Here is a 71,081-nt window from a genome sequence, read left to right on the forward strand (position 1 = left end):
AGGAGTTTGAGGGAAAAGGGAGGCAAGACAGTGCTATAAATATAACATTCTTGCATGAAATTTCTAAAAACAACCATTTTAAACTTAAAGGAATTGTTTCTTCACAAGATGAAGGTGGCGATGGCTCTGGTTATTTTTACAAGTACACAGACATCTACCAAAAGAAAAAGGAAGTAAATAAATATAATTTTGGTTTGGACTTGTTACCACAGTTATCGATTGGGTGGTCTTTTTCTAGAAACTTGAGGACAGTTTTATTCTGGGTTTGAGCTTCTGTTCATCACTGTCTTCCTTAGACCCAACAAGTAGGATTGTATTATTCCAAGCATCCACACTCAAGTTGTATGCTACTTAGGAGCCTTCCTGTGTGATCATTTTTTTCTCAGCCAAATTCCCTTCCAAATACTCAAGGGAGATTTTACCTGTTAGAGAAAGATGAGCCAGATGCAACAACCTTCCTTTCGAAGAGAAAATTGGACATGTGGAATATTATTGACCAGGGATACTTCTCTAAAGACAATGCTCTTAGACTTTTTTCCTACTTTGTGACAAAAGTGTGTCTTCCCAAAGTGTCTACAGTAGGTGCTTCCTCCTGCACTTCGATACCAATGAGCAAAGTACCTTAAGGTCCACACAATCGGATACTCTGTTATAGTCATTACTACACCTAATGATGGAAGTTGATGCATTCCCCCAGATTCTTAGCTGCCAGTCGTGTGTCATTTGCAGCAACAATAAAACTACACCAAGAAATCTCTGGCTACAGTCACCACCCATTTAAGATTACAATTCTCTACTGTAGTTTAACAGGATCCCAATAGATATCCAGAAGGGAGATGTAGCAGGATTCACCTAGTCTGTATCCTTCAAAAATGCATTATTTGCACTGACTCCTGGAGAACTCCATGTATACCAAGGCCCTGTTTTACTTTTTGTTAAAAAGGCAGTTGTGAAGTTTCCCACTAGTTTCTATCGTAATGTCACTTCTTGGATCAGTCAACCACTATCAGAATAATGCTAATTGATAACTTTTTCTCTCCTTCTGATCATTCATGAGTTGCAAAATGAGAATGTTCATTTGGGACCGTATGTGTGGACCATCCCAAGGCCTGTCCTCTAACTGGGGCTGCACAGAAGAATTTGGGGTCTTTACAAAGTATTATCAGGTCAGATCCAGTGCTCAGTAGTAAAAAAAAATTAATTTACTTATTTCTCTAATTATTATTGCTGTGCTTAGACAGATCATTGTAGCTCTGAGGAAGCAAAGGAATGAAATCCAGAAAGACAGAGTTGGAGCCTGAACTTTCCTCAGGAGCACCCAGTCTCCATCATACAAAGAGGTCTGAGTTGTCTGGTCCAAGCCTGGGAAGCAGCTGAGGCCCCATATGATAGTCAATTCCTCTTTTTACCAGATCTAGAATTTTCTGCAAGGCTCCATGATTCCAGAATGCCAAGTTCAATTACGTGGTTCCTTGAGATGGATAGTCTTGGAGTCTGAATGAATGTTTGTGTTGTTATATTAATCTATATGCATAATAACTTTTTCATTGAAATTTCATCAGAACAAATTGTTTTCATTTGTAAAAAAGTTTTCAATTTTATTTTGAACAGAAAATTATGTCCAAGCTCATCATCTTCTTTGACCCAGTGAGCAATGTCTGTACACTCTTTTAATCTGTGGCTCTAAATTTGTGGTCACCCAAAGCCTTGTCTTGCATGGCAGATACTCAAGATCTTTTAGTCTGTGATATCCTGAAAGTGCATTGAGTTCTCCCTAAATGTGTGTTACAATGTCTCACAAAGAGATCATTAGTATAATTAAATCAGGACATTTACTTACAGCAGCTATTCTCAACCTGTGGGTCATGACCCCTTTAGGGGTCAAATATCATATCCTGCATATTAGATATTTTACCTTCAAATTCATAAGAGTAGCAAATTATAGTTATAAAGTAGCAATGAAATAATTTTGTGGCAAGGTTCACTACAATATCAGGTACTATATTAAAGTTCACACCCTTAGGAACATTGGGAACCATTGACCTAATTAAGGTATTGGACATGGCTTCCACACTGTGTATTCAATACACTCTTTACACACCTTCATCTCTCACAGACACATTCTATAATCTCCTAATTATTTTAATAAATATGAGAAATCCTTGCACTGGTCAACACAAACAAGAGTCTTCAGACTAAACCAGTCCACCACCAGTTCTTGTAAATAAAATGTCCTCCCTCTCACCCATATGTTCATAGACTACAGATACAGGTGCTTGTGTGACAGTGACAGAGGTGAGATTTTACACATATGCAACATAGGTCTCTCTGTATTATCCAAATTTTTAGTACATGTGCTGCTGAAGCGAGCACAGCAGCAATGGTCGGAATACCTGGATGCTTACAAGAACAGTTCCATGATCCCCAATCGAGGTTCCCCTCCATTTGTGTTGCTGTCCTGTCTCCTGGGAGCTTCTTTGAAGGGTGCAGTTGCCACCTTATCATGGGATCCAGGAGTTTCAAGATCTAGCCACAGATGCAATGCCACCAAAAACAGACTCGTGAGAATTTCTGATAAGGAAAATAGAGTTTGTCCAAGCCAGACCTGTGGTTTCCAGCGCTTACTTTCTCCTACTTTGAAGATATAAAAGCAGGAACCAGGACAGGAACACACCAGAAGCTCACCCCAGGCTGCACCACAGGCAAAATGCAGGCCCTACTATTCCTGATGGCTCTTCTCTTGCCTTCTGGAGCTGCAGCTGGTGAGTTTGGTCTTCATCCTTCCTAACTTCTTAGTTTTCAGTAACCGACCTTAATCTCTTAGTTGGAGGAACAGAGACCCTAACATGAGGCAGGATCCTCAACTGACATAGTCCAGGGGAAATCTCTAGGTCAAGGAAGAATGAAAATCTACTTCCCCATCACACCATTTCATCAAAATGCTGTTCTGATGGGCACCTCCTCTCTGGCCTTCCCTTAATGTTGAGGAAGACAGGATGAGTGTAGAAAAGATATGCCTAAAGGAAATAGAACATCAGAAACACTAATGGTCATTGTATTTTGAAATGAAGGATAATGGTGGCCAGGGAGCTGTGGGGAGGAAAGATCAACAGGAGAGAAAAGACCAAAGGACCTGTGGAGGGGCCTGAGCCCCATGTGAGGTGGGGTTGGCTTGGAGCAGTCGCTCAGCTTTAGCCCCATATTTCTCTGACAGTACTGTGTTGGGGGCCCTGCAAGCTTGTGACTGGGGACTGGGTGTTCCTTGTTCCAGAGGAGATTGTTGGTGGTGTGGAGTCTATTCCTCACTCCCGCCCTTACATGGCCCATCTGAAGATCACCACTGAGAAAGGTTATGTCACCTTCTGTGGTGGGTTTCTCATAAGCCGTCAATTTGTGCTGACTGCTGCACACTGTAATGGAAGGTAAGAGGCTTCTCTTCTTGTGAAGACATCCATGAGCCATGGTCACAGAGCAGCAGATCCTTGGGGAAGTCTCTGAGCCCTTTTCAACTGCAGTTGGGCTCTCATTACACAGAGCAGAAAACAAAGCACAGGGCCACTCACTGAATCATTCATGTGACCTATCCATTTTCACAGGTCTGAGGTTTAAGCAGGGCTCTGGTCAGTAGTAAAATCACAGCTCTTGTCTTGTCCTAGTGGTAGCAGAAATGATAGATGACCTGGCATGTAATTCAATGTAGAGTGCCTTTCATCCATGTGCAAAACCATGGGTTCAGTTGAATGCAAGTCCTGGGTATGGGGTGTGCAAGAGTTCTCAATTCTGTGTTTCCCTGAGCCCTGTGGCACTGGTCCTGGGTCCCCTATCTCAAGTTAATCTATGGGCTGTGCCCAGGGATAGAGAAGAAAGAACCTGGTACCCCTCTCCTTGGAAGGAGTTCTCCTCATACTTTTCATTGCTTCTTTCTCTATCTACAGAGAAATCACAGTCACCCTTGGAGCCCATGACGTGAGCAAGCGAGAATCCACACAGCAGAAGATAAAAGTCGAAAAGCAAATCATTCACAAAAATTACAACTTCTTTTCCAATATTCATGACATCATGTTATTGAAGGTTCCCTTATTTATTTGGCCTTCCTTTATTTAGGTCTCCCCTCTTTAACTATCTCCCTGGCGTAGTCCATTGAATTCTCTCTTGTCCATTCCTTTTCCTCAGAACCCACTCGTGAATTCTATGTCATTATGGACCCGCTGTGTCTAAGCATCCTTCTCTGATTTGCCATCCCTTCTCTCCTTTACTCAACAGCTTGAAAAACATGTTGAGTTGACTCATGCCATGGATGTAGTTCCCCTGCCTAGTCCTTCTGACTTTATAGACCCTGGGACCATGTGCCAGGCAGCTGGATGGGGGCAAACTGGAGTGACAGATCCTGCCTCATATACATATACATTGAGAGAAGTTGAATTGAGAATCATGGATGTAGAGGCCTGTAAAATCTTTAGTGATTATGACTATAATTTCCAGATGTGTGTGGGCAGTCCTGGAAGGAAGAGATCACCATATGAGGTGAGTACACACCTGCTCTTCCTCCCCACATCAGGAGACAGTGTCAGTGAAGGAAATGTGCCAAACAGCTCCCCATGACAGTGACTAATGCCTGTGTCCTTAGCTCCTATCCCTGAGGCTCTGGAAACCGACATTGTCCCTGTCCATCTCATCTCCCTGTGCCCAAGCCCTTCCTACATCCTTCCCACAGGGCTAGACACTAGACAGGAAGGGAGTAAAGGGAGACATGTTAGCACTCCGGTAAGGACAGAGGGAGGGGAATCAGGCATTAAATTCCTACCTTATGACCCATAGCCAGCCAGGATCTTGTACCTCATTCCAGGATTACCTATTTTTGAGCTTGTATATGGGAATCCAATATTTGCTCATACCTTGATTTTTCTTACTTATTAGGGAGACTCCGGGGGGCCACTACTGTGTGCTGGTGTGGCCCATGGTATTGTATCTCATGGACGAGAAGATGCAAAGCCCCCTGCAGTCTTCACCCTAATCTCCCCATATGTGCCCTGGATTAATACAGTCCTAAGCACAAGTAGCTGAAAGGCCTGACCTGCATGAGTCAGACTCTCCAAGCCTGAGCTCATCTGGTACACTTTGGGTTCAACAGAGCCTGTCCCAAACAGTCTCTAGACTGTCCCCAGCTGTCTCTTAGACAATCTCAAAGATACAAAAGTCTGTGATGGTTGATTGTTCCCTGTAAAGCATCTCAATAAAAACAACTTCCAACAGCTGTGTGACTCAACTCTGGGTTCTAATCACTCTGCCCCTCTCTAAACACAACGAAGAAATGACTTGAGTTACTATCTTGCTATGCTAACCATCTTGAATAATCGACTTTCAGGCAAAGGTGTACCACAGTGGATTAATGAATATTATCTAACATGCATGGCTGTGTACAGAAAGATTTCATATCCAGGATAATGTACACTGTTCTGTTCTTCTCCTCCACTCTTCTGTCTTCTTATTGTCTCCCTCTTGTCTCTCAGCTCTTCTCGACACAAACCCCATGCCTTAGCCACTGCAACTTTCCACACATCATCAGAGATTCCATGTCTAGGTCAGACATGGCTATTGATCCTTGTGTCCTCACCACCTACCTTGCCATCCTCCTCCTTTCAATATTGCACTTTCAGGTAGAGGACAGCCTGCCTTCAGAAGTCCTTGGACCATTACTGTGGCTGTAGCAGCCACAGCAGGAGAGCACCAGCAGTTTCAGGAGCCAACACAGGGCAGAACTAGCTTGTGTTGGGAAGAGACACTGCAGTACTTAACATGCCACTAGTACTTACCATAGTGACTCTGCTTCTGAACCACCCCCATTCAACTGCCATCTTCCCCAAAGATCCAGCCTTTCAGAAGAATGCCCAAGCTGAGTGAACTTCTTTTTTTTTTTAATATTCTTTTTTTTTATTAACTTGAGTATTTCTTATATACATTTCAAGTGTTATTCCCTTTCCCGGTTTCCGGGCAAACATCCCCCTCCCCCTCCCTTTCCTTATGGGTGTTGCCCTCCCAACCCTCCCCCCATTGCCGCCCTCCCCCCATAGTCTAGTTCACTGGGGGTTCAGTCTTAGCAGGACCCAGGGCTTCCCCTTCCACTGGTGCTCTTACTAGGATATTCATTGCTACCTATGGGGTCAGAGTCCAGGGTCAGTCCATGTATAGTCTTTAGGTAGTGGCTTAGTCCCTGGAAGCTCTGGTTGCTTGACATTGTTGTACTTTTGGGGTCTCGAGCCCCTTCAAGCTCTTCCAGTTCTTTCTCTGATTCCTTCAACGGGGGACCTATTCTCAGTTCAGTGGTTTGCTGCTGGCATTCGCCTCTGTATTTGCTGTATTCTGGCTGTGTCTCTCAGGAGCGATCTACATCCCGTTCCTGTAGGCTTGCACTTCTTTGCTTCGTCCATCTTGTCTAATTGGGTGGCTGTATATGTATGGGTCATATGTGGGGCAGGCTCTGGATGGGTGTTCCTTCAGTCTCTGTTTTAATCTTTGCCTCTCCCTTCCCTGCCAAGGGTATTCTTTTTCCTCATTTAAAGAAGGAGTGAAGCATTCACATTTTGATCATCCGTCTTGAGTTTCGTTTGTTCTAGGGATCTAGGGTAATTCAAGCATTTGGGCTAATAGCCACTTATCAATGAGTGCATACCATGTATGTCTTTCTGTGAATGGGTTAGCTCACTCAGGATGCTATTTTCCAGTTCCAACCATTTGCCTACGAATTTCATAAAGTCGTTGTTTTTGATAGCTGAGTAATATTCCATTGTGTAGATGTACCACATTTTCTGTATCCATTCCTCTGTTGAAGGGCATCTGGGTTCTTTCAAGTTTCTGGCTATTATTATTTTTTTTTTTTTATTAACTTGAGTATTTCTTATATACATTTCGAGTGTTATTCCCTTTCCCGGTTTCCGGGCAAACATCCCCCTCCCCCCTCCCCTTCCTTATGGGTGTTCCCTCCCAACCCTCCCCCCATTGCCGCCCTCCCCCCATAGACTAGTTCACTGTGGGTTCAGTCTTAGCAGGACCCAGGGCTTCCCCTTCCACTGGTGCTCTTACTAGGATATTCATTGCTACCTATGGGGTCAGAGTCCAGGGTCAGTCCATGTATAGTCTTTAGGTAGTGGCTTAGTCCCTGGAAGCTCTGGTTGCTTGGCATTGTTGTACTTTTGGGGTCTCGAGCCCCTTCAAGCTCTTCCAGTTCTTTCTCTGATTCCTTCAATAGGGGACCTATTCTCAGTTCAGTGGTTTGCTGCTGGCATTCGCCTCTATATTTGCTGTATTCTGGCTGTGTCTCTCAGGAGCGATCTACATCCGGCTCCTGTCGGTCTGCACTTCTTTGCTTCATCCATCTTGTCTAATTGGGTGGCTGTATATGTATGGGCCACATGTGGGGCAGGCTCTGAATGGGTGTTCCTTCAGTCTCTGTTTTAATCTTTGCCTCTCCCTTCCCTGCCAAGGGTATTCTTTTTCCTCATTTAAAGAAGGAGTGAAGCATTCACATTTTGATCATCCGTCTTGAGTTTCGTTTGTTCTAGGGATCTAGGGTAATTCAAGCATTTGGGCTAATAGCCACTTATCAATGAGTGCATACCATGTATGTCTTTCTGTGATTGGGTTAGCTCACTCAGGATGATATTTTCCAGTTCCAACCATTTGCCTACGAATTTCATAAACTCGTTGTTTTTGATAGCTGAGTAATATTCCATTGTGTAGATGTACCACATTTTCTGTATCCATTCCTCTGTTGAAGGGCATCTGGGTTCTTTCCAGCTTCTGGCTATTATAAATAAGGCTGCGATGAACATAGTGGAGCACGTGTCTCTTTTATATGTTGAGGCATCTTTTGGGTATATGCCCAAGAGAGGTATAGCTGGATCATCAGGCAGTTCAATGTCCAATTTTCTGAGGAACCTCCAGACTGATTTACAGAGTGGTTTTACCAGTCTGCAATCCCACCAACAATGGAGGAGTGTTCCTCTTTCTCCACATCCTCGCCAGCATCTGCTGTCACCTGAGTTTTTGATCTTAGCCAATCGCACTGGTGTGAGGTGAAATCTCAGGGTTGTTTTGATTTGCATTTCCCTTATGACTAAAGATGTTGAACATTTCTTTAGGTGTTTCTCAGCCATTCGGCATTCCTCAGCTGTGAATTCTTTGTTCAGCTCTGAACCCCATTTTTTAATAGGGTTATTTGTTTCCCTGCGGTCTAACTTCTTGAGTTCTTTGTATATTTTGGAAATAAGGCCTCTATCTGTTGTAGGATTGGTAAAGATCTTTTCCCAATCTGTTGGTTGCCGTTTTGTCCTAACCACAGTGTCCTTTGCCTTACAGAAGCTTTGCAGTTTTATGAGATCCCATTTGTCGATTCTTGATCTTAGAGCATAAGCCATTGGTGTTTTGTTCAGGAAATTTTTTCCAGTGCCCATGTGTTCCAGATGCTTCCCTAGTTTTTCTTCTATTAGTTTGAGTGTGTCTGGTTTGATGTGGAGGTCCTTGATCCACTTGGACTTAAGCTTTGTACAGGGTGATAAGCATGGATCGATCTGCATTCTTCTACATGTTGCCCTCCAGTTGAACCAGCACCATTTGCTGAAAATACTATCTTTTTTCCATTGGATGGTTTTGGCTCCTTTGTCAAAAATCAAGTGACCATAGGTGTGTGGGTTCATTTCTGGGTCTTCAATTCTATTCCATTGGTCTATCTGTCTGTCTCTGTACCAATACCATGCAGTTTTTATCACTATTGCTCTGTAATACTGCTTGAGTTCAGGGATAGTGATTCCCCCTGAAGTCCTTTTATTGTTGAGGATAGCTTTAGCTATCCTGGGTTTTTTGTTATTCCAGATGAATTTGCAAATTGTTCTGTCTAACTCTTTGAAGAATTGGATTGGTATTTTGATGGGGATTGCATTGAATCTGTAGATTGCTTTTGGTAAAATGGCCATTTTTACTATATTAATCCTGCCAATCCATGAGCATGGGAGATCTTTCCATCTTCTGAGGTCTTCTTCAATTTCTTTCCTCAGTGTCTTGAAGTTCTTATTGTACAGATCTTTTACTTGCTTGGTTAAAGTCACACCGAGGTACTTTATATTATTTGGGTCTATTATGAAGGGTGTCGTTTCCCTAATTTCTTTCTCGGCTTGTTTCTCTTTTGTATAGAGGAAGGCAACTGATTTATTTGAGTTAATTTTATACCCAGCCACTTTGCTGAAGTTGTTTATCAGCTTTAATAGTTCTCTGGTGGAACTTTTGGGATCACTTAAATATACTATCATGTCATCTGCAAATAGTGATATTTTGACCTCTTCTTTTCCGATCTGTATCCCTTTGATCTCCTTTTGTTGTCTGATTGCTCTGGCTAGAACTTCAAGAACTATATTGAATAAGTAGGGAGAGAGTGGGCAGCCTTGTCTAGTCCCTGATTTTAGTGGGATTGCTTCAAGTTTCTCTCCATTTAGTTTAATGTTAGCAACTGGTTTGCTGTATATGGCTTTTACTATGTTTAGGTATGGGCCTTGAATTCCTATTCTTTCCAGGACTTTTATCATGAAGGGGTGTTGAATTTTGTCAAATGCTTTCTCAGCATCTAATGAAATGATCATGTGGTTCTGTTCTTTCAGTTTGTTTATATAATGGATCACGTTGATGGTTTTCCGTATATTAAACCATCCCTGCATGCCTGGGATGAAGCCTACTTGATCATGGTGGATGATTGTTTTGATGTGCTCTTGAATTCGGTTTGCCAGGATTTTATTGAGTATTTTTGCGTCGATATTCATAAGGGAAATTGGTCTGAAGTTCTCTTTCTTTGTTGTGTCTTTGTGTGGTTTAGGTATAAGAGTAATTGTGGCTTCGTAGAAGGAATTCGGTAGGGCTCCATCTGTTTCAATTTTGTGGAATAGTTTGGATAATATTGGTATGAGGTCTTCTATGAAGGTTTGATAGAATTCTGCACTAAACCCGTCTGGACCTGGGCTCTTTTTGGTTGGGAGACCTTTAATGACTGCTTCTATTTCCTTAGGAGTTATGGGGTTGTTTAACTGGTTTATCTGTTCCTGATTTAACTTCGATACCTGGTATCTGTCTAGGAAATTGTCCATTTCCTGAAGATTTTCAAATTTTGTTGAATATAGGTTTTTATAGTAAGATCTGATGATTTTTTGAATTTCCTCCGAATCTGTAGTTATGTCTCCCTTTTCATTTCTGATTTTGTTAATTTGGACACACTCTCTGTGTCCTCTCGTTAGTCTGGCTAAGGGTTTATCTATCTTGTTGATTTTCTCAAAGAACCAACTTTTGGTTCTGTTGATTCTTTCTATGGTCCTTTTTGTTTCTACTTGGTTGATTTCAGCTCTGAGTTTGATTATTTCCTGCCTTCTACTCCTCCTGGGTGTATTTGCTTCTTTTTGTTCTAGAGCTTTTAGGTGTGCTGTCAAGCTGCTGACATATGCTCTTTCCTGTTTCTTTCTGCAGGCACTCAGCGCTATGAGTTTTCCTCTTAGCACAGCTTTCATTGTGTCCCATAAGTTTGAGTATGTTGTATCTTCATTTTCATTAAATTCTAAAAAGTTTTTAATTTCTTTCTTTATTTCTTCCTTGACCAGGTTATCATTGAGTAGAGCATTGTTCAATTTCCACGTATATGTGGGCATTCTTCCCTTATTGTTATTGAAGACCAGTTTTAGGCCGTGGTGGTCCGATAGCACGCATGGGATTATTTCTATCTTTCTGTACCTGTTGAGGCCCGTTTTTTGACCAATTATATGGTCAATTTTGGAGAAAGTACCATGAGGAGCTGAGAAGAAGGTATATCCTTTTGCTTTAGGATAGAATGTTCTATAAATATCCGTTAAGTCCATTTGGCTCATGACTTCTCTTAGTCTGTCTACATCACTGTTTAATTTCTGTTTCCATGATCTGTCCATTGATGAGAGTGGGGTGTTGAAATCTCCCACTATTATTGTGTGAGGTGCAATGTGTGTTTTGAGCTTTAGTAAGGTTTCTTTTACATATGTAGGTGCCCTTGTATTTGGGGCATAGATATTTAGAATTGAGAGTTCATCTTGGTTGATTTTTCCTTTGATGAATATGAAGTGTCCTTCCTTATCTTTTTTGATGACTTTTAGTTGGAAATTGATTTTATTTGATATTAGAATGGCTACTCCAGCTTGCTTCTTCTGACCATTTGCTTGGAAAGTTGTTTTCCAGCCTTTCACTCTGAGGTAGTGTCTGTCTTTGTCTCTGAGGTGTGTTTCCTGTAGGCAGCAGAATGCAGGGTCCTCGTTGCGTATCCAGTTTGTTAATCTATGTCTTTTTATTGGGGAGTTGAGGCCATTGATATTGAGAGATATTAAGGAATAGTGATTATTGCTTCCCGTTATATTCATATTTGATGTGAGGTTATGTTTGTGTGCTTTCATTCTCTTTGTTTTGTTGCCAAGACGATTAGTTTCTTGCTTCTTCTAGGGTATAGCTTGCCTCCTTATGTTGGGCTTTACCATTTATTATCCTTTGTAGTGCTGGATTTGTAGAAAGATATTGTGTAAATTTGGTTTTGTCATGGAATATCTTGGTTTCTCCATCAATGTTAATTGAGAGTTTTGCTGGATACAGTAATCTGGGCTGGCATTTGTGTTCTCTTAGGGTCTGTATAACATCAGTCCAGGATCTTCTGGCCTTCATAGTTTCTGGCGAGAAGTCTGGTGTGATTCTGATAGGTCTCCCTTTATATGTTACTTGACCTTTTTCCCTTACTGCTTTTAATATTCTTTCTTTATTTTGTGCGTTTGGTGTTTTGACAATTATGTGACGGGAGGTGTTTCTTTTCTGGTCCAATCTATTTGGAGTTCTGTAGGCTTCCTGTATGTCTATGGGTATCTCTTTTTTTAGGTTAGGGAAGTTTTCTTCTATGATTTTGTTGAAGATATTTACTGGTCCTTTGAGCTGGGAGTCTTCACTCTCTTCTATACCTATTATCCTTAGGTTTGATCTTCTCATTGAGTCCTGGATTTCCTGTATGTTTTGGACCAGTAGCTTTTTCCGCTTTACATTATCTTTGACAGTTGAGTCAATGATTTCTATGGAATCTTCTGCTCCTGAGATTCTCTCTTCCATCTCTTGTATTCTGTTGGTGAAGCTTGTATCTACAGCTCCTTGTCTCTTCTTTTGGTTTTCTATATCCAGGGTTGTTTCCATGTGTTCTTTCTTGATTGCTTCTATTTCCATTTTTAATTCCTTCAACTGTTTGATTGTGTTTTCCTGGAATTCTTTCAGGGATTTTTGCGATTCCTCTCTGTAGGCTTCTACTTGTTTATTAATGTTTTCCTGTGCTTCCCTAAGTGTGTTCAGGTCTTTCCTGAAGTCCTCCAGCATCATGATCAAATATGATTTTGAAACTAGATCTTGCTTTTCTGGTGTGTTTGGATATTCCATGTTTGTTTTGGTGGGAGAATTGGGCTCCGATGATGGCATGTAGTCTTGGTTTCTGTTGCTTGGGTTCCTGCGCTTGCCTCTCGCCATCAGATTATCTCTAGTGTTACTTTGTTCTGCTATTTCTGACAGTGGCTAGACTGTCCTATAAGCCTGTGTGTCAGGAGTGCTGTAGACCTGTTTTCCTCTCTTTCAGTCAGTTATGGGGACAGAGTGTTCTGCTTTCGGGCGTGTAGTTTTTCCTCTCTACAGGTCTTCAGCTGTTCCTGTGGGCCTGTGTCTTGAGTTCACCAGGCAGCTTTCTTGCAGCAGAAAATTTGGTCTTACCTGTGGTCCCGAGGCTCAGGTTCGCTCGTGGGGTGCTGCCCAGGGGCTCTCTGCAGCGGCAGCAACCAGGAAGACCTGTGCCGCCCCTTCCGGGAGCTTCAGTGCACCAGGGTTCCAGATGGTCTTTGGCTTTTTCCTCTGGCGTCCGAGATGTGTGTGCAGGGAGCCGTCTCTTCTGGTTTCCCAGGCCTGTCTGCCTCTCTGAAGGTTTAGCTCTCCCTCCCACGGGATTTGGGTGCAGAGAACTGTTTATCCGGTCTGTTTCCTTCAGGGTCCGGCGGTGTCTGTGGCAGGGGTCCTGCCGCTCCTGGGCCCTCCCCCACGGGAGCCCAGAGGCCTTATACAGTTTCCTCTTGGGCCAGGGATGTGGGCAGGGGTCAGCAGTGTTGGTGGTCTCTTCCGCTCTGCAGCCTCAGGAGTGCCCACCTGACCAGGCGGTTGGGTCTCTCTCTCACCGGGTCTGGGAGCAGAGAGCTGCTGCGGGCCGGGATCCGCGGGTGTGGGACTTCCGGTAAACACAGAACGTGCCCGGTTCTAGAGAAATTCTGCTTCCGTGTGTCCCAAGCTCACCAGGCAGCTTTCTTGCAGCAGAAGATTTGGTCTTACCTGTGGTCCCGAGGCTCAGGTTTGCTCGTGGGGTGCTGTCCAGGGGCTCTCTGCAGCGGCAGCAACCAGGAAGACCGTTTCTGGCTATTATAAATAAGGCTGCGATGAACATAGTGGAGCACGTGTCTCTTTTGTATGTTGAGGAATCTTTTGGGTATATGCCCAAGAGAGGTATAGCTGGATCCTAAGTGGCCTATTGTCCTCTTACAAAGTGCCCATTGTCCTTAATCAACGGAAAGAATGGTTTAACTACAGGGTTCTGTGAAATATGAAGAGGAAGAGACCACACATGAGGTTTGCTACCCCCACCCCATGGAGGATTAATATGATGGGTATGGCTTTCTGACTCCTGTAATATGAAAAATTATTGCCAGTACCAGCCTCAGAATAGAAGCTCAGCACCTTGACCCTTCTCCTGACCTGCTGGCCTCCCTTCTGTGTTTCCAGCCTCAGCATTTTACAGTAGAGTTGTAAAGAGAACTATCAAAGTCCAGGACTCACTATAAACTCTATTCTAACTCAGGAGGAAGGAAGCACTAAAGAAATCTAAAAGGATCTTTTACAATTAAAATCCAGGGTCATTACTATCCTGCAGTAGGTGTCACCCTATGACCGCATCTGTTCTCCTGCCATCCAAGGGATGTTTTTTATCAGTTATTTTGCAAATGAAAACTTTTAGTAGCTATAGAAACATTTTGAGGAACGAAGGGATGTAACATTGTGTCACTTTTAAACAAAAACCTGTTTTGAATTTTGCTTCGTATTGATTTATTTTATGTAAGAACTTGCTTGGAGACCTGGAACAAGGACCATCCTCTTATGTCAGCCTCCAACTGAGGCTTGCAGTTTGCACCACTGAAGTGGAAACTTATGTGTTCTTTGGAAAGTCAGTTTTGTTGGATGGTGTTTTATTGGGCCAAACGTGTGAAGGAACATTTTTTTCTGAAGCAGAGCAGATGAAAGGATTTTCTGCTAAAGCAAGCACCTGAGAGGACATGCGATGAAGGAATTTTCGCTAATGACATGTATGTATTGGTCTGCTGTACATTATATAGTTGATTTGCATTTGTCAGGACTCCACAGAGAGAAACATACCAAAAACCTTCTGGAGTGCTGTGTCTTCTTGCTGCATCTGCACACCCAGGCTGATGGACAGAATGATGTCAGCTGCGACAGAGTCATGTGGAGGTTCGATAAGTTAGACTCACATGCTGAGGCAAGACTCGTGGTGAGGCAAGATCTGTGGAGGACACATGATGCTTGGAGGGAGTATACAAAGGACCTAAGGGAGTGAAGGGAGCTGGAAGCTTGTCTTGGCAAGCTTGGGTTGCCTGTAGAGCTAGTTGTGGAGTGGTTGTTGGTCTCAAGTCTTAGCTGATCTTCTCTTTCCTGAAAGGGGCATAGCTGAGAACTTTTCCTAGAGTTCCTGTTGGTCCTGGTACCTCCTGCTGACTCATGCCAATTCAACTGAGGCCTGGCTGTTCCTGTTAGGTCATGCCACCCCTGCTGCTCTCCTGACACTACCTAACTGGAGAGCTGGTGTATCTGTAATGTGTTTGTGAGCATTAACTGCCATGGCTGACCTGTGAACTGAACTGCTGATTTTCTAACAGTCAAGATGGGATTTGCTCCAAAGAAGTATGTCTAACCAGGTCCACTTTCCCCGTATTCTTTTTTTCCAATTACCTCTAGTGGGTGTTAAGCTATAAAGGAGGATAAAGTGTTTAAGAAACATCATTAAAAGTAAGCCTTGAAAAAAATGAAAGTTACACACCACTATGCCAAGCTTTTCATACTATAATGCAAAGCTACTAATGGAGTCACATTTGTGCACAGAATATAGCTGAACATAAATTACTTCTAGTATCACAATATTAACTGTCTTCTAAACTGGACACAATAATAAATACCTGTAACCCTTTCTCTTGGGAGGCACAGGGAGGAGGAGCAGGATTCAAGACATAACCTAGTCTACATATGGGGTTCAAGGCTAACCTGGACTACATGAAAGCATGTCTCTAATAAAAAATGAAAGGGGAGGGAGCAGGGTAGAAGGGAAAGAGGACTAAAAGAAGGAAAGAGAGGGAAAGGGGGAGGAAGAGAGGAAATTAACCCCTCCTGGGTGGCAGCTCCCCCTGACACAGCTGCATGCAGTCTACAATGTGATAGCCCGGCTTTCGCAACAGCCTTACAATGTTGTAGATGATTGATATTTCGAGCACATACTGTATAAAATATCATGCTGTGAATTGATAAACCTTTTGAACAGTTTGTTATGGCTCATGTCTTTGAACACTGGGTCTGCACCTACTGGTACTACATTTGGAAGGTTGTAGAACCCTAAGAGTTGCAGCATCCTGGGAGGAAGTTGTTTGCTGTAGGCTGGTTGTCAGGTTTGTGTTAGAATCCCACTTCCTGTCTGCTGATGCAGTGCGACTCATCCTTCACAGTCCTGCCACAATGTCTTTTTTTTTTAAAGGTTTATTCATTTTATTATATATAAGTACACTGTAGCTGTCTTCAGATACACCAGAAGAGGGCATTGGATCTCTTTACAGATGGTTGTGAGCCACCATGTGGTTGCTGGGAATTGAACTCAGGACCTCTGGAAGAGCAGTCGGGTGCTCTTAACCGCTGAGCCATCTCTCCAGCCCCACAATGTCTTTCTATCATGAACTTGTCCTCAAACTGTAACCCTGAGATGGGGACCTAATATGCCTTCCTTGACACAACACCATTGGCAGGTTTCGTCAGTCACTGGCTTTAAATAAAGGCAGGATCTCCTCCAGACTCCCATTCTTTTGTAACTAATCCCACTCCTGGCTTCATGACCTTCACAGCATATTTGAACTCTCCAGTACACAACATATAAAGTAGACAAGAGAGGTAGCAGAGACAGCAGAATTCTGGGAAATTATAGCAGAAAAAGAGAATGCAGGCAAATCATGGGGTGAGTGTTTATGAGGTTGATGTCCTGCTGGGAAGTGAACTTTATCTCCTCCCTCATATAGAGCCAAGCCAAGAAACATAACCCAAGGCTGGAGAACCTGAGCCATGAAGTTATGGTGCTGGCATCCTAGTTCTCTATGACCTACCCCCCCATTTTCCTTCTTCTTTCCATTTTTATTAAATTATTCATTCCATTTCTTTCTTTTTTTTTATTAACTTGAGTATTTCTTATTTACATTTCGAGTGTTATTCCCCTTCCCGCTTTCCGGGCAAACATCCCCAAATCCCTCCCCCTCCCCTTCCTTATGGGTGTTCCCCTCCCCATCCTCCCCCCATTGCCGCCCTCCCCCCAACAATCACGTTCACTGGGGGTTCAGTCTTAGCAGGACCCAGGGCTTCCCCTTCCACTGGTGCTCTTACTAGGATATTCATTGCTACCTATGAGGTCAGAGTCCAGGGTCAGTCCATGTATAGTCTTTAGGTAGTGGCTTAGTCCCTGGAAGCTCTGGTTGCTTGGCATTGTTGTAAATATGGGGTCTCCAGCCCCTTCAAGCTCTTCCAATTCTTTCTCTGATTCCTTCAACGGGGGTCCTATTCTCAGTTCAGTGGTTTGCTGCTGGCATTCGCCTCTGTATTTGCTGTATTCTGGCTGTGTCTCTCAGGAGAGATCTACATCCGGCTCCTGTCGGCCTGCACTTCTTTGCTTCATCCATCTTGTCTAATTGGGTGGCTGTATATGTATGGGCCACATGTGGGGCAGGCTCTGGATGGGTGTTCCTTCTGTGTCTGTTTTAATCTTTGCCTCTCTATTCCCTGCGAAGGATATTCTTGTTCCCCTTTTAAAGAAGGAGTGAAGCATTCACATTTTGATCATCTGTCTTGAGTTTCATTTGTTCTAGGCATCTAGTGTATTTCAAGAATTTTGGCTAATAGCCACTTATCAATGAGTGCATACCATGTGTGTTTTTCTGTGATTGCGTCACTCAGGATGATATTTTCCAGTTCCAACCATTTGCCTACGAATTTCATAAAGTCATTGTTTTTGATAGCTGAGTAATATTCCATTGTGCAGATGTACCACATTTTCTGTATCCATTCCTCTGTTGAAGGGCATCTGGGTTCTTTCCAGCTTTTGGCTATTATAAATAAGGCTGCTATGAACATAGTGGAGCACGTGTCTTTTTTATATGCTGGGGCATCTTTTGGGTATATGCCCAAGAGAGGTATAGCTGAATCCTCAGGCAGTTCAATGTCCAATTTTCTGAGGAACCTCCAGACTGATTTCCAGAATGGTTGTACCAGTCTGCAATCCCACCAACAATGGAGGAGTGTTCCTCTTTCTCCGCATCCTCACCAGCATCTGCTGTCACCTGAGTTTTTGATCTTCATTTCTTTATATCTCAAATGATATCCTACTTCTCAGTTACCCCTCCAACAACCTCCCATTCCATGATATCCCACAACCCAGGTACCCCTCTGCCAGCTCCCAACCCACAACCACCCTCACCACTCCACTTTGCCTATATGGAGTGTGCTCGCCCACCTACCTCACTCTCCTGTCACACTGCTGCAGCATCCCCCTACACCGGGGCATCAAGCCTCTCGGGACTAAGGCCCTCCCTTTCCATTGATGGCTGGCAAGGCCATCCTCTGCTACATATGTATCTGGAGCCATGAGTCCCTCCAGGTACTTTGGTTGGTGGCATAGGATCTGGGAGAACTGGGTGGTCAGACCAGCCTATGTTATTTTTCCAATGGGATTGCAATCCACCTCAGCTTCTCCAGTCCTTCTGCCAATGAGGAAGGTAAGGTGACTGCCCCCATCCCCAAACAAAGATGTGGCATCAAGCCCTCGATCTAATTGCGAGCTGAAATGGGTACGTAGAAGAGGGAGAGGCTCCCTCTTATCCACTCATTAATTTCCTCTCTTCCCCACCTCCAACAGGGAGACTCTGGAGGACCTTTCCTGTGTGTTGTGATAGCCCAAGTCATTGCATCCTATGTACATCAGAATGCAAAACCCCTGCTGTCTTCACCAGAATCTCCCATTATTGGCCTGGATCAAAAACATCTTGAGGGAGAATTATTAACTCTGAAGCACATGGCCAGCCTATGAGGAAATCTGGAGCTGAAACAGTGCAGGTTTTCTGTGCCATGTGATTGGCCTGTCTGCACCTGCTGAAGCCTTGCCAGAGCCCTGGGCTTCCAGATGGTCTTCCAGGCCACAGAATGTTCCTAAATGTCAATAAACCTCACTAAGACCCAGATTCTAGACTGCAGTGTGTGTCTCCTCTCAGCTGCTTTCTTCTCCCTGGGCACAGCAACCTCATTCCCAGCTGATTTGGAGGTGGCTGTGATGGGGGCGGGGATGATATGAAGGAGCAGGCAGAGACAGAAGGACACTGACTGAAACAGACAGAAAAAAGGAACATAACAAAGACAAGAGTTTTCCCAGAAGGCAAATTCTGTGCATCCTGCTTAAGGAAGAAATCATACTCAATCCTTATGTTAATGCTTCTGTTTCTCTGTTTGTTTCTCTGTTTCTCTGTTTCAGTTTCTGTTTCTCTGTTTCTCTGTTTCTCCGTTTCTCCGTTTCTCTGTTTCTCTGTTTGTTTCTCTGTTTCTCTGTTTCTCTGTTTCTGTTTCTCCGTTTCTCCGCTTCTCCGTTTCTCTGTTTCTCTGGTTTCTCTCTCTCTCTCTCTCTCTCTCTATCTCTCTCTCTCTCTCTCTCTCTCTCTCACCAATTTTTGAAAGCTCCCGTGCATGTTTTGGTCACATCTGTTGTAGTGTAATGATAAAAATCTGTTTCATTCTAAGAGACTAGAAGCTTTGGTAGACTTTACAGCTAAGTTAATCATACAGTCTGAAGTCACTGAGACTTAAGACTGTTGTCCTCCTGTGAGCTCTCACTGCTGGTTTAACCTGCCTTCCAGAGAACAATGTAAGAATCAACCCTATTTCCCATGTCTTCAGCTTTCAGAATCCAAGCTATTACTTCCTCACCCTGCCCCAGGCCCAGGCAATTGTTCAACCTGTGTCATTTGTTGAAAGCAACAATCACACGGGTTGAAAGGGATCTTCTCAAGTGAATACCCACCATAAATGGAGGGCACATTTGTGTATATTGGTTGATAAACTGTGATAGTTGTCTGAGTCAGTGGGGATCAGTGATTTAATCCCTTGGACATTTCTGTTAAAGATGGCTGTAAAGCATCCCATTTCTTCTCCTGTGATGCTTTCTGTGTTGTTCAGTACACACAGGGTAAAGGCATTTATGAAGGACAGACACACAGACAAGACATACTGGCACAGATAACAGGCATGGACAGATTTGTAAGGCAGCCTTCCACAGGCACAAACCAGACTCAGACAACACACACAGAGGACAGAGCATATGGTAGTGTGAAGTAGAGAATTTAACTGTGACTAATTCTTAGTTAAATGGCTCCAGGGGAAATGCTTCTATTTCTTTCATTAATGCAGCACTGGTGTGTAATTGTTGATTTGGAGTTAATCATTGTGATGACTGCTTGTGGTTACCAACTTGATTACATCTGGGATTAACTTAAACCCAAGAGGTTGTGAAGAACTTTTTTCTGACCTAAACCCTTTGAAATGTGAAGACCCATCTTCAATCCATAGCTGTTGAACTAGAAAGATCCACCATAAATCTGGACCATCCTTTCTGGTGGCAGCCAGGGGACATGGAAGAAGGAAGTGTTCTCTCTCTCCTCCCACCCCTCTCTCTCTCCCCCTCTATCTCCTTCCCTCCTCCACTCTCCCTCCCTCTCCCTCCCCCATTTGAGAAATGGAAGAGTTGGGAGTCTGTCTTGAATACACAGCATTTAAGTCATGACCAAGACTTTAATTAATTCAGTGGTTCTCAACCTTCCTAACGGTGTAAACCTCTAATACAGTATATCAATCTTGGTGACCCCAGCCATAAAAATGATTTATTGATACTTTATAACTTTAATTTTGCTATATTGATAAATTTAATGTAAAATATCTAATATGCAGGATATGATATTTATTCCCTAAAGAGGTCATGACCCATACGTTAAGAACAACTGCTGTACATGAATGTCCTGATGTAGTTATACTAATAGTCCCTTTGATGTTGTAATTCACATTTAGGGAGTACTCAATGGACTTTCAGGATATCATAGAATAAAAGATCTTGAGTATCTGCCATGCAAGATGAGGCTTTGTGTGACCACGTAGTTTTGGCATAGATCATAAGAGTGTACAGACATTGCTCCCTGGGTCTGAGTACTCAGAAACATGGTCAAAGAAGGTGATGGTTTTGGACATAATTTTTTGTTCAAAATAAAATTGAAAACGTTTTGTTTACAGATAAAAACAATGTATTGTTATAAACTTTCAAGGTAAGAGGTATAATGAGTATAGATTAGTGTAACACACACAAGCACTTGTTCAGACTCCAAGACTATCCATCTCCATGAACCACATAACTGTACTTGACATTCTGGGATCATGGAGCTTTGCAGAAAAACTCTAGGTCTGGTAAAAAGAGGTATTGACTATCATATGGGGCCTCAGCTGGTTCCCAGGCTTGGACCAGACAACTCAGACCTCTTTGTAGGATGGAGACTGGGTGCCCCTGAAGAAAGTTCGGGCTCCAACTTTGTCCTGCATTTCCTTCCTTTGCTTCCCCAGAGCTACAATGGTCTGTCTGAGCACTGCAATAAGAATTAGAGAAATAAATAAATTAATGTATTTTTATTACTGAGCATTGGATCTGACCTGATATTACTTTGTAAAGGCCCCAAATTCTTCTGTGCAGCCCCGGTTAGAGGACAGGCCTTGGGATGGTCCACACACAGGGTCCCAAATGAAGATTCTCATTTTGCAACTCATGAATGAAGAAGTAGGAGAGACATAGTTACCAATTGCCATCGTCCACATGGTGGTTGCCAGATCCAGGAAGCGACATTATGATAAAAACTGGTAGGAAACGTCACAACTGCCTCTTTTACCAAAAAGTAAACCAGGGACTTCTTATATATGGAGTTCTCCAAGAGTCAGTGCAAATAATGCATTATTGAACAATACAGACATGGTGATTTCTGGTACATCTCCTTTTAGGATATCTATTGCATATTGGAGAACTACAGTGGATTACTGTAAACTCAACTGGCTGGTGACTTCTGCCAAAGTTGCTCTTGGTGTGTTTTTATTGTTTTGTTGTTGCTGCAAATGACACATCTTTTGCAATTCTTTTTTTTTCTTCATATCATTAAAAGTTTTAATTTTATTAGATAAAAATTTCAAATAGCAAGAGATACTAGAATCTCACTTTTCACGATTTTCCATTAAGAATAATCTTAAGTTTTTCTGTCTTCTACAGCATGATTTTATTTTTAGTAAACAATTTTAATTATTACTTGTATTAGCAGTTTATATAAATATTTATCATTTTCATCACATAATTTAGATGCAAATTACAGGACACTTTGGCATTTCACATATTCAAATAATCTTAGAAACTTCCTATTTCTGTCAGAGCTCTTGTTTCACCTTGGTATGATACTATTTTTTTTTATTTCTTTATTTATTTATTTATTTATTTATTTTTTTTTTATTAACTTGAGTATTTCTTATATACATTTCGAGTGTTATTCCCTTTCCCGGTTTCCGGGCAAACATCCCCCTCCCCCCTCCCCTTCCTTATGGGTGTTCCCCTCCCAACCCTCCCACCATTGCCGCCCTCCCCCCATAGACTAGTTCACTGGGGGTTCAGTCTTAGCAGGACCCAGGGCTTCCCCTTCCACTGGTGCTCTTACTAGGATATTCATTGCTACCTATGGGGTCAGAGTCCAGGGTCAGTCCATGTATAGTCTTTAGGTAGTGGCTTAGTCCCTGGAAGCTCTGGTTGCTTGGCATTGTTGTACTTTTGGGGTCTCGAATCTGAGGAACACATGGACATGCATCGTTAGGGGCAGTAACATCTACTGCAGCGAACCCAATCATGTCACACTGAGGGTATCCTGCTCATTGGGATTGGAGTGCAGGAGGCAGGACCTACTGTAGACACCTTGGGAAGGCAAGAGTTTTGTCACAAAGTAGGAAAAAGTTCTAAGAGCATTGTCTTTAGAGAAGTATCCATGGTCAGTAATATGTCACATGTCCAATTTTCTCTTCCTATGGAATGTTGTTGCATCCGACTGATGAGGGAAAATTCCCCCTGTGTATTTAGATGGGAGGTTGACTAAGAAGAAACACAATCTCACAGGATGACTCCCTCTTGTAGTGTACCTGAGTGTGCATGTTTGGAATAATACAATCAGTCATGATGATGGTACAGAAGATGGTGATGTGCAGAAGTGAATCCAAGATAAAAGCATCCTCACATTTCTTGGAAAGACCACCTAATCTATAGCCATAGTAACAAGTAGAAACTAAAACCACATTTTCTACTCCCTTTCTCTTCTGGTAAATGCCTCTGCACTTGTGAAAAGATTGCCAGAGACATCTTCACCTCTTCCTCTCAAGAGGCAATTGTTTAAGTCTAAAATGTTTGTTTTTAGAAATTTCGTGCAGGAGTTCTCTGCACCCAAATCCCGTGGGAGGGAGAGCTAAACCTTCAGAGAGGCAGACACGCCTGGGAAACCAGAAGAGACTGCACTCTGCACACATTACTGATTTCAGAGGAAAACACCAAACGCCATCTGGAACCCTGGTGCACAGAAGCTCCCGGAAACGGCGGCGCAGATCTTCCTGGTTGCTGCCGCCGCAGAGAGCTCGTGGGCAGCACCCCTCGAGCAAACATGAGCCTCGGGACCACAGGTAAGACCAACTTTTCTGCTGCAAGTGACCTGCCTGGTGAACTCAAGACACAGGCCCACAGGAACAGCTGAAGACCTGTAGAAAGGAAAAACTACACGCCCGAAAGCAGAACACTCTGTCCCCATAACAGGCTGAAAGAAAACAGGAAAACAGGTGTACAGCACTCCTGACACACAGGCTTATAGGACAGTCTAGCCACTGTCAGAAATAGCAAAACAAAGTAACACTAGAGACAATCTGATGGTGAGAGGCAAGCGCAGGAACCCAAGCAACAGAAACCAAGACTACATGGCACCATCGGAGCCCAATTCTCCCATCAAAACAAACATGGAATATCCAAACACACCAGAAAAGCAAGATCTAGTTTCAAAATCATATTTGATCATGATGCTGGAGGACTTCAAGAAAGACGTGAAGAACTCCCATAGAGAACAAGTAGAAGCCTACAGAGAGGAATCGCAAAAATCCCTGAAAGAATTCCAGGAAATCATAAATAAACAAATAGAAGCCCATAGAGAGGAGTCACAAAAATCCCTGAAAGAATTCCAGGAAAACACAATCAAACAGTTGAAGGAATTAAAAATGGAAATAGAAGGAATCAAGAGTAGCATGGGGTTAAGATATGTTGTTTTTAAAGGAGACAATTATCCTGATCACAGACTCAAGACACAGAGGCATCCTCCAGCAATACCCTGAACAGGAGGGGAGACTTGCCCTCTGCCTCGTGCGGAAGGCCTCAACAGGCTTTTCTGCCCTTCTCAGTGTCCAGCATTCCTGTGGGGAATGTGGTCGTGCTCACCATCAACTGACAATAGTGTGTTTCCTGTGCCTTCACCACAGAGATGTGGCAAGAGCTCGGATCTTAAATATCACACAGGAAATAAGAGGTCTCTGGCTCTGCGCGCCTCTTTCCTCACCTGATGGTTTAAAAGTTATGAGAAGTAATGAAGTGACCAGTTGAGACCTGGTCAGACCCTGAAGAGGATGTTCCTGTTCCTGTTCTTCCTGGTGACCGTCCTACCAGTCAACACTGAAGGAGGTAAGCAACCATCTGCACCCCTAGAGGTGTGGCATGCGGCTCCCAGCACTGACACCTGCATGGTGCTCAGTCGGGCTGTATCTAAGATCTACTCCTGACTTGGTTCATCTGAGAAGTTAGCTGAGTCCGAGCTCTAACACTGGATAAATAGGTCCCCAAAAGCACAGTGAACTACTTGCAGTGGCACCTGGTGAGTGAGACCTTAGTCACCTAAAAGTGACAGATTATGAAAACATCATAGGACCCCACTGGAAGCTGCAGTTGAAAATGAGGGCTGGAAGCTCCAATTGTACAAACCTAAGAGCAAACAGCTTTACCCAGGGGCTGCCACCTGGATTAAGACTAGAAGAATTTTTCTACTCAGGTTCCCAGGGTCACCCTGCTCTTGTCTTTGTTCTTCTGAACCATACAGGTCCACCTTGACACTTAGCCACAATCTAACAGAGCCAGTAAAGTGTAGCTTCATTTCTTCTCCACAGCTTGATGGAAACAGGCAGACACAGGATCCTCCAACCCATTTCCTCTCCTCTGTATGATCCCTACCCGTCTTCTATGTGCTCCATTCTTCATCCTGAAGGCTATCTCAGTGCCTCTGGAAGACCAATCTATGCTGAAGTTCAGATACATTAGGAGGCCTCCTCCCAGCCTCTCACTTAGCACACTTGAGAGCTGCTCAGTGGTTATACAACAATCCGATCTCTAAGTGGAGTTCGTAGTACGTACTATGAATCAGAATAGAGGAAAAGCAGCCAGAGTTTTCTACCTCAACATCATGCTTACTAAGTGAGCAGGACAGCAGCTGAATCATGAGACGGGAACAACTGTAGCTGTATGGAGTGTGTCTACATCTACTGCACAATGTATGCTGAATTTGACCTTAATGTGTACACAAGATTTGATTTGAATCAAGAGAAAGTCTTGGCATTATCATGACTACGGGAAGAAATAGAAAACCAGGGGAAAGTGATACCATACATCAGGCTCTGCACCATCCCTCGCAGCATCCGAGCGCCCTTTTCATTGTGTGATGGCCCCACAACAGGATCTTTTTCCCCTCTGTGTCAAGTCCACAGACTTGCCAAGCATGAAATGTCCCTTATCCTAGCCTCCAGGATTGTTGCACAGTTTCAACGAGCACCAAGATTCAGAATAAGCTTTCTTTTTCAGGAGAGATCATATGGGGTACAGAGTCCAAACCCCACTCCCGGCCCTATATGGCATCCATAACGTTTTATGATAGTAATTCAGACCTCAATCGCTGTGGTGGTTTCCTGGTGGCAAAAGACATCGTAATGACAGCAGCTCAGTGTAATGGAAGGTAAGGAGAAGCAAGTGGGTCTTTGATGCCTGGGACTGACCAAATAACAACAGATCCTGGCTGTCCGTAAACACGTAGAGCCAAAGGTGAAGATCAACCAGACTTTGTCCTATTTGACCTAAAGTGGTTGTGAAACTCAGGACCAGATTGTGTCAGTGAAGAGTCTGAATGGCTGGGTGGTTATTGAAGACCAATGCAACAAGTTCCCCATAAATTCTTGCTATTTGACTCAGGCAAGCTCTGCCTTACTCTGAGCCCTCAGCCTGCATTTCGGGGACTGCTTCATTGCTCCTGCCTTGCACTTAACCCATCTTCTTTTCACAGCAATATAAAAGTAACCTTAGGTGCTCACAATATCAAGAAACAAGAAAACACCCAGGTCATCTCTGTTGTAAAAGCCAAACCTCACGAGAACTTTAATAGTGATTCACTGGTTAATGACATCATGCTCCTGAAGGTACCGTTTTGCCGATTTCTGGTTTACTCCCATAGATCACTAGTGTATCAGTCCCATTTTCTCTTCTTAGTGGCTGATCTATTGGTCCTACGGCAATAGAATGGGGCTACAGTGGGAGTGGGGGAGCTTTGACAATGGGGAAGATATGGGCAACCTCATGACTGGTTTAAGCTTGCTGAGAGTACCAGGCCTTACCTGGCGTTCTTCCATCTTTCCGACCAGTTGGAACGCAAAGCTCAACTCAATGGTGCTGTGAAGACGATTGCCCTTCCTAGGAGCCAGGACTGGGTGAAACCTGGGCAGGTGTGCACAGTGGCAGGTTGGGGATGCTTGGTAATTGTAGTTTGTCTAACACACTTCAAGAAGTGAATCTAGAAGTTCAGGAAGGCCAGAAGTGCGAAGACATGTCCAGAAACTACAACGACTCCATCCAGCTTTGTGTGGGAAACCCCAGCGAGGGGAAGGCTACTGGTGAGGTAAGGACATAACCATTTTTAAATGTTTGCCTAGGGGCAGAGCGATACTGCAGACACACAGCCAGGCCTTCTCCAGATGCAGAACCATGGCTAGTCTAAAGAACATGCAGGGAACAACATATGGGGATCTGGCATTTTCCCTCAGCCAATCTTTTGTCCTTTTGCCATAGGAGCTAATTCTAGTTTGCCTGAAGGAAGGACACAGCCAATCAGAGACACACTAGTCAGTGAGTCACAGACTCTCTACTCTGTCCTGTTCAGAACAGAGGTCAATGGGGGCACTGGTGTTTCCCATCTGAAAACCATGCCTAAGTGGAAACAGAGAAGAACATGGAGAAGATGGGTCTGGAAAGAGGTGATAGGAAGCTATTCAATAAGACTTCCCCTTTTTCTGTCTACAGGGAGACTCAGGGGGTCCCTTTGTGTGTGATGGAGTGGTCCAGGGCATTGTCAGTCGTCCCTTGTGTACTGGGACACTTCCTCGAGTATTCACCAGAATCTCCAGCTTCATACCATGGATTCAGAAAACAATGAAACTCCTTCAACAACCCTAGAACACAAAACCTGTGTCTGGGCCAGTGTCCAGCATCCTGGGGTATGGCTATCTGAGTCTTAATAAAGAAATCTGTCTGCAGGAAAGAGATGGTGCTGCTGTCTTCCATGAGTGCAGAGCTTAAAACATTTTTATACGCCACCTTCTTCTTCACCCTCTTTTGTCTCATGGTTTCTGTCTTCAGAGACTCTCATAAAGCTTGTGCGTCAAACCTGTGCAATGACCCCATCATAATAGCACATATAAAGGCCAGGACAGTCAGTCCTGGAAAGTCCTACCTTTGTCTGAGAAGGATGCCTTCTTTCTTTCTAAATTCTTCTTCACCCCTTACAGACTTCTGAGGATGAGAAGGATCAAAAGATTTTGCCTCCCACTCTCTTCATTCCCCTAAGTTCTGTCTACGGTCGTGGGAAATCTACTGTACTTGGGTATTTCCCCAATGTCGCCTAGTCCAGGTCCAGCAAGGCCTCTCTACCAAGCTGTCACCTCATCTTAGAACTGTAGCCACCTCTCTTCTCCTTGCCCAAAGGGACTCAGGAGATGAAACAGGACATTCCCAGTATGCAAATCAGAAGCTTTAGAAGGGGACCAAATTGTTGAATGCCCACTCCAGTATGCAGACTCATTGTTCTGCAGCAGGTCCAGGCCAGCACCTCTCATAATATTTCTTGTCTCAGAGCCCTGGTGTGAGTTTAGAGTCACGAGCAATCCACTGACTAACTAGTGTCTTAGTCACCTTGTGTACCCAGTCATGGAGGCAGCTTGATATCTTTTAAAATACACAAACACACACACACACACACACACACACACACACACACACACACACACACTTTTTCACATGTACTCCCTGCATCGTGAACATTCCCAACCCCTCTCAGCTCCATATCATCTCTGTATACCCTAGGCTTTCCTCACAAATATCTCTCTCATGTTCATGTCTATGTGCTGAGTTTTGTAACCCACTAAGGTTAACAATGACCAGCTGTGTAACTGAGTTTGCATCTTTCCATTGGAGCCTGGTTGGCTCAGCAGAGGACACTCAACTAAACACAGTGACTTCCTCCTCCCCTCCCAGAAACTATCAATAGGCAGTATTCAAGAGATAACGAGTGGAACTCCTCAAGTCTCTCCCCTTCCTTGACTGGTCGTTGATTGGATTAGTCTTTTGTGGGCCCAGGACCAGGAACTACAGTTGGCATGAACTGATGATTGTTATAACTGTATCCAGTCTAGAGAGTGGAGTTTGAGCCCTTCACCCTGTCTTCCAGCTCTTGCCTACTTCTCATGCTCCCACATTAGTGTTCCCTGAGCCCTTGAAAGTGTGGGCTAAGTGACTTGTTTAGGGATGGACACACAACCACCACTTATTTCTGCATCTTGGTCCCCAGGGATCTGTGCATTCACCCCACTATTAATCAGAAGGAGAGGTGTCTCTGAGTAAGGTTGGGATCCACTTTTGTCTATGGGGAAAGCATGGGGATTTGGAAGGCAGTTTGCTGCTATGTAAGTTTACTTCCCTGTATGTTTCTAGCCAGGCTGACAGTACCAGGCATTGGTCCCCTCTACCATGGTGTGGGTTTTGAATCTGATTACAGGGCAGTTGGTTATCATCAAAACACAGAAGCTGATATTGCACATGTGGGCACATCTGACTTTTCTTTTGGTTCCTTTATACTTTTTAATATCAGCTAATTCTCCCCTCCTGCCTGCACCGTCAGCTTTCAACCCCTTGCCTCTCTTACTGCCTAAATCTTTGTACTTTGGTATTCCCTTTCCTTACTACCTATGTTTTCCTAATCCTCCTCCTTGAATGTAATCTCTACTGTCTCTTTTTCTCTTTTCTGGTTTCCAGTTACTCCTTGTTAGAGACACAAAACCATACATTAACATAGCTGGGATCCTCATATGAGAGAGAACGTGAGGGTTTTGTGCTTGGAGTCCTGGGATATCTCACTCAGAAAGAAACAAAATTGCCATTCCATCCATTTTGCTGAAATTTTTCCTTTTTTTATATGTAGCACATTTTTATTATCTATTCATCAGTTAATGGGCTAGCAGGCTGCTTCTAGTTCCTAGTTTCTGTAAATACGGCAGCCATGAACACAGATGTGCAGATATCTATGTCCTAGCAAACAGAGTCCTTTGGACAAGTGCTCAGGAGTGACTTAGCTAGATCACATGGTAATTTTAATTTAGGTTTTGGGGAGTTTTGGTGGTGGTGGTAGTGGCGGTGGAGGTGGTGATTTTTGAGAAATCTCAGGATTGATTTCCAATGTAGCTGCACCTCATTTACATTCTGAGGTAAATGTGAAGAGTTCTCTTCTCCCTACGTCTACACCAGCATCGGCTGTTCATATTCTTGATGATGACCATTGTACTGGAGTAATGAAGTGGAAACTTAAGGGTTCTTTGGAAAGTCAGTTAGACAGTGTTTTCCTGGGGCAAGCATGTGAAATTGGGCACAAATGTGAAAGGCTTAGACAGACTTGTGAAGCAACATTTTGCTGAAGAGGACACAGGCGAGAGGTTGTTCTGCTAAAGCAAGCATGTGAACGGGCACAATGAAGGAGTCTCCGCTAACCACACTCATGTATTGGTCTGTTTTACATCACATAGTTGTTTTGCATTTGTCAGGACTCCATAGAGAGAAACGCACCAAGAAACTTCTGGTGGTGGAAAACACAATCAAACAGTTGAAGGAATTAAAAATGGAAATAGAAGCAATCAAGAAAGAACACATGGAAACAACCCTGGATATAGAAAACCAAAAGAAGAGACAAGGAGCTGTAGATACAAGCTTCACCAACAGAATACAAGAGATGGAAGAGAGAATCTCAGGAGCAGAAGATTCCATAGAAATCATTGACTCAACTGTCAAAGATAATGTAAAGCGGAAAAAGCTACTGGTCCAAAACATACAGGAAATCCAGGACTCAATGAGAAGATCAAACCTAAGGATAATATGTATAGAAGAGAATGAAGACTCCCAGCTCAAAGGACCAGTAAATATCTTCAACAAAATCATAGAAGAAAACTTCCCTAACCTAAAAAAAGAGATACCCATAGGCATACAAGAAGCCTACAGAACTCCAAATAGATTGGACCAGAAAAGAAACACCTCCCGTCACATAATAATCAAAACACCAAACTCACAAAATAAAGAAAGAATATTAAAAGCAGTAAGGGAAAAAGTTCAAGTAACATATAAAGGCAGACCTATCAGAATCACACCAGACTTCTCGCCAGAAACTATGAAGGCCAGAAGATCCTGGACTGATGTCATACAGACCCTAAGAGAACACAAATGCCAGCCCAGGTTACTGTATCCTGCAAAACTCTCAATTAACATAGATGGAGAAACCAAGATATTCCATGACAAAACCAAATTTACACAATATCTGTCTACAAATCCAGCACTACAAAGAATAATAAATGGTAAAGCCCAACATAAGGAGGCAAGGTATACCCTAGAAGAAGCAAGAAACTAATCGTCTTGGCAACAAAACAAAGAGAATGAAAGCACACAAACATAACCTCACATCCAAATATGAATATAAGGGCAAGCAATACTCACTATTCCTTAATATCTCTCAACATCAATGGCCTCAACTCCCCAATAAAAAGACATAGATTAACAAACTGGATACGCAACGAGGACCCTGCATTCTGCTGCCTACAGGAAACACACCTCAGAGATAAAGACAGACATTACCTCAGAGTGAAAGGCTGGAAAACAATTTTCCAAGCAAATGGTCAGAAGAAGCAAGCTGGAGTAGCCATTCTAATATCAAATAAAATCAATTTTCAACTAAAAGTCATCAAAAAAGAAAGGGAAAGACACTTCATATTCATCAAAGGAAAAATCCACCAAGATGAACTCTCAATCCTAAATATCTATGCCCCAAATACCAGGGCACCTACATATGTAAAAGAAACCTTACTAAAGCTCAAAACACACATTGCACCTCACACAATAATAGTGGGAGATTTCAACACCCCACTCTCATCAATGGACAGATCATGGAAACAGAAATTAAACAGAGATGTAGACAGACTAAGAGAAGTCATGAGCCAAATGGACTTAACGGATATTTATAGAACATTCTATCCTAAAGCAAAAGGATATACCTTGTTCTCAGCTCCTCATGGTACTTTCTCGAAAATTGACCATATAATTGGTCAAAAAACGGGCCTCAACAGGTACAGAAAGATAGAAATAATCCCATGCGTGCTATCGGACCACCACGGCCTAAAACTGGTCTTCAATAACAATAAGGGAAGAATGCCCACATATACTTGGAAACTGAACAATGCTCTACTCAATGATAACCTGGTCAAGGAAGAAATAAAAAAAGAAATTAAAGACTTTTTAGAATTTAATGAAAATGAAGGTACAACATACCCAAACTTATGGGACACAATGAAAGCTGTGCTAAGAGGAAAACTCATAGCGCTGAGTGCCTGCAGAAAGAAACAGGAAAGAGCATATGTCAGCAGCTTGACAGCACACCTAAAAGCTCTAGAATAAAAAGAAGCAAATACACCCAGGAGGAGTAGAAGGCAGGAAATAATCAAACTCAGAGCTAAAATCAGCCAAGTAGAAACAAAAAGGACCATAGAAAGAATCAATAGAACCAAAAGTTGGTTCTTTGAGAAAATCAACAAGATAGATAAACTCTTAGCCAGACTAACGAGAGGACACAGAGAGTGCGTCCAAATTAACAAAATCAGAAATGAAAAGGGAGACGTAACAACAGATTCAGAGGAAATTCAAAAAATCATCAGATCTTACTATAAAAACCTATATTCAACAAAACTTGAAAATCTTCAGGAAATGGACAATTTCTTAGACAGATACCAGGTAGCAAAGTTAAATCAGGAACAGATAAACCAGTTAAACAACCCCATAACTCCTAAGGAAATAGAAGCAGTCATTAAAGGTCTCCCAACCAAAAAGAGCCCAGGTCCAGACGGGTTTAGTGCAGAATTCTATCAAACCTTCATAGAAGACCTCATACCAATATTATCCAAACTATTCCACAAAATTGAAACAGATGGAGCACTACCGAATTCCTTCTATGAAGCCACAATTGCTCTTATACCTAAACCACACAAAGACACAACAAAGAAAGAGAACTTCAGACCAATTTCCCTTATGAATATCGATGCAAAAATACTCAACAAAATTCTGGCAAACCGAATCCAAGAGCACATCAAAACAATCATCCACCATGATCAAGTAGGCTTCATCCCAGGCATGCAGGGATGGTTTAATGTACGGAAAACCATCAACGTGATCCATTATATAAACAAACTGAAAGAACAAAACCACATGATCATTTCATTAGATGCTGAGAAAGCATCTGACAAAATTCAACACCCCTTCATGATAAAAGTCCTGGAAAGAATAGGAATTCAAGGGCCATACCTAAACATAGTAAAAGCCATATACAGCAAACCAGTTGCTAACATTAAACTAAATGGAGAGAAACTTGAAGCAATCCCACTAAAATCAGGGACTAGACAAGGCTGCCCACTCTCTCCCTACTTATTCAATATAGTTCTTGAATTTCTAGCCAGAGCAATCAGACAACAAAAGGAGGTCAAGGGGATACAGATTGGAAAAGAAGAAGTCAAAATATCACTATTTGCAGATGATATGATAGTATATTTAAGTAATCCCCAAAGTTCCACCAGAGAACTACTAAAGCTGATAAACAACTTCAGCAAAGTGGCTGGGTATAAAATTAACTCAAATAAATCAGTAGCCTTCCTCTACACAAAAGAGATACATTTTCTGTATCCATTCCTCTGTTGAAGGGCATCTGGGTTCTTTCCAGCTTTTGGCTATTATAAATAAGGCTGCGATGAACATAGTGGAGCACGTGTCTTTTTTATATGTTGGGGCATCTTGTGGGTATATGCCCAAGAGTGGTATAGCTGGATCCTCAGGTAGTTCATTGTCCAATTTTCTGAGGAACCTCCAGACTGATTTCCAGAGTGTTTTTACCAGTCTGTAATCCCAACAAAAATGGAGGAGTGTTCCTCTTTCTCCACAACCTCGCCAGCATTTGTTGTCACCTGAGTTGTTGATCTTAACTATTCTCACTGGTGTGAGGTGAAATCTCAGGGTTGTTTTGATTTGCATTTCCCTTATGAATAAAGATGTTGAACATTTCTTTAGGTTTTTCTCAGACCTTCGACATTCCTCAGCTGTGAATTCTTTGTTTAGTTCTGAACCCCATTTTTTAATAGGGTTATTTGTCTCCCTGCGGTCTAACTTCTTGAATTCTTTGTTTATTTTGGATATAAGGCCTCTATCTGTTGTAGGATTGGTAAAGATCTTTTCCCAATCTGTTGGTTGCCGTTTTGTCCTAACCGCAGTGTCCTTTGCCTTACAGAAGCTTTGCAGTTTTATGAGATCCCATTTGTCGATTCTTGATCTTAGAGCATAAGCCATTGTTGTTTTGTTCAGGAAATTTTTTACAGTGTCCATGTGTTCCAGATGCTGCCCTAGTTTTTCTTCTATTAGTTTGAGTGTATCTGGTTTGATGTGGAGGTCCTTGATCCACTTGGACTTAAGCTTTGTACAGGGTCGATCTGCATGGATCGATCTGCATTCTTCTACATGTTGACCTCCAGTTGAACCAGCACCATTTGCTGAAAATGCTATCTTTTTTCCATTTGATGGTTTTGGCTCCTTTTTCAAAAAAAAAAATAAAGTGCCCATAGGTGTGTGGGTTCATTTCTGGGTCTTCAGTTCTGTTCCATTGGTCTATCTGTCTGTCTCTGTACTAATACCATGCAGTATTTATCACTATTGCTCTGTAATATTGCTTGAGTTCAGGGATAGTGATTCCCCCTGAATTCCTTTTATTGTTGAGGATAGTTTTAGCTATCCTGGGTTTTTTCTTATTCCAGGTGAATTTGCAAATTGTTCTGTCTAACTCTTTGAAGAATTGGATAGGTATTTTGATGGGGATTCACTGTAGATCGCTTTTGGTAAAATGGCCATTTTTACTATATTAATCCTGCCAATCCATTAGCATGGGAGATCTTTCCATCTTCTGATTCTTCTTCCATTTCTTTCTTCAGAGTCTTGAAGTTCTTATTGTACAGATCTTTTACATGCTTGGTTAAAGTCACACCGAGGTACTTTATATTATTTGGGTCTATTATGAAGGGTGTCGTTTCCCTAATTTCTTTCTCTGCTTGTTTCTCTTTTGTGTAGATTTTAGTGGGATTGCTTCAAGTTTCTCTCCATTTAGTTTAATGTTAGCAACTGGTTTGCTGTATATGGCTTTTACTATGTTTAGGTATGGCCCTTGAATTCCTATTCTTTCCAGGACTTTTATCATGAAGGGGTGTTGAATTTTGTCAGATGCTTTCTCAGCATCTAATGAAATGATCATGTGGTTTTGTTCTTTCAGTTTGTTTATATAATGGATCACGTTGATGGTTTTCCGTACATTAAACCATCCCTGCATGCCTGGGATGAAGCCTACTTGATCATGGTGGATGATTGTTTGACGTGCTCTTGGATTCGGTTTGCCAGAATTTTATTGAGTATTTTTGCATCGATATTCATAAGGGAAATTGGTCTGAAGTTCTCTTTCTTTGTTGGGTCTTTGTGTGGTTTAGGTATAAGAGTAATTGTGGCTTCAAAGAAGGAATTCGGTAGTGCTCCATTTGTTTCAATTTTGTGTAATAGTTTGGATAGTATTGGTATGAGGTCTTCTATGAAGGTCTGATAGAATTCTGCACTAAACCCATCTGCACCTGGGCTCTTTTTGGTTGGGAGACCTTTAATGACTGCTTCTATTTCCTTAGGAGTTATGGGGTTGTTTAACTGGTTTATCTGTTCCTGATTTAACTTTGCTACCTGGTATCTGTCTAAGAAATTGTCCATTTCCTGCAGATTTTCAAGTTTTGTTGAATATAGGCTTTTGTAGTTAGATCTGATGATTTTTTGAATTTCCTATGAATCTGTAGTTATGTCTCCCTTTTCATTTCTGATTTTGTTAATTTGGACACACTCTCTGTGTCCTCTCGTTATTCTGGCTAAGGGTTTATCTATCTTGTTGATTTTCTCAAAGAACCAACTTTTGGTTCTATTGATTCTTTCTATGGTCCTTTTTGTTTCTACTTGGCTGATTTTAGCTCTGAGTTTGATTATTTCCTGTCTTCTACTCCTCCTGGGTGTATTTGCTTCTTTTTGTTCTAGAGCTTTTAGGTGTGCTGTCAAGCTGCTGACATATGCTCTCTCCTGTTTCTTTCTGCAGGCACTCAGCGCTATGAGTTTTCCTCTTAGCACACATTTCATTGTGTCTCATAAGTTTGGGTATGTTGTACCTTCATTTTCATTAAATTCTATGAAGTCTTTAATTTCTTTCTTTATTTCTTCCTTGACCAGGTTATCGTTGACTAGAGCATTTTTCAACTTCCACGTATATATGGGCGTTCTTCCCTTATTGTTATTGAAGACCAGCTTTAGGCCGTGGTGGTCTGATAGCACGCATGGGATTATTTCTATCTTTCTGTACCTGTTGAGGCCCGTTTTTTGACCAATTCTATGGTCAATTTTGGAGAAAGTAACATGAGGAGGTGAGAAGAATGTATATCCTTTTGCTTTAGGATAGAATGTTCTATACATATCTGTTAAGTCCATTTGGTTCATGACTTCTCTTAGTCTGTCTATGTCTCTGTTTAATTTCTGAATGGAAACTTTTAAATCCAGGAGGACTTTCTTCTTATAACCCACACATCTAATTAGTCCTTCCCATATGTGCATGGGTATGGGTCCATTCGCTAGAGGAGGGGTTCTCAGCCTTCCTAATGCTGTAACCCTTTATACAATTTCTTCAAGTTGTGGTGATCCCAAATGGTAACATAATTTTCATTGCTACTTCATAACTGTAATTTTGCTATTGTTATGAATCATATTGTAAATATCTGATATGCAGGATGGTGATATGTGACCCTGTGAAAGGGTCATTCTACCCCCCCCCCCCCCGATGGAGTAGAGAACCATGGTTTGAAAACCACTGCACTAGATCATGGGAAACATTCATTGATTATCCCTCTCCTAGAAACCATTTACAGCAAAGAGCTCCTTGGAGGTCACCTGCCCTATCTCAGGCACAGAAGGCCACCTTTAGTATTTAATCAATGATGGGAATGGGATTAATGAAGATATGTTCAATATCAATATGTGGAGGGGCCTGAGCCCCATGTGAGGTGGGGTGGGCTTGGAGCAGTTGCTCAGCTTTAGCCCCATATTTCTCTGTCAGTACTGTGTTGGGGGCCCTTCAAGCTTGTGACTGTGGACTGGGTGATCCTTGTTCCAGAGGAGATTGTTGGTGGTGTGGAGTCTATTCCTCACTCCCACCTTACATGGCCCATCTGAAGATCACCACTGAGAAAGGTTATGTGACCTTCTGTGGTGGGTTTCTCATAAGCCGTCAATTTGTGCTGACTGCTGCACACTGTAATGAAAGGGAAGAGGCTTCTCTTCCTGTGAAGACATGCATGAGCCAGAGTCACAGAGCAGCAGAGCCTTGGGGAAGTCTCCGAGCCCTTTTCAACTTCAGTTGGGCTCTCGTAACACAGAGCAGAAAACAAAGCACAGAGGCACTCACTGGATCATTCATATGACCTATCCATTTTCACAGGTCTGAGCTTTAAGCAGGGCTCTGGTCAGTAGTAAAATCACAGCTCTTGTCTTCTCCTAGTGGTAGCAGAAATGATAGATGACCTGGCATGTAATTCAATGTAGAGTGCCTTTCATCCATGTGCAAAACCATGGGTTCAGTTGAATGCAAGTCCTGGGTATGGGGTGTGGAAGAGTTCTCAATTCTGTGTTTCCCTGAGTCTTGTGGCAATGGTCCTGGGTCGCCCATCTCAAGTTAATCTATGGGCTGTGCCCAGGTATAGAGAAGAAAGAACCTGGTGCCCCTCTCCTTGGAAGGAGTTCTCCTCATACGACTTTTCATTGCTTCTTTCTCTATCTCCAGAGAAATCACAGTCACCCGTGGAGCCCATGATGTGAGCAAGCGAGATTCCACACAGCAGAAGATAAAAGTTGAAAAGCAAATCATTCACAAAAATTACAACTTCTTTTCCAATATTCATGACATCATGTTACTGCAGGTGCCCTCATTTATTTGGTCTTCCTTTTTTTAGGTCTCCCCTCTTTAACTATCACCCTGGCGTAGTCCGTTGAATTCTCTCTTGTCCATTTCTTTTCCTCAGAACCCACTCCTGAATTCTATGTCATTATGGACCCGCTGTCGAAGGACCCATGTCTAAGCATCCTTCTCTGATTTGCCATCCCTTCTCTCCTTTACTCAACAGCTTGAAAAACAAGTTGAGTTGACTCGTGCCATGGATGTCGTTCCCCTGCTTAGTCCTTCTGACTTTATAGACCCTGGGACCATGTGCCAGGCAGCTGGATGGGGGCAAACTGGAGTGACAGATCCTGCCTCATATACATATACATTGAGAGAAGTTGAATTGAGAATCATGGATGTAGAGGCCTGTAAAATCTTTAGTGATTATGACTATAATTTCCAGATGTGTGTGGGCAGTCCTGGAAGGAAGAGATCACCATATGAGGTGAGTACACACCTGCTCTTCCTCCCCACATCAGGAGACAGTGTCAGTGAAGGAAATGTGCCAAACAGCTCCCCATGACAGTGACTAATGCCTGTGTCCTTAGCTCCAATCCCTGAGGCTCTGGAAACCGACATTGTCCCTGTCCATCTCATCTCCCTGTGCCCAAGCCCTTCCTACATCCTTCCCACAGGGCTAGACACTAGACAGAAAGGGAGTAAAGGGAGACATGTTAGCACTCCGGCAAGGACAGAGGGAGGGGAATCAGGCATTAAATTCCTACCTTTTGACCCATAGCCAGCTAGGATCTTGTATCTCATTCCAGGATTACCTATTTTTGAGCTTGTATATGGGAATCCAATATTTGCTCATACCTTGATTTTTTTACTTATTAGGGAGACTCCGGGGGGCCACTACTGTTTGCTGGTGTGGCCCATGGTATTGTATCTCATGGACGAGAAGATGCAAAGCCCCCTGCAGTCTTCACCCGAATCTCCCCATATGTGCCCTGGATTAATACAGTCCTAAGCACAAGTAGCTGAAAGGCCTGACCTGCATGAGTCAGACTCTCCAAGCCTGAGCTCATCTGGTACACTTTGGGTTCAACAGAGCCTGTCCCAAACAGTCTCTAGACTGTCCCCAGCTGTCTCTAAGACAATCTCAAAGATACAAAAGTCTGTGATGGTTGACTGTTCCCTGTAAAGCATCTCAATAAAAACATAACTTCCAACAGCTGTGTGACTCAACTCTGGGTTCTAATCACTCTGCCCCTCTCTAAACACAATGAAGAAATCACTTAATTAATATCTTCCTATGCTAACCATCTTTAATAATCTACTTTCAGGCAAAGGTGTACCACAGTGGATTAATGAATATTATCTAACATGCATGGCTGTGTACAGAAAGATTTCATATCCAGGATAATGTACACTGTTCTGTTCTTCTCCTCCACTCTTCTGTCTTCTCATGGTCTCCCTCTTGTCTCAGCTCTTCTCGACACAAACCCCATGCCTTAGCCACTGCAACTTTCCACACATCATCGGAGATTCCATGTCTTGGTCAGACATGGCTATTGATCCTTGTGTCCTCACCACCTACCTTGCCATCCTCCTCCTTTGAATATTGCACTTTCAGGTAGAGGACAGCCTGCCCTCAGAAGTCCTTGGACCATTACTGTGGCTGTAGCAGCCACAGCAGGAGAGCACCAGCAGTTTCAGGAGCCAACACAGGGCAGAACTAGCTTGTGTTGGGAAGAGACACTGCAGTACTTAACATGCCACTAGTACTTACCATAGTGACTCTGCTTCTGAACCACCCCCATTCAACTGCCATCTTCCCCAAAGATCCAGCCTTTCAGAAGAATGCCCAAGCTGAGTGAACTTCTAAGTGGCCTATTGTCCTCTTAGAAGTCAAAGTTCCCATTGTCCTTAGTCAACGCAAAGAATGGTTTAACTACAGGGTTCTGTGAAATATGAAGAGGAAGAGACCACACATGAGGTTTGCTACCCCCACCCCATGGAGGATTAATATGATGGGTATGGCTTTCTGACTCCTGTAATATGAAAAATTATTGCCAGTACCAGCCTCAGAATAGAAGCTCAGCACCTTGACCCTTCTCCTGACCTGCTGGCCTCCCTTCTGTGTTTCCAGCCTTAGCATTTTACAGTAGAGTTGTAAAGAGAACTATCAAAGTCCAGGACTCACTATAAACTCTATTCTAACTCAGGAGGAAGGAAGCACTAAAGAAATCTAAAAGGATCTTTTACAATTAAAATCCAGGGTCATTACTATCCTGCAGTAGGTGTCACCCTATGACTGCATCTGTTCTCCTGCCATCCAAGGGATGTTTTTTATCAGTTATTTTGCAAATGAAAACTTTTAGTAGCTATAGAAACATTTTGAGGAACGAAGGGATGTAACATTGTGTCACTTTAAAACAAAAACCTGTTTTGAATTTTGCTTCATATTGATTTATTTTATATAAGAATTTGCTTGCAGACCTGGAACAAGGACCATCCTCTTATGTCAGCCTCCAACTGAGGCTTGCAGTTTGCACCACTGAAGTGGAAACTTATGTGTTCTTTGGAAAGTCAGTTTTGTTGGATGGTGTTTTATTGGGCCAAACATGTGAAGGAACATTTTTTTCTGAAGCAGAGCAGGTGAAAGGATGTTCTGCTAAAGCAAGCACCTGAAAGGACATGTGATGAAGGAATTTTCGCTAATGACATACATGTATTGGTCTGCTATACATTATATAGTTGATTTGCATTTGTCAGGACTCCACAGAGAGAAACATACCAAAAACCTTCTGGAGTGCTGTGTCTTCTTGCTGCTTATGCAAACTCAGACTGATGGACAGAATGATGTCAGCTGAGACAGACTCATGTGGAGGTTTGCTAAGTTACACTCACATGCTGAGGCAAGACTCGTGGTGAGGCAAGATCTGTGGAGGACACATGATGCTTGGAGGGAGTATACAAAGGACCTAAGGGAGTGAAGGGAGCTGGAAGCTTGTCTTGGCAAGCTTGGGTTGCCTGTAGAGCTAGTTGTGGAGTGGTTGTTGGTCTCAAGTCTTAGCTGATCTTCTCTTTCCTGAGAGGGGCATAGCTGAGAACTTTTCCTAGAGTTCCTGTTGGTCCTGGTCCCTCCTGCTGACTCATGCCAATTCAACTGAGGCCTGGCTGTTCCTGTTAGGTCATGCCACCCCTGCTGCTCTCCTGACACTACGTAACTGGAGAGCTGATGTATCTGTAATGTGTTTGTGAGCATTAACTGCCATGGCTGACCTGTGAACTGAACTGCTGATTTTCTAACAGTCAAGATGGGATTTGCTCCAAAGAAGTATGTCTAACCAGGTCCACTTTCCCCGTATTCTTTTTTTTTCCAATTACCTCTAGTGGGTGTTAAGCTATAAAGGAGGATAAAGTGTTTAAGAAACATCATTAAAAGTAAGCCTTGAAAAAAATGAAAGTTACACACCAGTATGCCAAGCTTTTCATAGTATAATCTAAAACTACTAAATGTTAGCTTGGAGTTACATTTGTGCACAGAATATAGCTGAACATAAATTACTTCTAGTATCACAATATTAACTGTCTTCTAAACTGGACACAATAATAAATACCTCTAACCCTTTTTCTTGGGAGGCACAGGGAGGAGGAGCAGGATTCAAGACATAGCCTAGTCTACATATGGGGTTCAAGGCTAACCTGGACTACATGAAAGCATGTCTCTAATAAAAAATGAAAGAGGATAGGGGAGTAGAAGGGAAAGAGGACTAAAAGAAGGAAAGAGAGGGAAAGGGGGAGGAAGAGAGGAAATTAACCCCTCCTGGGTGGCAGCTCTCCCTGACACAGCTGCATGCACTCTACAATGTGATAGCCCGGCTTTCCCAACAGCCTTACAATGTTGTAGATGATATTTTGAGCATACACTGTATAAAATATCATGCTGTGAATTGATAAACCTTTTGAGCGGTTTGTTATGGCTCATGTCTTTGAACACTAGGTCTGCACCTACTGGTACTACATTTGGAAGGTTGTAGAACCCTAAGAGTTGCAGCATCATGGGAGGAAGTTGTTTGCTGCAGGCTGGTTGTCAAGTTTGTGTTAGAGTCCCACTTCCTGTCTGCTGATGCAGTGCGACTCATCCTTCACAGTCCTGCTGCAATGTCTTCCTAATGAACTTGTCCTCCAACTGTAACCCTGAGATGGGGACCTAATATGCCTTCCTTGACACAACACCATTGGTAGGTTTCATCAGTCACTGGCTTTAAATAAAGGCAGGATCTCCTCCCGACCCAATTCTTTTGTAACCAATCCCACTCCTGGCCTCATGACCTTCACAGCATATTTGAACTCTCCAGTACACAACATATAAAGTAGACAAGGGAGGTAGCAGAGACAGCAGAATTCTGGGAAATTATAGCAGAAAAAGAGAATGCACACAAATCATGGGGTCAGTGTTTATGAGGTTGATGTCCTGCTGGGAAGTGAACTTTATCTCCTCCCTCATATAGAACCAAGCCAAGAAACATAACCCAAGGCTGGAGGACCTGAGCCATTAAGTTATGGCGCTGGCATCCTAGTTCTCTATGACCTACCCCCCCCATTTTCTTTCTTCTTTCCGTTTTTATTAAACAAATCATTCCATTTCTTTTCTTTTCTTTTCTTTTTATTAACTTGAGTATTTCTTATTTACATTTCGAGTGTTATTCCCCTTCCCGCTTTCCGGGCAAACATCCCCCTAGTCCCTACCCCTCCCCTTCTTTATGGGTGTTCCCCTCCCCATCTTCCCACCATTGCTGCCCTCCCCCCAACAATCTAGTTCACTGGGGGTTCAGTCTTAGCAGGACCCAGGGCTTCCCCTTCCACTGGTGATCTTACTAGGATATTCATTGCTACCTATGAGGTCAGAGTCCAGGGTCAGTCCATGTATAGTCTTTAGGTAGTGGCTTAGTTCCTGGAAGCTCTGGTTGCTTGGCATTGTTGTACATATGGGGTCTCGAGCCCCTTCAAACTCTTCCAGTTCTTTCTCTGATTCCTTCAACGGGGTCCTATTCTCAGTTCAGTGGTTTGCTGCTGGCATTTGCCTCTGTATTTGCTGTATTCTGGCTGTGTCTCTCAGGAGCGATCTACATCCGGCTCCTGTTGGCCTGAACTTCTTTGCTTCATCCATCTTGTCTAATTGGATGGCTGTATATGTATGGGCCACATGTGGGGCAGGCTCTGAATGGGTGTTGCTTCTGTGTCTGTTTTAATCTTTGCCTCTCTATTCCCTGCCAAGGGTATTCTTGTTCCCCTTTTAAAGAAGGAGTGAAGCATTCACATTTTGATCATCCGTCTTGAGTTTCATTTGTTCTAGGCATCTAAGGTAATTCAAGCATTTGGACTAATAGCCACTTATCAATGAGTGCATACCATGAGTGTTTTTCTGTGATTGGGTTAGCTCACTCAGGATGATATTTTCCAGTTCCAACCATTTGCCTACGAATTTCATAAAGTCATTGTTTTTGATAGCCGAGTAATATTCCATTGTGTAGATGTACCACATTTTCTGTATCCATTCCTCTGTTGAAGGGCATCTGGGTTCTTTCCAGCTTTTGGCTATTATAAACAAGGCTGTGATGAACATAGTGGAGCACGTGTCTTTTTTATATGTTGGGGCATCTTGTGGGTATATGCCCAAGAGAGGTGTAGCTGGATCCTCAGGCAGTTCAATGTCCAAATTTCTGAGGAACCTCCAGACTGATTTCCAGTATGGTTGTACCAGTCTGCAATCCCACCAACAATGGAGGAGTGTTCCTCTTTCTCTGCATCCTCTCCAGCATCTGTTGTCACCTGAGTTTTTGATCTTCATTTCTTTACATCTCAAATGATATCGTATTTCTCAGTTTCCCCTCCAACAACATCCCATTCCAACATATCCCACTACCCAGGTACCCCTCTGCCAGCTCCCAACCCATAACCACCCACACCACTCCACTTTGCCTATATGGAGTGTGCTTGCCCACCTACCTCACTCTCCTGCCACACTGCTCCAGCATCCCCCTACACTGGGACATCAAGCCTCTCGGAACTAAGGGCCTCCCTTTCCATTGATGGCTGGCAAGGCCATCCTCTGCTACATATGTATCTGGAGCCATGAGTCCCTCCAGGTACTTTGGTTGGTGGCTTAGGATCAGGGAGAACTGGGTGGTCAGACCAGCCTATGTTATTTTTCCAATGGGATTGCCATCCACCTCAGCTCCTCCAGTCCTTCTGCCAATGAGGAAGGTAAGGTGACTGCCCCCGTCCCCAAACAAAGATGTGGCATCAAGCCCTAGACCTAATTGCAAGCTGAAATTGGTACGTAGAAGAGGGAGAGGCTCCCTCTTATCCACTCATTAATTTCCCCTCTTCCCCACCTCCAACAGGGAGACTCTGGAGGACCTTTCCTGTGTGTTGTGATAGCCCAAGGCATTGCATCCTATGTACATCAGAATGCAAAACCCCCTGCTGTCTTCACCAGAATCTCCCATTATTGGCCCTGGATCAAAAACATCTTGAGGGAGAATTATTAACTCTGGAAGTCAGGCCTATGAGGAAATCTGGAGCTGGAACAGTGCAGGTTTTCTGTGCCATGTGATTGGCCTGTCTACTCCCTGCTGAAGCCTTGCGAGAGCCCTGGGCTTCCAGAGGGTCTTACAGGCCACAGAAGGTCCTAAATGTCAATAAACCTCACTAAAGACCCAGATTCTAGACTGCAGTGTGTGTCTCCTCTCAGCTGCTTTCTTCTCCCTGGGCACAGCAACCTCATTCCCAGCTGATTTGGAGGAGGCTGTGAGGGGGGCAGGGATGATATGAAGGAGCAGGCAGAGACAGAAGGATACTGACTGAAACAGACAGAGAAAAGGAAAATAACAAAGGCAAGAGTTTTCCCAGAAGGCAAATTCTGTGCATCCTGCTTAAGCAAGAAATCATACTCAATCCTTAGGTTAATGCTTCTGTTTCTCTGTTTCTCTGTTTCTCTGTTTGTTTCTCTGTTTCTCTGTTTCAGTTTCTCTGATTCTCCATTTCTCTGTTTCTCTGTTTCTCCATTTCTCTGTTTCTCTGTTTGTTTCTCTGTTTCTTTGTTTCTCTGTTTGTTTCTCTGTTTGTCTCTTTCTCTGTTTCTCTGTTTCTCTCTCTCTCTCTCTCTCTCTCTCTCCCTCTCTCTCTCTCTCTCTCTCTCTCTCTCTCTCTCTCTCACCAATTTTTGAAAGCTCCTGTGCATGTTTTGGTCACATCTGTTGTACTGTAATGATAAAAATCTGTTTCATCCACTACAGTGGATTATTGTAAACGCAACTGGCTGGTGACTTCTGCCAAAGTTGCTCTTGGTGTGTTTTTATTGTTTTGTTGTTGCTGCAAATGACACATCTGTTGCAATTCTTAATCTGAGGAACACATGGACATGCATCGTTAGGGGCAGTAACGTCTACTGCAGTGAACACAATCATGTCACACTGAGGGTATCCTGCTCATTGGGATTGGAGTGCAGGAGGTAGGACCTACTGTAGACACCTTGGGAAGGCAGAGTTTTGTCACAAAGTAGGAAAAAGTTCTAAGAGCATTGTCTTTAGAGAAGTATCCATGGTCAGTAATACGTCACATGTTCAATCTTCTCTTCCTAAGGAATGTTGTTGCATCTGGCTGATCCATCTCTACGGATGAGGGAAAATTCCCCGTGTATTTAGACGGGAGGTTGACTAAGAAGAAACCCAATCTCACAGGATGACTCCCTCTTGTAGCGTACCTGAGTGTGCATGTTTGGAATAATACAATCCTTCATGATGATGGTACAGAAGATAGTGATGTGCAGAAGTGAACCCAAGATAAAAGCATCCTCACATTTCTAGGAAAGACCACCTAATCTATAGCCATAGTAACAAGTAGAAACTAAAACCACATTTTCTACTCCCTTTCTCTTTTGGTAAATGCCTGTGCACTTGGGAAAAGATTGCCAGAGACATCTTCACCTCTTCCTGTCAAGAGACAATTTTTTAAGTCTAAAATGTTTGTTTTAGAAATTTCATGCAGGAGTATTTTATTTATAGCACTATCATGCCTCCCTTTCCCCCTCACGTCCCTTTCATGTTGTATTTTCATTGCCTTGTGGGGAAGACCACATGGCGGAGGGATGAATGGAGGCCTTCAGCTCTAAGCCCATGGCATGGGGGACTAGTTTGTGGGACACAGCTGAGATCTGCACCTATTGACTCTTCAGAATCTTACCTTTCAAAGAAGAACTAAATACCCATAATAACGGGAAAAGGTTTGTCAGTCCTTAGAGACACTGAAACTGCTGGAGAAGAAAGGGGGATGGCAGGCAGAGGATTAGAAGGAGGAGAGTAGGATGAACTTGGTGAGTATCTTCAACTTTCATGAGGAATGCAACATGGACAGTGGGACAGTCCTCTCCTGAGTCACCCAAAAGCAGGAGTGGGACTCACAGGGATGTACCCTGCTCACACATGGGCAGGCTCAATAGCAGCTGCCTCCTTGCTGAGAGATGGCTTAGGAACATGATATGGTTCCCAATGAGGGGCTGTTTAAAAAGAGCACACAGTTGTGGTAAGGTCTCTTAAGTCTGGGATGCCTCTCATATGATTGTGTCATGCTATCTGTCATTTGTCTGATTGTCTATCAGTTCTCGGTATCAGTCCATGCTTACCAGACAGTTTCGTCGTCTTAGCCTACAATCTATTCATGGTTTCCTCATATCTGGGAGGGGGTTAAAGAGCTACACTAGCACAGTCAGTCCTTTTCCCAGGACTCTGTGGAGCTCATCTAGCGAACCACTGCTGCCCATGTGAAGCTCCCCATCTCCTGACCCAGTGTGACAGGGTCAGAGGCCCCGACCTCAGTGAATGCTGTTATCTCTCCTCCGGTTTCTTTTAGGGTGGGTACTGCCTCAATGGAGGGGCACTTGGGACTCCTCCATTAGCTCTTCAGGATCAGAAATCAAAGATTTCCCAGATAGGTTTTTCAATGTTTTGGGAGTCTGTTTCAAGCCCTTGTTCTCCTTCCTCATTCATTTGAGTTTGGAGACATAAAGTGGTATGACCTTCATCACCGTATGGATTAGACCACAGGGAGGGCTGATAAACTGACGTTTCAACCCTACACTTCCGGAACAGAGGTCAATGCGCTCACTTAGTGTTTCCCATCTGACAACCCAGACCTGAGTGGGAACAGAGAAGTACAGGGATAAAATAGGTCTGGAAAGAGGTGATAAGAAGCTTTTTACTAAGACTTCTCTTTTCTCCTGTCAACACGGAGACCCTGGGGAGATCTCTTGGTGTTTTTGTGGTTTGGTTTCATTTTTTAAATTCTTTAATCTGTTTTTACAGTCCAGTCTTTATCCCCCACCCGGTCCTCCCAGCAAACACTCCATGCCATACCTTCTCTCCCTGCAACTTCCTCCTCCAAGATGTCTCCAACCCCCACCTCCACCCTACCAGATTTCCCCATTCTCCGAGGCCTCAAATCTCTCCAGGTTTAGGTTCATCTTCTCTCACGGAGTCCAGAACAGGCAGTCCTCTGCTGTATATCTGTTGAGGGCCTCATATCAGATCGTGTATGCTGCCTGGTTGGTGGTTCCATGTCTGAGAGATCTTGGGCATCCAGGTCAGTTGAGACTTCTAGGCCACCTTCCTCATTAGCTTCTTACAGTTTTTCCCTAATTCAACCACAGGGGTCCTCTTGGGGACCTTTTTTGTGATGGAGTGGTCTAGGACCTTGTCAGTTATATCTAATATCCTTGGACACCTCCTTAACATTCACCAGAACCACCAGCTTTAATACTTTGTATTCAGAAAACAACGGAATTTCTTAAACAATTCTTGAATGCCAACGCTGTGTCTGGGCCAGTGTTTTGCATTCTGTGTTACAAATATTTGAGTCTTAATAAAGAAATCTGTATCAGGAAAGGGATGACATTGCTTCTTTTCATGGGTGTGGAGCTTAAAACAATCTTGTACACCACCTTCTTTTCACCCTTTTATATCTCGTGGTTTCTGTTGCCAGATATTCTCAGAAAGTTACTGTATGATGTCTGTTCACTAACCCCATCATAAAAGCACATATCAAGGCTAGTCATGTCAGTCCTGGAAAGTCTTGCCCTTGTCTGGGATGCCCTCTTTCTTTCTAAATTCTTCTTCTATTTAACCAATTACTAAGGGTGAGGAAGATGAAAAGATTTTGCCTCCCACTCTCTTCCTTCCTCTAAGGACTGTCTATTGTCCTGGGAATCCACTGTTCTCTGATACTTCCTCCAGGTTGCCTGGTCCAGCTCCAGCAAGGCCTCTCTACCTCATCTTAGAACAGTAGCCAACTCTCTTCACCTTGCCCAAAGGCAGACTGGAGATGACACAGGACAGTCCCAGTATGTACATCAGAAACTTCAGAAGGGGACTAAATTGTTGACTGCCCAGGCCAGTATGTAGACTCATTCCTCTGCAGCAGGGCCAGGTCAGCACCTCTCATATAATATTTCTTGACTCAGAGCCCTGGTGTGAGTTTAGAGTCACAAGGCTTAAATCTGAAACCAAAAGTCCTTGTGCCAACAACAACAACAACAACCACAACAACACACCTCATAGAGAGTAGCATGGGGTTTAGATATGTTGTTTTTAAAGGAGACAATTAACCTGATCACAGTCTCAAGTCACAGAGGCATCCTCCAGCTATACCCTGAGCAGGAGAGGAGACTTGCCCTCTGCCTCGTGCGGAAGGCCTCAACAGGCTCTTCTGCCCTTCTCAGTGTCCAGCATTCCTGTGGGGAACGTGGTCGTGCTCACCATCAACTGACAATAGTATGTTTCCTGTGCCTTCACCACAGAGATGTGGCAAGAGCTTGGATCTTAAATATCACAAAGGAAATATGAGGTCTCTGGCTCTGCGCCTCTTTCCTCACCTGATGGTTTAAAAGTTGTGAGAAGTAACGAAGTGACCAGTTGAGACCTGGTCAGACCCTGAAGAGGATGTTCCTGTTCCTATTCTTCCTGGAGGTCATTCTACCAGTCAACACTGAAGGAGGTAATCAGCCATCTGCACTCCTAGAAATGTGCCATGCGGCTCCCAGCACTGACACCTGCATGGTGCTCAGTCGGGCTGTATCTAAGATCTACTCCTGACTTCGTTCATCTGAGAAGTTAGCTGATCCCAAGCACTAGCAATGGATAAATAGGACCCCAAAAGCACAGTGAACTACTTGCAGTGGCACCTGGTGAGTGAGACCTTAGTCACCTAAAAGTGACAGATTATGAAAATATCATAGGACCCCACTAGAAGCTGCAGTTGAAAATGAGGGCTGGAAGCTCCAATTGTACAAAACTCAGAGCAAACAGCTTTACCCAGGGGCTGCCACCTGGATTAAGACTAGAAGAATTCTTCTACACAGGTTTCCAGGGTCACCCTGCTCTTGTCTCTGTTCTTCTGAACCATACAGGTCCACCATGACACTTAGCCACAATCTAACAGAGCCAACAAAGTGTAGCTTCATTTCTTCTCTACAGCTTGATGGAGACAGGCAGACACAGGATCCTCCAACCCATTTCTTCTCCTCTCTATGATCCCTACCAGTCTTCTATGTGCTCCCTTCTTCATCCTGAAGGCTATCTCAGTGCCTTAGGAAGACCAATCTATGCTGAAGTTCAGATGCATTAGGAGGCCTCCTCCCAGCCTCTCACTTAGCACACTTGAGAGGGGCTCAGTGGTTATACAACAATCCTGCCTCTAAGTGGAGTTCTTAGTACATACCATGAATCAGAACAGAGGCAAAGCAGCCAGAGTTTTCTACCTCAACATCATGCTTACTAAGTGAGCAGGACAGCAGCTGAATCATGAGACGGGAACAACTGTAGCTGTGTGGAATGTGTCTACATCTACTGCACAATGTATGCTGAATTTGACCTTAATGTGTTCACAAGATTTGATTTGAATCAAGAGAAAGTCTTGGAATTATCATGACTACAGGTTGAAATGGAAAACCAGGGGAAAGTGATGCCACGCATATGGCTCTGCACCATCCCTCGCAGCATCCGAGCGCCCTTTCTCATTGTGTGATGGCCCCACAACAGGATCTTTTTTCCCTCTGTGTCAAGTCCACAGACTTGCCAAGCATGAAATGTCCCTTATCCTAGCCTCCAGGATTGTTGCACAGTTTCAACGAGCACCAAGATTCAGAATAAGCTTTCTTTTTCAGGAGAGATCATATGGGGTACAGAGTCCAAACCCCACTCCCGGCCCTATATGGCATCCATAACGTTTTATGATAGTAATTCAGACCTCAATCACTGTGGTGGTTTCCTGGTGGCAAAAGACATCGTAATGACAGCAGCTCAGTGTAATGGAAGGTAAGGAGAATCAAGTGGGTCTTTGATGCCTGGGACTGACCAAATAACAACAGATCCTGGCTGTCCGTAAACACGTAGAGCCAAAGGTGAAGATCAACCAGACTTTGTCCTATTTGACCTAAAGTGGTTGTGAAACTCAGGACCAGATTGTGTCAGTGAAGAGTCTGAATGGCTGGGTGGTTATTGAAGACCAATGCAACAAGTTCCCCATAAATTCTTGCTATTTGACTCAGGCAAGCTCTGCCTTACTCTGAGCCCTCAGCCTGCATTTCGGGTACTGCTTCATTGCTCCTGCCTTGCACTTAACCCATCTTCTTTTCACAGCAATATAAAAGTAACCTTAGGTGCTCACAATATCAAGAAACAAGAAAACACCCAGGTCATCTCTGTTGTAAAAGCCAAACCTCACGAGAACTATCACAAACATTCACAGTTTAATGACATCATGCTCCTGAAGGTACCGTTTTGCCAATCTCTGGTTTACTCCCACAGATCACTAGCGTATCAGTCCCATATTTTCTTCTTAGTGGCTGATCTATTGGTCCTACGGCAATAGAATGGGGCTACAGTGGGATTGGGGGAGCTTTGAAAATGGGGAAGATATGGGCAACCTCATGACTGGTTTAAGCTTGCTGAGAGTACCAGACCTTAACTGGCATTCTTCCATCTTTCCGACCAGTTGGAACGCAAAGCTCAGCTCAATGGTGCTGTGAAGACTATTGCCCTTCCTAGGAGCCAGGACTCGGTGAAACCTGGGCAGGTGTGCACAATGGCAGGTTGGGGGACCTTGGCCAATTGTACGTTGTCTAACACACTTCAAGAAGTGAATCTAGAAGTTCAAAAAGGCCAGAAGTGCCAAGGCATGTCTGAAGACTACAACGACTCCATCCAGCTTTGTGTGGGAAACCCCAATGAGATGAAGGCTACTGCTGGGGTAAGGACATAACCATTTTTAAATGTTTTCCCAAGGACAGAGTGATACCTCAGACACACAGCCAGGCCTTCTCCAGCTGCAATACCATGGGTAGTCTAAAGAACATGCAGGGAACAACATATGGGGATCTGGCATTTTCCCTCAGTCACTCTTTTGTCCTTTTGCCATAGGAAAATGGAAGAGCTAAGTCTAGTTGGCCTGAAGGAAGGACACAGCCAAGCCAGATACACTAGTCAGTGAGTCACAGACTCTCTACTCTGTCCTGTTCAGAACAGAGGTCAATAGGGGCACTAGTGTTTCCCATCTGAAAACTAGGCCTTAGTGGAAACAGAGAAGAACATGTAGAAGATGGGTCTGGAAAGAGGTGATAGGAGACTATTCAATAAGACCTCCCCTTTTTCTGTCTACAGGGAGACTCAGGGGGTCCCGTTGTGTGTGATGGAGTGGCCCAGGGCATTGTCAGTTATCGCTTGTGTACTGGGACACTTCCTCGAGTATTCACCAGAATCTCCAGCTTTATACCGTGGATTCAGAAAACAATGAAAGTCCTTCTACAATCCTAGAACACAAAATCTGTGTCTGGGCCAATGTCCAGCATCCTGGGGTATGGCTATCTGAGTCTTAATAAAGAAATCTGTCTGCAGTAAAGAGATGGTGCTGCTGTCTTCCATGAGTGCAGAGCTTAAAACATTTTTATACGCCACCTTCTTCTTCACCCTCTTTTGTCTCATGGTTTCTGTCTTCAGAGACTCTCATAAAGCTTGTGCGTCAAACCTGTGCAATGACCCCATCATAATAGCACATATAAAGGCCAGGACGGTCAGTCCTGGAAAGTCCTACCTTTGTCTGAGAAGGATGCCTTCTTTCTTTCTAAATTCTTCTTCACCCCTTACAGACTTTTGAGGATGAGAAGGATCAAAAGATTTTGCCTCCCACTCTCTTCATTCCCCTAAGGTCTGTCTATGGTCCTGGGAAATCTACTGTACTTGGGTATTTCCCCAATGTCGCCTAGTCCAGGTCCAGCAAGGCCTCTCTACCAAGCTGTCACCTCATCTTAGAACTGTAGCCACCTCTCTTCTCCTTGCCCAAAGGGACTCAGGAGATGAAACAGGACAATCCCAGTATGCAAATCAGAAGCTTTAGAAAGGGACCAAATTGTTGAATGCCCACTCCAGTATGCAGACTCATTGTTCTGCAGCAGGTCCAGGCCAGCACATCTCATAATATTTCTTGGCTCAGAGCCCTGGTGTGAGTTTAGAGTCACGAGCAATCCACTGACTAACTAGTGTCTTAGTCACCTTGTGTACCCAGTCATGGAGGCAGCTCAATATCTTTTAAAACACACACACACACACACACACACACACACACACACACACACACACACACACACTTTTTCACATGTACTCCCTGCATCGTGAACATTCCCAACCCCTCTCAGCTCCATATCATCTCTGTATACCCTAGGCTTTCCTCACAAATATCTCTCTCATGTTCATGTCTATGTGCTGAGTTTTGTAACCCACTAAGGTTAACAATGACCAGCTGTGTAACTGAGTTTGCATCTTTCCATTGGAGCCTGGTTGGCTCAGCAGAGGACACTCAACTAAACACAGTGACTTCCTCCTCCCCTCCCAGAAACTATCAATAGGCAGTATTCAAGAGATAACGAGTGGGACTCCTCAAGTCCCTCCCCTTCCTTGACTGGTTGTTGATTGGATTAGTCTTATGTGGCCCAGGACCAGGAACTACAGCAGGCATGAACTGATGATGGTCATGACTGTATCCAGTCTAGAGAATGGAGTTTGAGCCCTTACCCTGTCTTCCAGCTCTTGCCTACTTCTCATGCTCCCACATTAGTGTTCCCTGAGTCCTTGAAAGTGTGGGCTAAGTGACTTGTTTAGGGATGGACACACAACCACCACTTATTTCTGAATCTTGGTCCCCAGGGATCTCTGCATTCACCCCACTATTCTTCAGAAGGAGAGGTGTCTCTGAGTAAGGCTGGGATCCACTTTTGTCTATGGGGAAAGCATGGGTATTTGGAAGGCAGTTTGCTGCTATGTAAGTTTACTTCCCTGTATGTTTCTAGCCAGGCTGACATTACCAGGCATTGGTCCCCTCTACCATGGTGTGGGTTTTGAATCTGATTACAGGGCAGTTGGTTATCATCAAAACACAGAAGCTGATATTGCACATGTGGGCACATCTGACTTTTCTTTTGGTTCCTTTATACTTTTTAATATCAACTAATTCTCCCCTCCTGCCTACACCGTCAGCTTTCAACCCCTTGCCCCTCTTACTGCCTAAATCTTTGTACTTTGGTATTCCCTTTCCTTACTACCTATGTTTTCCTAATCCTCCTCCTTGAATGTAATCTCTACTGTCTCTTTTTCTCTTTTCTGGTTTCCAGTTACTCCTTGTTAGACACACAAAACCATAAATTAACATAGCTGGGATCCTCATATGAGAGAGAACGTGAGGGTTTTGTGCTTGGAGTCCTGGGATATCTCACTCAGAAAGAAACAAAATTGCCATTCCATCCATTTTGCTGAAATTTTTCCTTTTTTTATATGTAGCACATTTTTATTATCTATTCATCAGTTAGTGGGCTAGCAGGCTGCTTCTAGTTCCTAGTTTCTGTAAATACGGCAGCCATGAACACAGATGTGCAGATATCTATGTCCTAGCAAACAGAGTCCTTTGGACAAGTGCTCAGGAGTGACTTAGCCAGAACACGTGGTAATGTTAATTTAGGTTTTGGGGAGTTTTGGTGGTGGTGGTAGTGGTGGTGGCGGTGGTGATTTTTGAGAAATCTCAGGATTGATTTCCAATGTAGCTGCACCTCATTTACATTCTGAGGTAAATGTGAAAGGTTCTCTTCTCCCTATGTCTACACCAGCATCGGCTGTTCATATTCTTGATGATGACCATTGTACTGGAGTAATGAAGTGGAAACATAAGGGTTCTTTGGAAAGTCAGTTAGACAGTGTTTTCCTGGAGCAGGCATGTGAAAGTGGGCACAAATGTGAAAGACTCAGACAGACTTGTGAAGCAACATTTTGCTGAAGAGGACACAGGAGAGAGGTTGTTCTGCTAAAGCAAGCATGTGAACGGGCACAATGAAGGAGTCTCTGCTATCCACATACATGTATTGTTCTGCTTTATATCACATAGTTGTGTTGCATTTGTCAGGACTCCATAGAGAGAAACGCACCAAGAAACTTCTGGTGGTGTGCTGCAGGTTCTTGCTGCTTCCTCGGACTAGGGCTGTACTGATTCAAGAACTTGTTAAGGAAAGATACATGCTGAGGCAAGGCACGTGGAAGTCACGTGATGTTTGGAGGGTACAAATAGGACTCCATGGAGTGACAAGGACAGAGCTCAGCTTGATAGAACAGCTAGCTGTGCAACCCTTATGAGGCTCAAGTCTTTGCTGATCTCTGCTTCTCTGAGAAAGGCACAGCTGAAAACTTCTCCTGTTCGTCCTGTTCCTCCTGGTCTCTCCTGCTGACTCAAGCTGAGACTGAGGCCTGGCTGTTTCTACTAGGTTGTGTCACTCCTATTGCTAGCCTGACTCTACCAAACTGGACTGCTGGTGTATCTGTGAAGTATTTATGAGTGGATTGACCTGCCACTGCCTGCTAGCCTATGAACTAACTGCCAACTTCCAACAACACAGACAGGAGTTGCTCCAAAGAACCTTTCTAAACAGGTCCACTTCTCCTGGATCCTTTCTCTTCTACTACTGGTGGGTAGTGGACTACAAGGGAGGTTAAAGGATTTAAGAATCATCCTTAAAAATACAGTTTGAAAAAATTAAAATTATAAAATAGGATGAATCTTTTTTTTTTTTCGGAGCTGGGGACCGAACCCAGGGCCTTGTGCTTCCTAGGCAAGCGCTCTACCACTGAGCTAAATCCCCAACCCCAGTAGGATGAATCTTAAAGTGGCTTTAATCTAGATTTACCAAATGGTTAAGGATGTTGAAGACTTTTTAAAGTGTTTCTTACTGGACATTTTTGTTCCTTCTCTTTAGAGCTATTTGTTTAGGTCTGTTCCAGTCCCTATTTAATCTTTTTAGTTGGTTTTTATTTCTGCTTTTCTCTTGAGACGTTCGTACATGTGTACATGATAATCATATGTGTTCATCATTTCCCGCCATCTCACTCCCACCATATACTTCTTTACAATGCCCTTTCCACCTTCATAAAATAGAAGACAGAGAAGAACTCTAGGCCAAAGACATGGATACTATTCTCACTAAACTCATAGAAGAAAATTTCCCAAATACAAAGAAAGAGATACTCACCCAGGTAAGAAGGCCCCCAGAATGCTAAGTAAGTAGTACCAGGAGAGAAATTATTCATGATGTATTATAGACAACATGCTAAAACCATAGGCAAAGGAAAGAGTGCTGAAAGCTTCAAGAAGGGCTGAGTCACAACACGGGCAGACACATCACAGTAATAGCTACTTGCTTAATGGAAACTTTTTTTTTATTGACTTGAGTATTTCTTATTTACATTTCGAATGTTATTCCCTTTCCCGGTTTCCGAACAAACATCCCCCTAATCCCTCCCCCTCCCTTTCTTTATGGGTGTTCCCCTCCCCACCCTCCCACCATTGCCATCCTCCCCCCAACAATCACATTCACTGGGGGTTCAGTCTTAGCAGGACCAAGGGCTTCCCCTTCCACTGGTGATCTTACTAGGATATTCATTGCTACCTATGAGGTCAGAGTTCAGGGTCAGTCCATGTATAGTCTTTAGGTAGTGGCTTAGTCCCTGGAAGCTCTGGTTGCTTGGCATTGTTGTTCATAAGGGGTCTCGAGCCCCTTTAATCTCTTCCAATTCTTTCTCTGATTCCTCAACAGGGGTCCTATTCTCAGTTCAGTGGTTTGCTGTTGGCCTTCGGCTCTGTATTTGCTGTATTCTGGGTGTGTCTCTCAGGAGAGATGTACATCTGGCTCCTGTCCCCCTGCACTTCTTTGCTTCATTCATTGTGTCTAATTGCGTGGCTGTATATGTATGTGCCACATGTGGGGCAGGCTCTGGATGGGTGTTCCTTCTGCCTCTGTTTTAATCTTTGCCTCTCTATTCCCTGCCAAGGGTATTCTTGCTCCCCCTTTTAAAGAAGGAGTGAAGCATTCACATTTTGATCATCAGTCTTGAGTTTCATTTGTTCTAGGCAGCTAGGGTAATTCAAGCATTTGGGCTAATAGCCACTTATCAATGAGTGCATACCATGTGTGTTTTTCTGTGATTGGGTTACCTCACTCAGGATGATATTTTCCAGTTCCGACCATTTGCCTACGAATTTCATAAAGTCATTTTTTTGATAGCTGAGTAATATTCCATTGTGTAGAAGTACCACATTTTCTGTATCCATTCCTCTGTTGAAGGGCATCTGGGTCCTTTCCAGCTTCTGGCTATTATAAATAAGGCTGTGATGAACATAGTGGAGCACGTGTCTTTTTTATATGTTGGGGCATCTTGTGGGTATATTCCCAAGAGAGGTATAGCTGGATCCTCAGGCAGTTCAATGTCCAATTTTCTGAGGAAGCTCCAGACTGATTACCAGAATGGTTGTACCAGTCTGCAATCCCACCAACAATGGAGGAGTGTTCCTCTTTCTCCACATCCTCGCCAGCATCTGCTGTCATCTGAGTTTTTAATGTTAGCCATTCTCACTGGTGTGAGATGAAATCTCAGGGTCGTTTTGATTTGCATTTCCCTTATGACTAAAGATGTTGAACATTTCTTTAGGTGTTTCTCAGCCATTCGGCATTCCTCAGCTGTGAATTCTTTGTTTAGTTCTGAACCCCATTTTTTAATAGGGTTATTTGTCTCCCTGTGGTCTAACTTCTTGAGTTCTTTGTATATTTTGGATATAAGGGCTCTATCTGTTGTAGGATTGGTAAAGATCTTTTCCCAATCTGTTGGTTGCCATTTTGTCCTAACCACAGTGTCCTTTGCCTTACAGAAGCTTTGCAGTTTTATGAGATCCCATTTGTAGATTCTTGATCTTAGAGCATAAGCCATTGGTGTTTTGTTCAGGAAATTTTTTCCAGTGCCCATGTGTTCCAGATGCTTCCCTAGTTTTTATTCTATTAGTTTGAGTGTATCTGGTTTGATGTGGAGGTCCTTGATCCACTTGGACTGAAGCTTTTTACAGGGTGATAAGCATGGATCGATCTTCATTCTTCTACATGTTGACCTCCAGTTGAACCAGCACCATTTGCTGAAAATGCTATCTTTTTTCCATTTGATGGTTTTGGCTCCTTTGTCAAAAATCAAGTGCCCATAGGAGTGTGGGTTCATTTCTGGGTCTTCAATTCTGTTCCATTGGTCCATCTGTCTGTCTCTGTACCAATACCATGCAGTTTTTATCACTATTGCTCTGTAATACTGCTTGAGTTCACGGATAGTGATTCCCCCTGAAGTCCTTTTATTTTTGAGGATAGTTTTAGCTATCCTGGGTTTTTTGTTATTCCAGATGAATTTGCAAATTGTTCTGTCTAACTCTTTGAAAAATTGGATTGGTATTTTGATGGGGATTGCATTGAATCTGTAGATCGCTTTTGGTAAAATGGTCATTTTTACTATATTAATCCTGCCAACCCATTAGCATGAGAGATCTTTCCATCTTCAGAGGACTTCTTCAATTTCTTTCTTCAGAGTCTTGAAGTTCTTATTGTACAGATCTTTTACATGCTTGGTTAAAATCACACCGAGGTACTTTATATTATTTGGGTCTATTATGAAGGGTGTCGTTTCCCTAATTTCTTTCTCAGCTTGTTCTTTTTTGTGTAGAGGAAGGCTACTGATTTATTTGAGTTAATTTTATACCCAGCCACTTTGCTGAAGTTGTTTATCAGCTTTAGTAGTTCTCAGGTGGAACTTTTGGGATTACTTAAATGTACTATCATATCATCTGCATATAGTGATATTTTGACTTCTTCTTTTCTGATCTGTATCCCCTTGACCTCCTTTTGTTGTCTGATTGCTCTGGCTAGAACTTCAAGAACTATATTGAATAAGTAGGGAGAGAGTGTGCAGTCTTGTCTGGTCCCTGATTTTAGTGGGATTGCTTCAACTTTCTCTCCATTTAGTTTAATGTTAGCAACTGGTTTGCTGTATATGGCTTTTACTATGTTTAGGTATGGCCCTTGAATTCCTATTCTTTCCAGGCCTTTTATCATGAAGGGGTGTTGAATTTTGTCAAATGCTTTCTCAGCATCTAATGAAATGATCATGTGGTTTTGTTCTTTCAGTTTGTTTACATAATGGATCATGTTGATGGTTTTCCGTATATTAAACCATCCCTGCATGCCTGGGATGAAGCCTACTTGATCATGGTGGATGATTTTTTTGATGTGCTCTTGGATTCAGTTTGCCAGAATTTTATTGAGTATTTTTGCGTCAATATTCATAAGGGAAATTGGTCTGAAGTTCTCTTTCTTCGTTGGGTCTTTGTGTGGTTTAGGTATAAGAGTAATTGTGGCTTCATAGAAGGAATCTGTAGTGCTCCATCTGTTTCAATTTTGTGGAATAATTTGGATAATATTGGTACGAGGTCTTCTATGAAGGTCTGATATAATTCTGCCCTAAACCCGTCTGGATCTGGGCTCTTTTTGCTTGGGAGACCTTTAATGACTGCTTCTATTTCCTTAGGAGTTATGGAGTTGTTTAACTGGTTTATCTGTTTCTGATTTAATTTCGGTACCTGGTATCTGTCTAGGAAATTGTCCATTTCCTGCAGAATTTCATGTTTTGTTGAATATAGGCTTTTGTAGTAAGATCTGATGATTTTTTGAATTTCCTCTGAATCTGTAGTTTTGTCTTTCTTTTCATTTCTGATTTTATTAATTTCGACACACTCTCTGTGTCCTCTCGTTAGTCTGGCTAAGGGTTTATCTATCTTGTTGATTTTCTCAAAGAACCAACTTTTGGTTCTGTTGATTCTTTCTATGGTCCTTTTTGTTTCTATTTGGTTGATTTCAGCTCTGAGTTTGATTATTTCCTGCCTTCTACTCCTCCTGGGTGTGTTTGCTTCTTTTTGTTCTAGAGCTTTTAGGTGTGCTGTCAAGCTGCTGACATATGCTCTTTCCTGTTTCTTTCTGCAGGCACTCAGCGCTATGAGTTTTCCTCTTAGCACAGCTTTCATTGTGTCCCATAAGTTTGGGTATGTTGTACCTTCATTTTCATTAAATTCTAAGAAGTCTTTAATTTCTTTCTTTATTTCTTCCTTGACCAGGTTATCGTTGAGTAGAGCATTGTTCAATTTCCACGTATATGTGGGCATTCTTCCCTTATTTTTATTGAAGACCAGTTTTAGGCCGTGGTGGTCTGATAGCACGCATGGGATTATTTCGATTTTTCTGTACCTATTGAGGCCCGTTTTTTGACCAATTATATGGTCAATTTTGGAGAAAGTACCATGAGGAGCTGAGAAGAAGGTATATCCTTTTGCTTTAGGATAGAATGTTCTATAAATATCCATTAAGTCCATTTGGCTCATGACTTCTCTTAGTCTGTCGACATCACTGTTTAATTTCTGTTTCCATGATCTGTCCATTGATGAGAGTGGGGTGTTGAAATCTCCCACTATTATTGTGTGAGGTGCAATGTGTGTTTTGAGCTTTAGTAATATTTCTTTTACGTTTGTAGGTGCCCTTGTATTTGGGGCATAGATATTTAGGATTGAGAGTTCATCTTGGTGGATTTTTCCTTTGATGAATATGAAGTGTCTTTCCTTATCTTTTTTGATGACTTTTAGTTGAAAATTGATTTTATCTGATATTAGAATGGCTACTCCAGCTTGCTTCTTCAGACCATTTGCTTGGAAAGTTGTTTTCCATCCTTTCACTCTGAGGTAGTGTCTGTCTTTGTCTCTGAGGTGTGTTTCCTGTAGGCAGCAGAATGCAGGGTCCTCGTTGCGTATCCAGTTTGTTAATCTATGTCTTTTTATTGGGGAGTTGAGGCCATTGATGTTGAGAGATATTAAGGAATAGTGATTATTGCTTCCTGTTATATTCATATTTGGATGTGAGGTTATGTTTGTGTGCTTTTCTTCTCTTTGTTTTGGTGCCAAGACGATTAGTTTCTTGCTTCTTCTAGGGTATAGCTTGCCTCCTTTTGTTTGGCTTTACCATTTATTATCCTTTGTAGTGCTGGATTTGTAGAAAGATATTGTGTAAATTTGGTTTTGTCATGGAATATCTTGGTTTCTCCATCTATGTTAATTGAGAGTTTTGCAGGATACAGTAACCTGGGCTGGCATTTGTGTTTTCTTAGGGTCTGTATGACATCAGTCCAGGATCTTCTGGCCTTCATAGTTTCTGGCGAAAAGTCTGGTGTGATTCTGATAGGTCTGCCTTTATATGTTACTTGACCTTTTTCCCTTACTGCTTTTAATATTCTTTCTTTATTTTGTGCGTTTGGTGTTTTGACAATTATGTGACGGGAGGTGTTTCTTTTCTGGTCCAATCTATTTGGAGTTCTGTAGGCTTCTTGTATGCCTATGGGTATCTCTTTTTTTAGGTTAGGGAAGTTTTCTTCTATGATTTTGTTGAAGATATTTACTGGTCCTTTGAGCTGGGAGTCTTCGCTCTCTTCTATACCTATTATCCTTAGGTTTGATCTTCTCATTGAGTCCTGGATTTCCTGTATGTTTTGGACCAGTAGCTTTTTCCGCTTTACATTATCTTTGATAGTTGAGTCAATGATTTCTATGGAATCTTCTGCTCCTGAGATTCTCTCTTCCATCGCCTGTATTCTGTTGGTGAAGCTTGTATCTACAGCTCCCTGTCTCTTCTTTTGGTTTTCTATATCCAGGGTTGTTTCCATGTGTTCTTTCTTGATTGCTTCTATTTCCATTTTTAATTCCTTCAACTGTTTGATTGTGTTTTCCTGGAATTTTTTCAGGGATTTTTGCGATTCCTCTCTGTAGGCTTCTACTTGTTCTCTAAGGGAGTTCTTCACGTCTTTCTTGAAGTCCTCCAGCATCATGATCAAATAAGATTTTGAAACTAGATCTTGCTTTTCTGGTGTGTTTGGATATTCCATGTTTGTTTTGGCGGGAGAATTGGGCTCCGATGGTGCCATGTAGTCTTGGTTTCTGTTGCTTGGGTTCCTGCGCTTGCCTCTCGCCATCAGATTATCTCTAGTGTTACTTTGTTCTGCTATTTCTGACAGTGGCTAGACTGCCCTATAAGCCTGTGTGCCAGGAGTGCTGTAGACCTGTTTTCCTGTTTTCCTTCAGCCTGTTATGGCGACAGAGTGTTCTGCTTTCGGGCGTGTAGTTTTTCCTTTCTACAGGTCTTCAGCTGTTCCTGTGGGCCTGTGTCTTGAGTTCACCAGGCAGGTCACTTGCAGCAGAAAATTTGGTCTTACCTGTGGTCCCGAGGCTCAAGTTCGCTCGCGGGGTGCTGCCCTCTAGCTCTCTGCGTCGGCAGCAACCAGGAAGATCTGCGCCGCCGTTTCCGGGAGCTTCAGTGCACCAGGGTTCCAGATGGCGTTTGGTGTTTTCCTCTGGCGTCAGAGATGTGTGCAGAGTGCAGTCTCTTCTGGTTTCCCAGGCGTGTCTGCCTCTCTGTAGGTTTAGCTCTCCCTCCCACAGGATTTGGGTGCAGAGAACTGTTTATCCGGTCTGTCCCTTCAGGTTCCGGCGGTGTCTCAGGCACAGGGGTCCTGCCGCTCCTGGGCCCTCCCCCACGGGAACCCAGAGGCCTTATACAGTTTCCTCTTGGGCCAGGGATGTGGGCAGGGTGGGCAGTGTTGGTGGTCTCTTCTGCTCTGCAGCCTCAGGAGTGCCCACCTCACCAGGCGGTGAGGTCTCTCTCCCACGGGGTTTGGGAGCAGAGAGCTGCTGTGGACCGGGATCCGCAGGTCCATTGTATCACTTTTAAACAAAAACCTGTTTTGAATTTTGCTTCGTATTGAGTTATTTTATATAAGAATTTGCTTGCAGACCTGGAACAAGGACCATCCTCTTATGTCAGCCTCCAACTGAGACTTCCAATTTGCACCACTGAAGTGGAAACTTAAGTGTTCTTTGGAAAGTCAGTTTTGTTGGATGGTGTTTTATTGGGCCAAACATATGAAGGAACACTTTTTTCTGAAGCAGAGCAGGTGAAAGGATGGTCTACTAAAGCAAGCACCTGAAAGGACATGTGATAAAGGAATTTTCACTAATGACATACATGTATTGGTCTGCTGTACATTATATAGTTGATTTGCATTTGTCAGGACTCCACAGAGAGAAACATACCAAAAAACCTTCTGGAGTGCTGTGTCTTCTTGCTGCATCTACACACCCAGGCTGATGGACAGAATGATGTCAGCTGAGACAGACTCATGTGGAGGTTTGCTAAGTCAGACTCACATGCTGAGGCAAGACTCGTGGTGAGGCAAGATCTGTGGAGGACACATGATGCTTGGAGGGAGTATACAAAGGACCTAATGAAGTGAAGGGAGCTGGAAACTTGTCTTGGCAAGCTTGGCTTAAGCTAGTTGTGGAGTGGTTGTTGGTCTCAAGTCTTAGCTGATCTTCTCTTTCCTGAAAGGGGCATAGCTGAGAACTTTTCCTAGAGTTCCTGTTGGTCATGGTCCCTCCTGCACACTCATGCCAATTCGAGTGAGGCCTGGCTGTTCCTGTTAGGTCATGCCACCACTGGTGCTTTCCTGACACTACCTAACTGAAGAGCTGGTGTATCTGTAATTTGTTTGTGAGCGTTAACTGCCATGGTTGACCTGTGAACTGAACTGCTGATTTTCTAACAGTGAAGATGGGATTTGCTCCAAAGAAGTATGTCTCACCAGGTCCACTTTCCCCATATTTTTTTTCCAATTCCCTCTAGTGGGTGTTGAGTTACAAAGGAGGATAAAGTGTTTAAGAAACATCATTAAAAGTAAGCCTTGAAAAAAATGAAAGTTTCACACCACTATGCCAAGCTTTTCATACTATAATGCAAAGCTACTAAATGTTAGCTTGGAGTCACATTTGTGCACAGAATATAGCTGAACATTCAATTACTTCCAGTATCACAATATTAACTGTCTTCTAAACTGGACACAATAATAAACACATGTAACCCTTTCTCTTGGGAGGCACAGGCAGGACAAGCAGGATTCAAGACATACCCTAGTCTATATATGTCGTTCAAGGCTAACCCTGGACTTCATGAAAGCATGTCTCAAATAAAAAATGAAAGGGGAGGGAGCGGGGTGGAAGGGAAAGTGGACTAAAAGAAGGAAAGAGGGGGAAAGGGGGAGGAAGAGAGGAAATTAACCCCTCCTGGGTGGCAGCTCTCCCTGACACAGCTGCATGCACTCTACAATGTGATAGCCCAGATTTCCCAAGAGCCTTACAATATTGTAGATGATATTTTGAGCATACACTGTATAAAATATCATGCTGTGAATTGATAAACCTTTTGAACAGTTTGTTATGGCTCATGTCTTTGAACACTGGGTCCCCACCTACTGGTACTACATTTGGAAGGTTGTAGAACCCTAAGAGTTGCAGCATCCTGGAAGGAAGTTGTTTGCTGCAGGCTGGTTGTCAAGTTTGTGTTAGAGTCCCACTTCCTGTCTGCTGATGCAGTGCGACTCATCCTTCACAGTCCTGCCACAATGTCTTTCTATCATGAACTTGTCCTCAAACTGTAACCCTTAGATGGGGACCTAATATGCCTTCCTTGACACAACACCATTGGCAGGTTTCATCAGTCACTGGCTTTAAATAAAGGCAGGATCTCCTCCCGACCCCCATTCTTTTGTAACTAATCCCACTCCTGGCTTCATGACCTTCACAGCATATTTGAACTCTCCAGTACACAACATATATAGTAGAAAAGGGAGGTAGCAGAGACAGCAAAATTCTGGGAAATTATAGCAGAAAAAGAGAATGCAGGCATATCATGGGGTCATTGTTTATGAAGTTGATGTCCTGCTGGAAAGTGAACTTTATCTCCTCCCTCATTTTGAGCCAAGCCGAGAAACATAACCCAAGGCTGAAGTTATGGTGCTGGCATCCTAGTTCTTTATGACCTACCCTCTCCCTCATTTTCTTTCTTCTTTCCATTTTTATTAAACTAATCATTCCATTTCTTTACATCTCAAATGATATCCCACTTCCCAGTTACCCCTCCAACTCCATGATATCCCACTACCTAGGTACCCCTCTCCCAGCTCCCAACCCACAACCACCCTCACCACTCCACTTTGCCTATATGGAGTGTGCTCGCCCACCTACCTCAGTCTCCTGCCACACTGCTCCAGCATCCCCCTACACTGGGGCATCAAGCCTCCCGGGACTAAGGGCCTCCCTTTCCACTGATGGCTGGCAAGGTCATCCTCTGCCACATATGTATCTGGAGCCATGAGTCCCTCCAGGTACTTTGGTTGGTGGCTTAGGATCTGGGAGAACTGGGTGATCAGACCAGCCTATGTTATTTTTCCAATGGGATTGCCATCCACCTCAGCTTCTCCAGTCCTTCTGCCAATGAGGAAGGTAAGGTGACTGCCCCCATCCACAAACAAAGATGTGGCATCAAGCCCTAGACCTAATTGCAAGCTGAAATGGGTACGTAGAAGAGGGAGAGGCTCCCTCTTATCCACTCATTAATTTCCTCTCTTCCCCACCCCCAACAGGGAGCCTCTGGAGGACCTTTCCTGTGTGCTGTGATAGCCCAAGGCATTGCATCATATGTACATCAGAGTGCAAACCCCCTGCTGTCTTCACCAGAATCTCCCATTATTTACCCTGGATCAGAAAGATCTTGAGGGAGAATTATTAACTCTGGAGCTCAGGGTCAGCCTATGAGGAAATCTGGAGCTGGAACAGTACAGGTTTTGTGTGCCATGTTATTGGCCTGTCTGCTTCCTGCTGAAGCCTTGCCAGAGCTCTGAGCTTCCAGAGGTTCTTACAGGCCACAGAAGGTCCCTAAATATCAATCAACCTCACTAAAGACCCAGATTCTAGACTGCAGTGTGTGTCTCCTCTCAGCTGCTTTCTTCTCCCTGGCACAGCAACCTCATTCCCAGCTGATGTGGAGGAGGCTGTGAGGGGGGCGGGGATGGCATGAAGGAGCAGGTAGAGACAGAAGGACACTGACTGACACAGGAAGAGAAAAGGAAAATAACAAAGACAAGAGTTTTCCCAGAAGGCAAATTCTGTGCATCCTGCTTAAACAAGAAATCATACTCAATCCTTATGTGAATGCGTCTGTTTCTCTGTTTCTCTGTTTGTTTCTCTGTTTCTGTTTCTCTGTTTCTCTGTTTCTCTGTTTCTCTGTTTCTCTGTTTCTCTGCTTCTCTGTTTCTCTGTTTCTCTGTTTCTCTGTTTCTCTCTCTCTCTCTCTCTCTCTCTCTCTCTCTCTCTCTCTCACCAATTTTTGTAAGCTCCCGTGCATGTTTTGGTCACATCTTTTGTACTGTAATGATAAAAATCTGTTTCATTCTAAGAGACTAGAAGCTTTGGTAGACTTTACAGCTAAGTTAATCATACAGTCTGAAGTCACTGAGACTTAAGACTGTTGTCCTCCTGTGAGCTCTCACTGCTGGTTTGACCTGCCTTCCAGAGAACAATGTAAGAACCAACCCTATTTCCCATGTCTTCAGCTTTCAGAATCCAAGCTATTACTTCCTCGCCCTGCCCCAGGCCCAGGCATGTGTTCAACCTGTGTCATTTGTTGAAAGCAACAATCACAGAGGTTGAAAGGGATCTTCTCAAGTGAATACCCACCATAAATGGAGGGCACATTTGTGTATATTGGTTGATAAACTGTGATAGTTGTTGTCTGAGTCAGTGGGGATCAGTGATTTAATCCCTTGGACATTTCTGTTAAAGATGGCTGTAAAGCATTCCATTCCTTCCCCTGTGATAATTTCTGTGTTGTTCAGTACACACAAGGTAAAGACATTTGTGAAGGACAGACACACAGACAAGGTATACTGGCACAGATAACAGGCATGGACAGATTTGTAAGGCAGCCTCCCACAGGCACAAACCAGACTCATACAACACACACAGAGGACAGAGCATATGGTAGTGTGAAGTAGAGAATTTAACTGTGACTAATTCTTAGTTAAATGGCTCCAGGGGAAATGCTTCCATTTCTTTCATTAATGCAGCACTGGTGTGTAATTGGTGATTTGGAGTTAATCATTGTGATGACTGCTTGTGGTTACCTACTTGATTATGTCTGGGATTAACTTAAACCCAAGTGGTTGTGAAGAACTTTTTTTCTGACCTAAACCATTTGCAATGTGAAGACCCATCTTCAATCCATAGCTGTTGAACTAGAAAGATCCACCATAAATCTGGACCATCCTTTCTGGTGGCAGCCAGGGGACATGGAAGAAGGAAGTGTTCTCTCTCTCCTCCCACCCCTCTCTCTCTCCCCCTCTATCTCCTTCCCTCCTCCACTCTCCCTCCCTCTCCCTCCCCCATTTGAGAAATGGAAGAGTTGGGAGTCTGTCTTGAATACACAGCATTTAAGTCATGACCAAGACCTTAATTAATTCAGTGGTTCTCAACTTTCCTAACGGTGTAACCCTTTAATACAGTATCTCAATCTTGGTGACCTCAGCCATAAAAATGATTTATTAATACTTTATAACTTTAATTTTGCTATATTGATAAATTTTAATGTAAAATATCTAATATGCAGGATATGATATTTGATCCCTAAAGAGGTCATGACCCATACGTTAAAAACAGCTGCTGTACGTGAATGTCCTGATGTAGTTATACTAATAGTCCCTTTGATGTTGTAATTCACATTTAGGGAGAACTCAATGGACTTTCAGGATATCACAGAATAAAAGATCTTGAGTATCTGCCATGCAAGACGAGGCTTTGTGTGACCACATAGTTATAGGCACAGATCATAAGACTGTAAAGACATTGCTCACTGGGTCTGAGTACTCAGAAATATGGTCAAAGAAGGTGATGGCCTTGGACATAATTTTTTGTTCAAAATAAAATTGAAAACCTTTTGTTTACAGATAAAAACAATGTATTGTTATAAACTTTCAAGGTAAGAGGTATAATGAGTATAGATTAGTGTAACACACAAGCACTTGTTCAGACTCCAAGACTGTCCATCTCCATGAACGACATAATTGAACTTGACATTCTGGGATCATGGAGCTTTGCAGAAAAACTCTAGGTCTGGTAAAAAGAGGTATTGACTATCATATGGAGCCTCAGCTGGTTCCCAGGCTTGGACCAGACAACTCAGACCTCTTTGTAGGATGGAGACTGGGTGCTCCTGAGGAAAGTTCGGGCTCCAACTTTGTCCTGCATTTCCTTCCTTTGCTTCCCCAGAGCTAAAATGGTGTGTCTAAGCACTGCAATAAAAATTAGAGATATAAGTAAATTAATGTACTTTTATTACTGAGCATTGGATCTGACCTGATAATACTTTGTAAAGACCCCAAATTCTTCTGTGCAGCCCCGGTGAGAGGACAGGCCTTGGGATGGTCCACACACAGGGTCCCAACTGAACATTCTCATTTTGCAACTCATGGATGAAGAAATAGGAGAGACATAGTTATCAATTGCCATCGTCCACATGGTGGTTGCCTGATCCAGGAAGCGACATTACGATAAAAACTCGTGGGAAACTTCACAACTGCCTCTTTTACCAAAAAGTAAACCAGGGACTTCTTATATATGGAGTTCTCCAAGAGTCAGTGCAAATAATGCATTATTGAACAATACAGACATGGTGATTTCTGGTACATCTCCTTTTAGGATATCTATTGCATATTGGAGAACTAGAGTGGATTACTGTAAACTCAACTGGCTGGTGACTTCTGCCAAAGTTGCTCTTGGTGTGTTTTTATTGTTGCTGCAAATGACACATCTGTTGCAATTCTTAATCTGAGGAACACATGGACATGCATCGTTAGGGGCAGTAACGTCTACTGCAGTGAACCCAATTATGTCACACTGAGGGTATCCTGCTCATTGGGATTGGAGTGCAGGAGGTAGGACCTACTGTAGACACCTTGGGAAGGCAGAGTTTTGTCACAAAGTAGGAAAAAGTTCTAAGAGCATTGTCTTTAGAGCAGTATCCATGGTCAGTAATATGTCACATGTCCAATCTTCTCTTCCTAAGGAATGTTGTTGCATCTGGCTGATCCATCTCTACGGATGAGGGAAAATTCCCCGTGTATTTAGACGGGAGGTTGAGTACGAAGAAACCCAATCTCACAGGATGACTCCCTCTTGTAGCATACCTGAGTGTGCATGTTTGGAATAATACAATCCTTCATGATGATGGTACAGAAGATAATGATGTGCAGAAGTGAAACCAAGATAAAAGCATCCTCACATTTCTAGGAAAGACCACCTAATCTATAGCCATAGTAACAAGTAGAAACTAAAACCACATTTTCTACTCCCTTTCTCTTTTGGTAAATGTCTGTGCACTTGGGAAAAGATTGCCAGAGACATCTTCACCTCTTCCTGTCAAGAGACAATTTTTTAAGTCTAAAATGTTTGTTTTAGAAATTTCATGCAGGAGTATTGTATTTATAGTACTATCATGCCTCCCTTTCCCCCTCACGTCACTTTCATGTTGTATTTTCATTGCCTTGTGGGGAAGACCACATGGCAGAGGGATGAATGGAGGCCTTCAGCTCTAAGCCCATGGCATGGAGGACTAGTTTGTGGGACACAGCTGAGATCTGCACCTATTGACTCTTCAGAATCTTACCTTTCAAAGAAGAACTAAATACCCATAATAACGGGAAAGGTTTGTCAGTCCTTAGAGACACTAAAACTGCTGGAGAAGAAAGGGGGATGGCAGGCAGAGGATTAGAAGGAGGAGAGTAGGATGAACTTAGTGAGTATCTTCAACTTTCATGAGGAATGCAACATGGACAGTGGGTCAGTCCTCTCCTGAGTCACCCAAAAGCCAGAGGCAGGAGTGGGACTCACAGGGATGTACCCTGCTCACACATGGGCAGGCTTAATAGCAGCTGCCTCCTTGCTGAGAGATGGCTTAGGAACATGATATGGTCCCCAAAGAGCACACAGTTGTGGTAAGGTCTCTTAAGTCTGGAATGCTTCTCATATGATTGTGTCATGCTATCTGTCATTTGTCTGATTGTCTATCAGTTCTCGGTATCAGTCCATGCGTACCAGACAGTTTCGTCGTCTTAGCCTACAATCTATTCATGGTATCCTCATATCTGGGAGGGGGTTAAGGAGCTACACTAGCACAGTCAATCCTTTTCCCAGGACTCTGTGGAGCTCATCTAGCGAACCACTGCTGCCCATGTGAAGCTCCCCATCTCCTGACCCAGTGTGACAGGATCAGAGGCCCCGACCTCAGTGAATGCTGTTATCTCTCCTCTGGTTTCTTTTAGGGTGGGTACTGCCTCAATGGAGGGGCACTTGGGACTCCTCCATTAGCTCTTCAGGATCAGAAATCAAAGATTTCCCAGATAGGTTTTTCAATGCTTTGGGAGTCTGTTTCAAGCCCTTGTTCTCCTTCCTCATTCATTTGAGTTTGGAGACATAAAGTGGTATGACCTTCATCACCGTATGGATTAGACCACAGGGAGGGCTGATAAACTGACGTTTCAACCCTACACTTCCGGAACAGAGGTCAATGCGCTCACTTAGTGTTTCCCATCTGACAACCCAGACCTGAGTGGGAACAGAGAAGTACAGGGATAAAATAGGTCTGGAAAGAGGTGATAAGAAGCTTTTTACTAAGACTTCTCTTTTTTCCTGTCAACACGGAGACCCTGGAGAGATCTTTTGGTGTTTTTGTGGTTTGGTTTCATTTTTTTAATTCTTTAATCTCTTTTTACAGTCCAGTCTTTATCCCCCTCCCGGTCCTCCCAGCAAACACTCCATGCCATACCTTCTCTCCCTGCAACTTCCTCCTCCAAGACGTCTCCAACCCCCAGATCCAACCTACCAGATTTCCGCATTCTCCGAGGCCTCAAATCTCTCCAGGTTTAGGTTCATCTTCTCTCACGGAGTCCAGAACAGGCAGTCCTCTGCTGTATATGTGTTGAGGGCCTCATATCAGCTCGTGTATGCTGCCTGGTTGGTGGTTCTGTGTCTGAGAGATCTTGGGCATCCAGGTCAGTTGAGACTTCTAGGCCACCCTCCTCATCAGCTTCTTACAGTTTTTCCCTAATTCAACCACAGGGGTCCCCTTGGGGACCTTTTTTGTGATGGAGTGTTCTAGGACCTTGTCAGTTATAGCTAATATCCTTGGACACCTCCTCAACATTCACCAGAACCACCAGCTTTAATACTTTGTATTCAGAAAACAATGGAATTTCTTAAACAATCCTTGAATGCCAACGCTGTGTCTGGGCCAGTGTTTTGCATTCTGTGTTACAAATATTTGAGTCTTAATAAAGAAATCTGTATGCAGGAAAGGGATGACATTGCTTCTTTTCATGGGTGTGGAGCTTAAAACAATCTTGTACACCACCTTCTGTTCACCCTTTTATATCTCGTGGTTTCTGTTGCCAGATATTCTCAGAAAGTTACTGTATGATGTCTGTTCACTAACCCCATCATAAAAGCACATATCAAGGCTAGTCATGTCAGTCCTGGAAAGTCTTGCCCTTGTCTGGGATGCCTCTTTCTTTCTAAATTCTTCTTCATATTTAACCAGTTACTAAGGGTGAGGAAGATGCAAAGGTCTTGCCTCCCACTCTCTTCCTTCCTCTAAGGATGGTCTATGAGCTTGGGAAATCCACTGTTCTCTGATACCTCCCCCCAGGTTGCCTGGTCCAGCTCCAGCAAGGCCTCTCTACCTCATCTTAGAACAGTAGCCAACTCTCTTCACCTTGCCCAAAGGCAGACTGGAGATGACACAGGACAGTCCCAGTATGTACATCAGAAACTTCAGAAGGGGACTAAATTGTTGAATGCCCAGAGCAATATGTAGACTCATTCCTCTGCAACAGGGCCAGGTCAGCACCTCTCATATAATATTTCTTGACTCAGAGCCCTGGTGTGAGTTTAGAGTCACAAGGCTTAAATCTGAAACCAAAAGTCCTTGTGCCAACAACAACAACAACAACAACAACAACAACCACAACAACACACCTCATAGAGAGTAGCATGGGGTTTAGATATGTTGTTTTTAAAGGAGACAATTAACCTGATCACAGTCTCAAGTCACAGAGGCATCCTCCAGCAATACCCTGAGCAGGAGAGGAGACTTGCCCTCTGCCTCGTGCGGAAGGCCTCAACAGGCTCTTCTGCCCTTCTCAGTGTCCAGCATTCCTGTGGGGAACGTGGTCGTGCTCACCATCAACTGACAATAGTGTGTTTCCTGTGCCTTCACCACAGAGATGTGGCAAGAGCCCGGATCTCAAATATCACACAGGAAATAAGAGGTCTCTGGCTCTGTGCCTCTTTCCTCACCTGATGGTTTAAAAGTTGTGAGAAGTAACGAAGTGACCAGTTGAGACCTGGTCAGACCCTGAAGAGGATGTTCCTGTTCCTGTTCTTCCTGGTGGCCATCCTACCAGTCAACACTGAAGGAGGTAAGCAGCCATCTGCACTCCTAGAAGTGTGGCATGCGGCTCCCAGCACTGACACCTGCATGGTGCTCAGTCGGGCTGTATCTAAGATATACTCCTGACTTGGTTCATCTGAGAAGTTAGC

The 71,081-nt window shown here is 43.3% G+C and overlaps 3 protein-coding genes and 2 pseudogenes across 4 annotated transcripts in view; all 5 read left to right on the forward strand.

Moving 5' to 3' along the window:
- The first annotated feature begins 2,672 nt into the window (after nt 1–2,672).
- LOC134482223 (mast cell protease 4-like) lies at nt 2,673–5,264 on the forward strand. The gene is made up of 5 exons (XM_087587202.1): nt 2,673–2,762; nt 3,272–3,422; nt 3,936–4,071; nt 4,264–4,524; nt 4,918–5,264. Exons 1-5 carry the CDS (start codon nt 2,708–2,710, stop codon nt 5,062–5,064), a joined length of 750 nt encoding a protein of 249 aa, XP_087443328.1. The 5' UTR covers nt 2,673–2,707; the 3' UTR covers nt 5,065–5,264.
- An 18,839-nt stretch (nt 5,265–24,103) lies between these two features.
- Nucleotides 24,104–27,067, forward strand: LOC134481968 (mast cell protease 8-like; annotated as a pseudogene). Its single transcript, XR_015639119.1, has 5 exons — nt 24,104–24,187; nt 25,355–25,505; nt 25,830–25,962; nt 26,185–26,438; nt 26,840–27,067. The product of XR_015639119.1 is annotated as a mast cell protease 8-like (transcript).
- Nucleotides 27,068–27,080: 13 nt separating this feature from the next.
- LOC134482067 (mast cell protease 4-like) lies at nt 27,081–38,210 on the forward strand (annotated as a pseudogene).
- A 9,820-nt stretch (nt 38,211–48,030) lies between these two features.
- Mcpt8l3 (mast cell protease 8-like 3) lies at nt 48,031–51,055 on the forward strand. The gene is made up of 5 exons (NM_001433036.1): nt 48,031–48,164; nt 49,333–49,483; nt 49,808–49,940; nt 50,163–50,417; nt 50,828–51,055. The coding sequence occupies exons 1-5, from the start codon at nt 48,110–48,112 to the stop codon at nt 50,978–50,980; spliced, it is 747 nt and encodes a 248-aa protein (NP_001419965.1). The 5' UTR covers nt 48,031–48,109; the 3' UTR covers nt 50,981–51,055.
- Nucleotides 51,056–70,876: 19,821 nt separating this feature from the next.
- The window catches only part of LOC134481969 (granzyme-like protein 2), a 2,978-nt gene continuing 2,773 nt past the window's right edge, over nt 70,877–71,081 (forward strand). Inside the window, exon 1 of the mRNA NM_001433191.1 lies at nt 70,877–70,960. Coding sequence (NP_001420120.1) covers nt 70,906–70,960 — 55 coding nt within the window. The 5' untranslated portion in view covers nt 70,877–70,905. The remainder of the gene's footprint in view (nt 70,961–71,081) is intronic.

Source organism: Rattus norvegicus, chromosome 15, assembly GCF_021556685.1.
Source record: "Rattus norvegicus strain SHRSP/BbbUtx chromosome 15, alternate assembly SHRSP_T2T, whole genome shotgun sequence".
NCBI lineage: Eukaryota > Metazoa > Chordata > Mammalia > Rodentia > Muridae > Rattus > Rattus norvegicus.

Excerpts from the sequence above, each read along its gene's own strand:
- LOC134482223 (XM_087587202.1), top strand. The coding sequence starts at position 2,708 with ATGCAGGCCCTACTATTCCTGATGGCTCTTCTCTTGCCTTCTGGAGCT. Across the intron at positions 3,423-3,935 it reads GCTGCACACTGTAATGGAAG|AGAAATCACAGTCACCCTTG; the intron begins GTAAGAGGCTTC and ends CTCTATCTACAG. Across the intron at positions 4,072-4,263 it reads ATGACATCATGTTATTGAAG|CTTGAAAAACATGTTGAGTT; the intron begins GTTCCCTTATTT and ends TTTACTCAACAG.
- Mcpt8l3 (NM_001433036.1), top strand. The coding sequence starts at position 48,110 with ATGTTCCTGTTCCTATTCTTCCTGGAGGTCATTCTACCAGTCAACACT. Across the intron at positions 48,165-49,332 it reads ACCAGTCAACACTGAAGGAG|GAGAGATCATATGGGGTACA; the intron begins GTAATCAGCCAT and ends TTTCTTTTTCAG. Across the intron at positions 49,484-49,807 it reads GCAGCTCAGTGTAATGGAAG|CAATATAAAAGTAACCTTAG; the intron begins GTAAGGAGAATC and ends TTCTTTTCACAG.